Source organism: Phocoena phocoena, chromosome 15 (assembly GCF_963924675.1).
Source record: "Phocoena phocoena chromosome 15, mPhoPho1.1, whole genome shotgun sequence".
Classification (NCBI taxonomy): Eukaryota; Metazoa; Chordata; class Mammalia; order Artiodactyla; family Phocoenidae; genus Phocoena; species Phocoena phocoena.
The window spans coordinates 62,265,416-62,326,363 of record NC_089233.1 but is presented as its reverse complement, the minus strand read 5'-3'; the positions used below and the strand labels follow the sequence as shown (position 1 = coordinate 62,326,363).

Here is a 60,948-nt window from a genome sequence, read left to right as displayed (position 1 = left end):
TAAGAGCACATGAGTAAAACTTCCTTCTGATTTCCCTGTGATCATCCAAGTATTTCCCAAGGGCCTTCTCCATTACTCTTCGCATGTGATTTGAATTGGGTTTTTGATATTGCTTCCTGTGCTGACGAATGTTGAGGGGTTTGTAGTTACAGACAAGTACCTCTCAATCTTGATGTCCACTATCAATTTGTCTTTTGAAATCTTGCATACATGGGAGATGATTAAATCCTGCATTAATATAAAACAAACATGAGTTAAAAAAATACCTTCACCATGCTACTCAGCAAACATGTCATATTGTGATATGACCAACAAGGTCACAGGTGAGGCCTGGAGTGTAGATGACCGGGTCTCAGGGGACCACCTGTTTAGTCTCCCCTCAAGGCTGAGCCTACCAGCCTGGTTGGTCTCCTCCTCCTAGGGACACCCAGGCACTGTGGCCCCCAGGGTTTTGGTACGAGTTCCCCCTACAGAACATTCTTCTTTCCATGTGACCTCTGCTCCTGCTAGTTCCTCCTCACAGCTCAGTCGTGATTTGTTACTTAGCACTCACCGTCTGCCCAGTGGCAAACTTCTCACCATCCTTTTCCATGTCAACCCAGTAGGTGGTGTGGATTTTGTTTCTTGACAGGTGGTTGTAGACTCTTTTGGTGATCTTTGCACCTAGGTTTCTCATCTGTTGTAAAGAAGTCATCATTTAGAGTGTGGAGAGGAAGAAGGACTGCAGGATGTTGCATTGCGAGATATCCATGCATTGCTTGGTTCTTTTATTTAAATATTTATTGATCCTGCAGTATGCATTGGTCACCTTGCTGGGTGCTGGTACAGGTGATATGACCACACAGACACTAATTCCAGACATTTCCTTTTATCTCATTTCCTTTCTCGGAAGGACAGTGGGGCATATAACACAGACACATTTTCTGTTACTCCTCATCCTGTTTAAAGCCCGTTTCTTTCTATGCTCTTGTGGCAGATAGTTCTGCACTTGATGATTTTGGGAGACTCTGGTAAGGAAACATTGTACATTGCTGAAATAGAGCCTGACACAGAGAGGACTTAAGGTTAGTATTTTGTTGTAACTACTGCCTTCTACCGCTTTCGGGGCAGGGGGCAAGTGAATACCTCATATGTAGATAAACCCACCCCCTTGGCACATGCTTTGACTATTGGTAAGTTGCTTCTCTCACTTTGGTCACCTGTAAAGTGGGAATAAGAAGCTCTACCTCTCAGTGCTGTTGTGAGGACGAAATGACATCATGTAAAGACACCTGGCTTTGTACCTGGCACATAGGAGACACTCAGAAAACATTTGTCCTCCTGTGCCCCTGCTTTCTCCTTTTCCCCAGTGTAAACAAGGACCCACTTATATGACCATTAAGGGAAAATATGTATCCCATAGCATTTCCTCATATTTATCTACGGAAGAATGTTCCAGAACCTACTTGTATTTCTACCTTCTCAAACTTAGAGGTTGATAGACTAGACTTAAGCAAAGAGGAGAGTGGAGGGGCCATGTGGGTAAGGCTTACCTTGACAGAGCTCTGCTTGGCACTTTTAGTGATGATTTCCTTGAGCATTTCTCGGGACAAAATTATAGCAGTGTTGACATTTTTAGGATCTGGAGGAAGGGGACTTCCAGGCACAGGGGATATATTTTGGTTAAAGTGGGTCTAGAGAGAGAACGAGAGAAAAATCCCTGTTATCATGTGAGACTACCATCAATTTCAGTGTCTTTGGAGGCCTGGCTCTGATGTTGAGGAGTGAGGTGGCCCCATGTGAGCACCCCAGTGAATGAGCATGAAGGCAAAGGGCAGTTGACCTCCCATCCTCCATGTTGCAGGACTGTGGGGGAGTGGCAGGGTTTGTGGAGATGGAGAGAGGAGCCTCTTAGAGAGGAGGAAGCACTGCTCTCTCCAGCTGATTAGCCCTGAAGCAGACGGCTCGGTCCCCCAGACCTCTGATTTTCCAAGAGAAGCCACACATCTTAATTTTTCAGGTGAATTCCTCCATTTAAGTAGTGCTTCAAGTAACATGTGTGTGTATGCATGTTTGTACGTAACTCACAGTTCTCCCAACCTTAGAATGACTTTCTTCTCAAGCAAGCTCAAGCAAGGCTCATCTTATCTGTGGAATTCTGGCCTCCATTGAATAATTTCCTCTTCCTTTCATACGCATTTTGCTCTCTGTTTATAAAATACAGACCCCACATGGCAGGAAAAGTTCAGAGAAGTATGAAGAAGGGAAAAGAGATTCTGAGTGACGGCACTGGTATTTCTCCTTTATTTTTTTTTTTTGTTTGCATAGACCTAATGTAATTTTTATTTTGCTTTTGAAAAATTAACAGTACCTTCATAAGCATTTTTGTACACCATTACATTTTTTGAGAATTTTCTAATGATCTCATGCTTGACTCAGATATTTCCTTTTTGTTCTTTTCTAGTTTTTTTTTCTTTCCCCATCATTAATATCTGTATTTCTTTGTACTTAAATATATCTATACTCAGGATGTTTAATACAGATGGATTCACAGAAGTGGGTCCAAAACCTTGCCTCTCCTCATGGCCTAGATTTGCATTCCCTGGGCGGGTGAGTCGGTACTTTCTGCTTTCTTATGTATTGTCCGTTGAGTGTCTAGACCTGTGCTGGGCACGTCCTACTGGTCGAGAAATGGTCATCGTTGTAATGCCTCACAGGGATTGTACATTAGACTTAATGGAAGTGAATACATGGCCGACCCCTATGGCAGGCTTTTAGGTGTTATGGTTGAAGCCTGGGAGATTCACTCCGTGGTGCCAGTGTCATGCCTTGGTCATAGTTGGCACTCAGCATTGAGTGACCAATACTAGAGCGGGGATCTGAGGGAGAGGGTATGGGGTCCCTTTGGACAGGGTGTTCAGGGATGGCCTCCATGTCAAGTGACATTTTGTATCAGATGTGTGTGATATGAAGGAACCAAATGGGTGCAGGAGGATTGGAAAGTACACAGTGTCTCAGGCAGGCAAGAGCATGAATGCAGGCCTGGGGGATTTTAAACATGGTTGTTACATGATTTGTTCAGCCCCTTTTCCTTTCCCTAATTGCCTCAGGAATGAGGCTTGAATGGTGTCAGTAGCCTGCTGTGGTGCTCATCTGTATTCAGGATTTTCCAGTCTCTAGCCCAGGCTCCTTCTCACTTATTGTCTCATTTAATGGCTCCCCAAATTCTAGAGCCTATTCTCTGGGCCTCAGGTTTTTCCTATAATTTAGAGAATGCCCAGTCCTCTGTTAGGTTCCTACCACTCTATGTTTTGTGATTTTGTACGTCCTGTTATGGTCATGCTGTGGTATTCCCACAGCTTTACAATGCAAGAGTGTGGGAGAGGGAGGCGATTTTGACTGATGGGATGGTTAATGCCTGAAGTGGGGGTGTAGGGGCTGGGGTGGGGATTGGGTTGGGTCCCTGCCTTCAGGCTCAGCATTTTGCTGCAGGGCCCTCCCCAACTTCACTGCTCTCATACTGTGAACCTCAGCTACAGTTTCAGTTGCCCAAGGTCCCATTTTGGAATTGGCTGGAATGTTAGATGCATAGAACAAATGACATTGACCTTTTCCAGAGGGCAGAACCTAAGTAGAACCTATACATGATGATAAGCAGAAGACAAAACTCAGCTGTCCTGGGTCTTATTTTTCTTGGACATTTGAGGGAAATGGAATCATCTTTTAGGTGAAATTTGTGACACCTGTTGGTGGGTGAACTTTGATTTCAGTGCATCCATTGATTCTTTGGACCCAGAGAATGAACCCAACTCCAGAGGTCGGGAAGGGGCACATCAGGGATGCAACCTCTGACGGCCCTTGGGACCTCCCAGTTCTTTGTGTCTCTGTCCTTTAGCTTTAGGAGGTGGGGCAGCCTTTGAATTCTGCTAATCCAGGATCCATGGGAAGGTGTTTCATGCAGATGTGGTTTCCCAGGCTGGGCACAAGGACAGTTTTTGTTCCCAAGCTCTAAGTGATTTGACCTGCTGACTCTTGAAGGAGAGGGCCCTTTCAAGGTTGTCCAAGGCTTGGCTGGGATCACAGTTGCAGGTCATAAGGCAGGGACGAATTCTTAATGACCTCTGTGTGAAGAGGTCTTAATAGGCCCAGCTGAGCCACAGTTGTCTTGGTTGGCATTAGGATTATGACCTTTCATAGGTGTTTTTTTTTTTTTCTTGGCGGTACGTGGGCCTCTCACTGTCGTGGCCTCTCCTGTTGCGGAGCACAGGCTCCGGACGCGCAGGCTCAGTGGCCATGGCTCACGGGCCCAGCTGCTCTGCCGTATGTGGGATCTTCCCAGACCGGGGCACGAACCCGCGTCCCCTGCATTGGCAGGTGGACTCTCAGCCACTGCGCCACCAGGGAAGCCCCAATCCATTGATTTTTTTTTTTTTTTTTTTTTTTTTTTTTTGCGGTACGTGGGCCTCTCACTGTTGTGGCCTCTCCCATTGCGGAGCACAGGCTCCGGACGCGCAGGCTCAGTGGCCATGGCTCACGGGCCCAGCCGCTCCGTGGCATGTGGGATCTTCCCGGACCAGGGCATGAACCCGTGTCCCCTGCATCGGCAGGCAGACTCTCAACCACTGCGCCACCAGGGAAGCCCCCAATCCATTGATTTTTGAAAGTCGTAAATCATTATAGAAGACACTATAAAATGTATACAGTAAAAATGAAAGTCCATCCCAACACTTCTTCCCCTTTTCTCCTAAATCCTATTCTCAGGGGTAACCACTATTGACATTTTGGAGTATATCCTGACAGACTGTTTTCTACACACATAGAAGAATGAATAGATGGGAACATTCTAACCAGATGGTCCTGCACCTTGTTTGTTCCTCTCAACATCAGTACATATAGAACAACCCCTTTCTTTTAAACAGCTGCATAGAATTCCACCTTATATAGCCATTACCTGACTTATTTTACCAATTCCCTATTGATGGACACATAGGTTAACTTTATTTTTCACCCTGTAACAAGTGAAGCTGCAAAGAACACCCTTGCACATGTACCCTCATCCACTGGTGTAAGAATTTCTGTAGACATGAAATCACAGGGTTCACTTCTAGTCTCAGAGCTGCCACACCTGTGTGGAAAGGAGGGAACAGTATGGGGAGGCAGGAGCCCTGGCTCCAGTCCTGATCCTACCTGCTGGGTGACTTGGGAAAGTCACTTTCCCTATCTGGGCCTTGGTTTCCCCATGTTAATAATGGAGCAATAACATTAGATCTCTTCCAGATATAGATCTTGGGATTTCATATTTCAATGTTTACTGAGCACACCCTGTGTACCCTTCAGAGAGTATACTGTTCATAGTCCCCGTCCCCAAACTGGAGAGACAGTGAACACACAAAGTTAAATAAATGAACACACACAAATATACATATGTGTGTATATGTATATATACAACTTCCCATATATAACTTTACTCATACTCATATACACAGTGAGATCAGTATTTCGAAGGGAACAGAGTAGAAAGAGAGAGAGGGTTTTGGGTGAGGGAGAGAGAAAAAGCTTACTTTAGATATTTACATGTGGTGGTCAGGGAGCAGCTCTCTGAGGTGATGACATTTGCACAGAGACCAACAGTGGAGAGAAGAGTGTTCCAGGCAGGGAGACAGCATGTGCAAAGGTCCCGAGGTGAGCACCAGCCCATCCTGTGTGGCTGGAGCATAGTGGGTGAAGAGACAGAGCTAGAGAGGTGGGCAGGAGCCAGATCTCACGAGGCCCTGGGGCTGCGGAGAGGAGACTGGACTTTATTCAGAGCACGATGAGGAGCTGCTGGGGGCTTCTGAGCAGTGATCTATCTGTATTTCTCCTTCATGTGATGCCCTCATCGACTCTGGGAACTTGCTCTTCCCGTTGACTTCTGTGTGTGTGTGTGTGTCTGTGTGTGTGTGTGTGTCTGTGTGTGTGTGTGTGCCTCCTTGCCACCATTCAGGCCATCTCCTCAGAGATGTATTCACTGACTACAGTGTCCAGGGTAGCTCTCTCACCTCCATCACACACTTGCTGATCCATTGCTCTGCTTATTATAAATAAGATACATTATTTTATTTATCTGTTTTCTTGTTCAGTTTCTATTCCTCCAGTAGACTTTGATCTGTGAAAGGGCAGGGACCCTGTGTGCACAGGGCATGGCACACAGTAGGCCTTCAATACATGTTTGCAGCATAAATGTTATGAAGAGAGGAACAACAAAGGGGTGTTCAAGGAAGTCTTTCCAGAAGAAGGAACTTCTATACTGGGTTCTGAAAGCTGAATAAGAGTTCTCCAGGTGAGGTCCAGAGAGAGGAAGTGACTTACCTAGGCCCACCCAGGAAGGCACTTATGCCACCTGGGCCTTGGTTTCATGTGAAAAGTAGAGCAGTAATGTACTTCCTTTTCTCAAACACTCACCGTGGGGTCCTGGAGGTTCACATGTATCTCCTTGCTGGTGTAGAGGCAGGACAGGATGTCATTGTAGGTTTCCAGTGAAAAGACCAGGTCTGCCAGGCTGCCCGGGGCTAACTTTGGGAGGGGCTTGGGGGCTAGGTGGTCAGGCCTTGGGGCTCTCTGGCCTGGGCTGCAGGGGTCATAAGCTTTAGAAAAATGAAGGAGGTAGGAGAAATTCAGAGGGAACAGTCTCCTCAGGCAAAAACTGGTTACAGCTAACCTATGGAGGGTTCACTATGTGCCAGACACAGCGCTGAACACTTACAGGCACAATCTCATTTTGACCTCACAACAGCACCATGAGATGGAAACCATTTGATAGATAAGGAAGCTGAGGCCCAGAGGAGTGAAGTGACTTTCTCAAGAGCCTATACATGGTAAGAGGTGGAGCTGGGTTTTGAACCCATCAGCTACGCTTCCTTGCTTCTCCCTCATGTAACCCCATTCTTTTCTCCGTGACTTTGTTAACATTGCCTCCTTCCTATCCACTCAAATCCTCCTGTCCTCCTGACTCACCTGCTACCATCCCATGGAGGAGAGGGGCAGCCAGCCTCATCCCTTCTCTGGGCCTCGGTTTCCCCATCTGAGGGGTCCCTTCCAGCTGGGTGTTACACACGGTCCTGCCGTTCCTGAGCCACCCCACCTGCCCTTTTGTTGGAGCCTAATTTTCACTTGTGGGACATACAGCCCCGTGGCCTCTCCACCTTTCCAGGGTTGAGCGGGACTTCCCAGGCTCAGTGTGAGCTCCGGAGGGTGGGGCCTGCCTGGTCTGCCCTTTCTTCTCCCTTCCCCTCTCTCCTCCTCTTTTGCCCACCACTTCCTTTGCTTGGTCCTTCTCCTCTGCCTCCTATCCAGAGAAGCCGCACCTCATTTTCCTCTGTGCCCATTCTCCCCCAGACCAGTGGACATCCTCAGAGGGTCTGCCCTGGCCAGGGGCTGCTCACCTGGACTTTCATCAGGATGGCCTCCTCCGTGAATTCTGTGCTGGTGACATAGTGCTGGAAATCTTCCGGGCCGGAGATGGCTGGGGCTGCAATGAGGAAATGGAACTGGGGCTCAGCCTCCCTGGGGGTTGGAGGGAAGGGCATGGAGAGGCACTGAAGCAGCGAGAAATTTCTTCTCCCTCTCTGCTTAGCTTTAAGTTCATTGTGGGCTGGGGCTCAGCTTCTTGTAACAATGAGCATTTATTGAGCCATAACTCTGTGCCAGGTTTTATGTATTATCACTACAGTCCATTCTGTGAGCCTGTGATTAATTCCATTTTACAGACTGGGAAACTGAGGCTCGGGGGGGGAAATGATTTACCAAGGTCATAAGGCATAATGCCCTTTTCCCCCTCCTCTAGGAAGTAGGCTCCCCGAGGGAAAGCTTTGTCTGTTTTATTTCCCATCATATTTCCAGAGCCTAGAAGAGTTCCTGGCACACAGTAGGGGGACAGCAGATAAGCCCCTTCCTTGCCTGGGAGCTACGAGCACAGAGTGATGTGTAACAGGTCTTCCAGCAGCGAGTTGAGCAGGGCTGTGGCCAGGGGACACCCCTGGAGGGAAGGCATGAGGGGGTCATTGTTGAGGTCAGGGCGAGATCAAGGGGCTGTCCCATGGGGTCACACCCCTCTCTCAGGGGGTGGGGCGGGGGGAATGAGCAACTTACTATCTTCTGTAGGAGGAAGGGCAATGCCTCATCCAGGACATCTGTCACTAAACCCAGAGCTTTGTTCACCCAGAGGGGGTCCATCCTAGAGGCGGGGAGAGCAGGTGGGGTCTGAGACACCATGGAAGGGGAGACTGAGGCCAGAGAGGGGAGTCCAGGGCAGGGCTGAGGAAAGCCCCAGTGGACCTGTGAACAGGGAAGCTCAGGGTGGCTGCTTCCTTGCCCGCCTGGTGTCCCTCTCCTCTCCTCTCTCCTCTTTCTCCCCTTTCCTTTTCTGTTGTTTTCCATTCTTGCTTTCTTGCTTTCTCTCTTCTAGACTTTGTCCTCCTCCACTTTATTTCTTCCTGATTGTCCCTTTATGCCTCTCTTGCTTTATTTCTCTCTCTAATAAAGGTCTCTGGGATTTTCAAATCCCAGAGTGGAAGTTAATGGAAGGCTTCCTGGAGGAGGTGGCTTTTTTGTTAGGTATATTAAGAATCATAAGCAATGGCCACTTTATGCGGCAGGTTCTGTGCTAAGTAGCTCACAGGAGTTAGCTCATCTCTTCCCCACAACCACCCCATGCTGGCTGAGTTCTGTGATCCTGTTTATTGGTGAGAAAACTGAGGCTTCTGGAAGCCAAATAGCTTGACCAGGGCTCCTGGTGTTAGTAAGCAGCCAAGCCAAGATTTGACCTGCGTGGATGCACACTTTGGCCATAACATTCAATGTGAAGGCAGGAGATACTGATGGGTGGTGTGTACAGCTGGTGGTCTTGGAGATGACCCTGTCCCTGACACCCTTGGTCACTCTAGACAGCTTAGGCTGGGGAGAGGCAGCCTAAGACTGAGACTCTCTGGGGAGAGTCTCAGTGAAGGGCTGGGTGCACGAGTGGTGGGGGATAGGTACTGCTCCAGAACCTCAGTGCTCAGGTATCCTGGTGGGGTGTGGCACTCCTCAAAGGCCACATTGGTCTTGTTCCCCGTCTGCTCCAGCTGTACCCCGATGCAGATGTTCTTGGTGACTTTGAACCACAGGATCCTGTAGGGGCAGCATGTCTGGGCAGGCTCCAAGCCGCAGCCCATGACTGAGTCCAGAAGTCACAGGCTGGTGGGGCCTGCAGTTGTCTGGAGGGCTCAAATGAAAAACTGGAAGAGTTCACTAAAAATACAGGGTTCAAACTTTGGAAAACCTAAAAGATCTGGAAACTCTCGGCCAGCATCCTCACAGGCGGCTGATGTGACCTGGAGATGGGCCATATCCTCTCCTGTTTGCTGCAGTCCCCACCAGGCCGGGGGTCAAGCTGCATTTTTACTGCACATCATTATAAGGGTGATGATATGTTTATTGTATAGCAGAGAAATATTTCTCTGTGCCCACATCCGGGTGAAGAAAATATTTCTTTATGCTCATTTTCTGTTAAAAAGGGAAGCTAGACAAAGAATGCCATCTTTCACACACACAAAAAAAGAGAGTGGGCATATTCCTAAGGGGCATGTAAGAAATTCCTGTTTCATGTGCAAATCACTCCCTTTATTGGCTGTTGTGTTTACAACCCCAGGTTGGCATCATCTTCCACAGTTTAGTGAGCGGTCTGAGCTCTTAGATTAGCAGTGAACTCTTACAACAGCCAAGGGCAGTAGGGGACTGGATCATAACACTTTGTGGATGAGGCCCAGAGGACAGACACCCTTACTCAAGTTGCCTGGATGGTAAGTGGGATTGGCGTCCAGGCGTGGTGGACCCCAAGGTGAGCTTGAACCAGACCCTCCTTGGATCATCCCATGAAAGTATCTGCCTTTTATTCAGATGGGGCACATGTCCCCAGACATGGAAGTCAGAGGGTTTTATCTCAGCCTCTGCTGCAGATTTCACTGTGTGATCCTGGGCAGGTCCCTCTCCTACTTGGTGCTTCAGTTTCCCCATCACAAAAAAGTGACTTTGAAACATGCCCAAGTGGAAAGGATTATTGTAACCCTTTTGGTGACATAGGCAGCAGAATTTTGCTAGCCTTGCATGGCTGCCTGGAACCGAGGGAGGTGGAGAGGAAGCCCCCAGAGCACACACTCACCTCTAGAGCGAGAGGTACAGTTTGCTTCGCAATGTGACTTGCAGCAAGCTGTCACTCAGGATTTGTAGGGTGACATCAGGGCCTTTGGCATCTTCTGTGACCAACCTGTGAGTGGGTTGGGGGGTGTTGTTTGTATGGCCTGGTAAGGCCCCTGTGTCTCTGTGGAGTGTGTCTGTATTGGCTAGAATAGGGGCAGACCCCAGGAGGGGTGGGGGCTGCTTTGGGACAACCCCTTCCCTGACCCTTCAGCCCAGCTGCAGAACACTGGGCTCTAGTTACAGCCTCTAAGCCTTGAAGACCTGGGAAAGTCCCTTTCCTTCTCCAGGCGTCAGTGTCACCCTCTACAAAATGAGGAGAATACAGTGGAGGACCTGTCCATGCACATTAAACAGGTCTGAATTAAAATATAAGGGTTCTGCAAAAAAGACGCAAGCAGGCAGGAGTCAGAGAGAGCAAGACGGCTGGTGATCCCACCGCCTTCCACTCAGGGACCACCTGCCCTGCTGAGCATCCAAGAAGGAGGACATGAAACTTCTGCTCCCCGTGATGGCCTCAGGTCCTCGCATCTCCCTGAGCTAAGAGGAACCCAGAGTTTTATGTACTTTTTGAACATTAGATACAAGCTGGTGACTTAGCTGGTGCCCACTGGAGTGGGCAGCAACAAGTTCCAGTGCTGGAGGAAGACCTGGATGGGTTGGGCTCCCCAAAGGCTGTATGCCTGCCTCCACCATGGCACCTTCCAGAGGTTTTTGAAGAATGACTTGGACCATGTGGGGTTTTTCCTACGGCCCTCCCAAGCTGATGCCCTGTGCCAGGATGGGTGAGTAGAGGTGGTGCAAATGCACAGGCAGGGGTGAGTGGTGGCTAGTCCTAGGCCTTAGGATGGGCTGGGGCAGGTGTGGGCCCAGCACCCTCCTCCCAGGCCTCTCTGGGAAGCACCCCTACCCACCCCAGGCCCTAGCTTTTCATTTCATTTCACCCCCATCAGAAAACTTCTTCTGGACTCTATCATCTTAGGACCCATCTGGCTCTCCCTCCTCATTCTGGGGGATGGATTCGGAGGCCTACCTGTGGCTACACAGTTGACCTTGCAGGAACCCCTGCCCCAACCTACATAAATATTATTCATTTATGTTGGTACTTATTTTGCCAGAAGTCTCCAACTCATTTGCCTTCAGGGCAAAGCAGGTAACGTAAAGGGAGTGGAGGAGGGGGTGTCTGGGGACTGACTTAGGGACTACAGATCCTACACCAATGATTGCCATGTGGGAGGTCAGGCCAGGTGTGGCCAGATCTTTGTTATAGAGAGAGTTGCTATTAGGGGTTGAATTGTGTCTGCCTTCCACCCCCCCCAATTCATATATATATATATATATATATATATATATATATATATTTATTTATTTATTTATTTTGGCCACATTGGGTCTTAGTTATGGCACACGGGATCTTTAGTTGCGGCATGCAGGCTTTTTAGTTGCAGCATGCAGACTCTTAGTTGCTTAGTTGCAGCATACATGCGGGATCTGGTTTCCCGACCAGGGATCGAACCCAGGCCCCCTGCACTGGGAGCATGGAGTGTTACCCACTGGACCACCAGGGAAGTCCCCCAATTCATATATTGAGTTCCTAATCCCCACCTTATAATGTGAACTGATTTGGAAATAGGGTTGTTGCAGATGTAGTTAAGATGAGATCGTACTGGAGTAGAGTGGGCCCCTAGCCTAATGTGACTGGTGTCCTTCTAAAAAGGAGAAATTTGAACACAGACAGAGACACACAACCAGGGAGATTGCCAAGTGAAGAGGAAGGCAGAGATCAGGTGATGATTCTACAAGCCAAGGAAAACCAGACTGCCAGCAACCCTCCAGAAGCTAGGGGAGAGACATGGAAAACGCCTTGATCTCAGAATTCTAGTCTCCTGAATTTCTGTTGTTTAAGCCACTCAGTTTGTGGTATTTTGTTATGGCAGTCCTAGCGAACTAATACAATCAGAAAATCTGGATTTTTATTAAAACACTCCAGATTTTTATATATTGGCAAGTCACTAAAATATTAAAAAAATACTATGGGAGTTTGCAATACCCAGGTATAAGCTGAATGTGGAGGTTGGAGGGCTGCCAGGCTAAGATCCCTGATTGAGACTCTGCTTTGTTCCTTGGAGGATTTCAAGTGGCTTCAAGAGGTTTAGGGACAATAAAAATGTACTTGCTGAGGGCTTTCCAGGCTGGAGAAAAGCTCCAACGATGCTGGGGCCTCCTACCCACCAACAAGGTGAGAACACTGTTTCTGAGGGGGAAGAAAAGCCAGAAGGCCACTCACCCACCCAACTGGAGCAGCTCCCCCAGCAGGGGGAAGCTCTGCCCCGAGAGCAGGTCCCAGACCAGCAACAGATCAAGCCCACTGCTCTCTTTGGAGAGGCCTTCTCTTACGAAGGGCAGGTGGTCCAGGATGGTGACTCCTTCACTTGTGACCCCCATCACAGGGATCCTGGCCACACGGTCCAGGACATGGTGTTTCGAGAGCAGGCCTGAAATGTCTGAGGACAAGGCCCTCCTCAGGGTGGGGCTCACCTTTCATTCAGTCGTTCAACAAAGGCCCACCAGCACCTGCCCCGAGCCAGCGATTTAGACAGTCATTTAGCAACAGGTACGTATGAAGCACTTACTCTCTTCTGGGTTCAGGGCCCGTGGGGTTCGTTCTAGGAGCAGGGGTGGGGGTGGGGTGGGGGCGGGCACAGAAAACAATTGAGCCCTCAGATAAGCAAGCAAGGCAATTTTTGAAAATAAAATGGAGTCGAATTGGAGCATGACTAGGGGGAAGGTCTACTTTAGATAGGGTAGTCAGGGAGAGCCTCTCTGAAGGGGAGGCATTTGAGCTGAGACCTGAATGAAGTGGAGAAATCCACGATTGCAAGACCTGGGGAGAGAGCAATGTAGACAGAGGGAACAGCACATGCAAAGGCCCTGAGGTGGTAATGAGCCTGGTGAGTATATGAAACAGAAAGATCAGTGAGGTTGGACTGTGTTGAATGGAGAAGGAGGTGAATGGATAAAAAATAGCTCACAGCCAAGAGTTAGGGAGAGACAGAAAGACAGACAGACAGAAAGGACAAGTACAGTACGCTTGGATAAGGCCATAGATGAAGCTTCACCAAAGAGCTGTGGGAACCCAGTGGAAGGATACTCCTTCTGCTGGGGAAACTGGGACTATTAAAGCTTTGCCTTAAATGGTGAATCAGAATCCATTGTGTTGAGAACGGGGGAAAGAATAGCACAAGCAAAGGAAGGAGGCTGGAAAGTCTATAGGGGCGGTCAGGGCAGGTGGTGGTAGAAGAGGCTGGAGAGGCAAGGCCTTGAAAACCAGGATGAAGAGCTTGGAGCTTCTCCTGAAGGTACTAGGGAGCCACAGCAAGTGTTAGAGCAGGGGAAGGATGGGGTCAGCTCTGGGCAAAGGAAGGCAAATTCTGCTGCTGGTGATGGGGAGGCCAGAAGAGGAAAAGGCTTGAGCAGGGAGGTGGTGTCACCTTCCACCCCTGCTCTTCCCTGAGTTCCTGCCTCCTGCCACCCACCCCTTAAAAATCTACCTGTTTCCAGCTGATCCTTGCTGAAGCGCAAGAAGACTAGGTGCTGGGCCTCCCCTGGGGCCTGGGGCAGCAGCCCCCAGCATAGCAGTGACCCCCAGAACAGCAGCATCCTCCTGGCCAGGACCTGGGGACACAGAGCTGGGAACCCCACTGGCCACCTCACTGGGGAGCCACTGGCTAGCTTCTCCCACCTCTGCCTCTCCTAGAGCCATCTCTCCAGCTTTCTTTCCCTCTCTTCTCCCCCTCGCTCTAGATCTGCTAGTCCTTGAACACAGCCTTACCCCCACCATCTCACATTAGTGCTTTCGGTTCCTTCTGCCTGAAATGTCCTTCCCTCTCAAGTGGGCTTTCTTCAAATCTGGGCTTTGCCACTTCCAGACTGTGTGACCCTGAGCAAGTTACTTGATCTCTCCGTGCCTCAGTTTTCTCATCTGTAAAATGGGGGACAATCATAGATTGTTGTGGGGAATGCACTCAATATGCGCAAAGCACTTAGCAAGCAGTGTGCCCGACAGCTGTTAATGTGGCTGTGCGACATTGTGAGACATTAAAACCATGGAGGTTTCTGAATCTTGAGGAGGACAAGGGTTGGGGGTCCTGGGGGAAGCTCCATAGTGACCAGGGTAGGCACCTGGGGGGCTTAAAGTCATGGCTCTTTACCAACTAGTAGGGAAATACTTCAGTATTTCAAACAGTACGTTTGTACTGGTTCCTGCCTGTTGAGCCTCAGCCCAGGTGGCCAAGTGGCATAGTTGGGACCCCAGAGCCTGCAGGCAGGGGGCGCTCCAGGTGGGCAAGGGTGTGCTGCCAGGAGATGCAGCCTTTGGAACTGCAAGGCAGAGGCCAGCTGGATACAGACACGTCCAGGGCAGATGCCAGCGTAAGCAGGGCCCATTAAGGAGCCACCACATCCCCACCCCAGTGCCCATGAAGACATTACCCAGAGGGTAAATGCTGCCTCTGGGCAAAGCCCCCAAAGTGGCTGAGCCTACTCTGGAGTGCCTGAGAACATCCTGGCATTGTCTCAAATCAGCAACATCCAGGTTTTTTTGCTTGATGGCAGGAATTCAAAACAGTGATTAAAATGGGTCCTAAAAAAAAGAAAGTTTCTTGTTTATTTGCAGATGTGAATTTTGGACTGGGAAATGTGTACTCATGGCATTAACTATTCATATTCTGCTACCAGGCTGATCTTAAATTCATCCACTACTCATCCAACCAGTGTTTAGCCAGTGCCCATGTTAGGCACTTAATCAGTTCACCCAAGTCAGGTCTCTCCTCCCTTCCTGCGCTTAGTACTTCACACCGTCCCCCAGCCGTCTCCATCTCATACCAGTCTTGAATCATACTGGCCCCGACTTTTACTTGAGTCCTTACTATGTAGCAGGCTCTATGCCGAGAGCTTTACAAGCTTTGTTGCATTATTGAATCCTTACCATAACGGTCTGGGATCATTGATAGCAGGCCTATTTTACGGAAATGAGCACAGATAGAAGAAATGGCTTGCCCAGGGTCACACAGGTAGTGGCTGCAGAGCCTGTATTGGAACCCAGTTTGGCTGAGAATCTATGCACCACATCACCACATTATTGTAGGTACTTAAGAAATATTTGCGAAATGCCCATGTTAGCCTCCTTGTCCTTACCTCTCCAAGAATAGGGCTGTCCAGAATCTCTCCTGGGCCTCTGTCACTAGCTTCTCAGAAAGGCACAATTTTTATAACCCGAGCTCTGAAGCTCGGGTGGGTGGAAACATGGCAGGAAGTCCAGCCTCTTGGCCGGTTTGTACTCAGTGGAGCCCTTCAGAGGAGGGAGGGATCCTCTTGGCACCGGAAGGCTAGGGGCTTCTGGCCAAAACTGATGGGGCTAGTCACTGGGGTCCTAGGGGTAGGTTCTAGTCCTGGGCCAACAGACCCCAGGGAGGAAGTAGGTGGGGGCCTTGTGGTTTTGGGGGTGGGCCCTTTCCCTTAGGAGCCACATCAGTGCTATGGAGCCTGGGACAGGGCTTCCAGCTCTCAGGAGGGGCCCAAGGAGGCTCCTGTTGCAGGATGTAGCAGTCACAGGACCCAAGGGAGTTAGGATGTATGTTGGGGTGTGTGTAGAGGAGAGCAGGGCTAGAGGCAGGCCTGAGAGGGGCCCAGTGACCACATTGTGGCCACTCCCCATGCTCTTTCCATATATGGCACCCATGCCATGCCTCTGCAGCCAGACAGGTCTGGGTTCAATCCCCACTGTCACTCAGTAGCTGTGTAAATGTTGGCCAGTTACTTTCCCTCCTGAGCCTCACTTTTCATGTCTGCAAAATGGGAATAATAATCCATCTATGTCTTTTGGTATTGTGAACATTCATTGGGGCAATTCATGTGGATGTTCCAAAAAAGTTGCTTATTTTAATTTCCATTTTATAGATGAGAAAATGGAGACTCAGGTTAAGTGATTTACTCAAGGTCACACAGCATGTCTATGGCAAAACTGGGATTTGAAATCAGGGCCCAGAGAGGAAACTGGCCATCCAGTGAAAGGGAAATTTGGTGTTACTATATAATGCAGCTCCAAGACCTCAAGTCCTCACTCCCAACCAAACTGCTCTGCAGACCTCCTCTTCCGTGAGAATCTTGACACCACCATTGTGAGTGCACGTAGCTGGCTGTGTCAGGATCCACTCCTTCATTAACTGCTGTCCAGTGCAGTCATCTCAGTGGTGCAGGACTCACCTCTAGGCGGCTTTTAGATTTTCCTTGTGGATAATTCCTTTCCCTTTCACAGTCAGAGATGTGGTTAGGGCAGGTGTTAAACTCCATTCTTGGGCTGGAACATGGCACAGAGGGGCTGATGATGAAAGGGCTGGTTCTGGAAGACAGCAGCTGTGCAGGAAATGCTAGAGCAACGTTAACTACGTGCTCCCAGTGCAGAGGGCCTGGGTTCAATCCCTGGTCAGGGGACTAGATCCCATAAGCATGCCGCAACTAAGAGTTTGCAAGCCACAACTAAGGAGCTGGAAAGCTGCAACTAAGGAGCCCATGAGCTGCAACTAAGATCCAGTGCAATCAAATAAATAAATGTCAATGGCTGATATTAGTATGGTTTGGTGCCGTATTTCAGATGGGATGTACTTATTCTAGGATCTCAGCATCATAGAATCGTGGACGTTTTGGTTGGAAGATGCTTTAAAAGTTGGCAGGTCCCCCTCATTTCTGTCAATTGGGTCTCAACATTACTGCCAAGTGCTGTCCTCCTGCCTGGGCAGAGAAAGGCTCTAGGGTTAATTTCCTCATCTGAGTCACTAGGGGCTGGTGTAGGATATTGGTGGAAGCACAGAGGTCTCCCTTCCCTTCCAAGATCTGGCCTCTCTAAACAGGATAGGAGGGAAGATTTTGACTGGAGCACCATGAATTCTGTATGTTTACCTCATGGACTAATCTCTGCTGAGAGACGGGAGATTTCCTGGGGGTCTCCTCCATGAAAGGGAAGCCCTGGGAAGGACACAGAGAGGTACAAGACATCATTATTGTCTGTCTTTGAGCCCCAGTCTATTCATCTGTAAAATGGGAAAGTTAACCCACAGGAAGTGTCTAGTACTGTACTGGGAACTGAGTAGCCCTCAGGGAATAGAGTCTGTTAGTTGTCACTGTTATTTTGAGGAATAGATAACAAACATATGGATAACAAGGGGGAAGGGGGGTGGGATGAATTGGGATATGGGGATTGACATATATACACTATTGATACTGTGTATAAAATAGATAACTAATGAGAACCTACTGTATAGCACAGGGAACTCTACTCAGTGCTCTGTGGTGACCTAAATGGGAAGGAAATCCAAAAAAGAGGGGATATATGTATACTTATAGCTGATTCACTTTGCTGTACAGTAGAAACTAACACAACATTGTAAAGCAACAGTACTCCAATTAAAAAAAAAAGAAAACTGGGTCACTGTCCTGCTATGGATTCAGGTGGGAGGCTGGGGCAAGTGGGTGAGGCTTGGGTTCCCACCACTTCACCAGCTCTGTGTTACTTGAGTTCTCATCTGTAAGACAATAATTCCTGCAAGGCAGGAAGAGTTACTGAGATATCACTCGGTGTTTTTCATTTGCTGGTGCTGCTAAGACTCAGAGGGAAGCAGAGGACTTTTCCCTCTCCCAGCCCAGGAAGGTGCTGGAATCTTGGAGTTCCGGATCTGCGGCTCCTGCCTCAGGGGTGCACGGATGGCTCCTGTGTTTCAGGGTGCAAATCGGAAGGGGGCTGGCACAGAAGACCACCTCTCTTCTTCTTTACGGGGGGTGGAGACTCTGGGGGACTGATGAGGGAGCAGAGAGTAGAGGGAGGTGGTGCGGGGTAATGGATAGGAGCTGCTTGGTAGTCGTGTTGAACTGTCAGAACCTCAGTTTCCTCACTTGCCAAGTGGGAGCAGCATAGGAGAGGCACTGGGTGAGTGAAGGTCTGTAAGACCCTTGGCCTAGTATCTGCAGAGCAAATACTTGTCTTGGTTTGGGTTCCCTAGAAACAGAACTTCAGACCAGGATTTGAGTGTAGGTAGCTGATAGGGGAGGTGATGCCAGGAGACACTGGTAGGAGAGTGGGAAAGTGAGGCAGGAAGGGAGACAGCCCATAAAGGTGTGTATCAAGCAAGTGACCCCATGGGCACCTGGGGCTCAGTCCCTCTGGGGTGCTGTGGGAGCCAGTGTGGAGTTGTTCCCTGCTCCCAAGGGGTGAGGAAGCAGGGTTATATATTCACCACCCTCCAGGAAGCCCAAGAGGTTGTGGGTGGTCAGAACCCAGGAGCCATGGCCATGGCTGTTTTGGGGAAGTGCCCCAGTGTGGCCAGGACTCCAAGCTGCTCACCTCTGACAGGATCCTATGGGGTGGGACGGAGATCCGTTCATCGGCACCAGATGGGACCAAGGACCGGAAGCCCTGCCCTACCCTCCAGGCTCCTGGGAAACTCTCACAATAGAATGTGACATGACCCTAGGGAGCCAGAGAAGATGGAGATGGACTGTCTCAGCTCCCTTGTGAGTGGGGGCTCAAAACCCAGGTTTAATATGATACAGAAAAATAATGGAATGTGGGATGTGGACCACAAAGCGTGGCTGGGGGTCGAGGATGCATGTGGGGGGCTGCAGCACAGGGCCCAGCACTCAGCAACTGCCCAGCAAGTGTTCACTGACCCCAGTGTGAGCACCTCATGCAGGGTCTTCCTGTCCCTCTCGGCCTAACCTGTAGGAGTCCTGTAGGAGAAACTCCTTCCTGGCTGCCGTTCCACATTGCGAGGTGTTCTTATGGATGTTTTTACTGTGAAGCTGTGTAGCGTCTTTTCCTGAAACACCCGCCTGTCCCTTCCTGCAAGGCCCCTCATGGGATGTGAGCTCTGTGTGCTGGGACGGACCCAGAGTCTGGAGGACAGGGGCCTTATTGTCTGTCCTGAACCTGCTGGCATCAGGAGGGCCAGGGAGACAATGACAGTCACGTGCTGTCTAAGTGGGAAGGGACTTCAGTGATAAGGCCCAACATCCAGGAGTCCAGGTAACAAGAGTGACAATGACATCACCCACAGATAACATTGTTTGAGCACCTCCCACGTGCTGGGAACTGTTTTCTCTCTTTTCATCCTCACCACAGCCCTCCAAGGTGGGGACTAAGATTCTCCCCATTTTACAGAGAAGGAAGCGGAGGCCCAGAGACGGGGAGCCATATTTTAGGGTCAAGCAACCACTGAGGGGTCCAGGCCAGAACTCAAATCCTGCCTCCAGAGTCACACTGTTCAGCGAGCCCCCGACCCACCACATCACCAAGATCAACACAATGTGCGTACCCACCAGAGAGGTTGTCCCACCATAGGTGGTCTAGAAGCTGACGTGGAAGGCAGGAGGGGGCAACTGGCTTTTTTATTCCTGTCGCTCAGGGAGGTGGCCAAAACCTTGGACCCTGTCCACGTGTGTTTTGATATCACCAAGACATGTCTTGGACATGGCTCAGATTGGCTCAGATGTGCCTGAACATGACCTAGATGTGGCCTGGATGTCCAGTCCCTAAGCCTGCCAGGGGCAAAATGACCCCTGAGTTGGGACGAAGACACACTCCAGACTGCAGGAGTCACAGACAAGTTTATTTATTGCAGAGAGGGCCAGTCTACAGAGCTGGCGTCCACACTTCCAGTGCAAGTCTTCACTGGGAGAGAGGAAGATGGTCTGAGGTTCTACGAGGAGGCCGGGGTGACCACAAGGGCATCCTGGAATTGGAGGAGAAAAGTCAAAAAAGTTTTTTTTAACATTCTGCCTTTTTGTGGTTTATGCTAGTTTATCCTCCACAAGGTGACTGCTGGTATTGGGGGTCATGACCTTGAACTCACTCATAAAATATTCTTGGGAGGGTCAGAGCAGGAGCATCTGTGTGTGAACAGTGACACCATGCAGGGGCCTGGGGCACAGGTAAAGTATCTGGGTGCAAAGTCTGGGATTATATAGGACTGTTGTCCCCAGGCCCAGCAGATCAACAAAACTCCCAAGAAGTTTTGGGAAATGTAGATTCCTGGCTGTATCCATTGGGCCCCAGGCAGCTAAATTTTTAACAACACTCTGCCTTTTTTGAGGAAACTAAGTGTGACGCAAGGAATGTAGCCTATTAGATTTCCCCCAACATTCTATTATGATAATTTTCAAATATACAGCAAAGTTGCAAGAATTTTATAGTGAACACTTGTATACTCATCACCTAGATTCTACCATTAACTTTTTTAAAGCCATACTTGTTTAATCTCGGATCTATCCTTTTCTTGGGGGGCCATGCTGCGCATCTTGTGGGATCTTAGTTCCCCACCAGGGATTGAACTTGGGCCCTTGGCAGTGAAAGCACGGAGTCTTAACCACTAGACCGCCAGGGAATTCCCTCAAATCTATCCGTTTATTCATTCCTTTGACTAGATTTTAAAACATATTATATTGTAAGGCTATTATAAAAAGGATATCAGTGTGTTGCTAGTCCAAAACAAATTAATAGAGCAAAACAGGAAATTTGGAAAAAGCAGATCCAAAGCGTGAAATGATACCTTTCTAACCCAAACTGCAAATGATGCTTTGCAACTTGATTAAAAAAAAAAAAAAAAAAGAGGACAGTCGCTAAATGCCCTCTAATAAGAGATACATGAAATATACTAAGCTTCAGCCACCCAGCTGGATGGACACCTGTTGTGTCCATCCAACATGAATTAAATGCAGTATGTGTCTTAGATAAACTGCTTATATTATAATTGAATCATTGTATGTAGTTCATTAGTGCATGGCCTGTATATTTAGACATCTGCTGGTTTTATGGGTGAGGAACCTGGGCTCAGAGAGGCCAAAGGATCTGCCTGAGGGCCCCTGGCTAGAGAGAGAGGCAGAGTTAGCATTTGAACTGATCCTCTGGTCCTCGAGTCTAGACCCAGCCTAGGTATCGTGCACAGTATGCTGTCATAATTCTCCATCAAAGCCAGCTGAAGCATGGAGGGTGGGCAGCTGAAAATGAGTCAAACGTCAACCTGCCTTTGAAGCCAGTTAACAAAGCCTCCTACCCTTCCCTCTGCCAGGTGGGATGACAGGTAAGATAGAAAAGGCTGGAGGTTTATGACTCCAGGCTAGGACAGCCATCCTCTTCCGCTTACAGATGAGGACATGAGGCCCTGAGAGAGAAGGGACTTGCCCAAGGTCCCCCATAAGTGACCAGAGGGGCCAGGATTGGAGAGCAGCACCCACCTCCCATCCCTGGGCTCTCCCTGCGACTGTATGTTTAACCCCACTCACCTCTGTCAGGGACCACGAAGCTGCCTCAAATCCCAAGGCCTTCACCATTGACACTGAGATCCCGGTTCTTAATTTGCCTGAAATCACAAGTGTGGTCAGAGAATGGTGGGCCTGGGGTGGGATTGGGCAGCTGTGGGAGGCTCACAGTTCCTCGACGTGGCACTCCCGACTCAGACTGCCCCTTTTGCCTCTCCCTGTTCTCCAGCCCTAGCGTCCACCCAGCCTCATCTCCCCATTCTTTGTCTCCAGCCCCAGCTTCTGGCTGCTCCAAAAGGTACCCTCACATCCTCTCCTGCTCCTGCTCAAGAAACATCAGGGCCTCCCATCATCCACAACACGTGCCTATGCTTTGAGATTTCTTACTCTAATAAAACAAAGACATGACAAAAGTCAGAGGTTACCAATTCTCCCCATCCCCAAGACCTGGGGCTGAACGGGAATAATTCCAACCTTTTCTCTTGGCTTCCTCCACTACTGACACAAATAACAGCCAACAACAGCAAAGGCTAAGAACTGTTGAACACTGACTGTATCAGGCACCCCCTCTCTGCCCCCATACAAACATCTTCTCCTTTATGCCTCTGAGGAAGGTGCTCTTATTTTCCCATTTTACAGAGGGAGAAACTGAGGCTCAGGATGATAAGGCAGCTTGTCCAAGGCCAGGCAGCCAGCAAGAAGGGGAATCAGCACTTGAGCCCGGGTCTATCGGAGGCACATTGGGTGTGCTCTAGTTGTCTGTTTCCACCTTGTCTCTCTCCTGCTGTCAGCCCTGTGAGCCTGGGACATTGCCATGCATGCCTAGGCTCTGGCATGAGTGAAGGAATTGGGCTGGGATGCTGGAGATGGGAAAGCTTATTTCCAGGTGGGTGACCTGGAAGGCTTCCTGGAGGAGGCAGAATTAGAACTAGGCTCTGAGGATAGGTGGAAAATAAATGAAAGGGGCCCCAAATGGAGACACAGGCAGGAGAAGTAAAGCACCTGCCCTCAATGCCCTGGGGACCAGGGGGATGGACAGCAAAGGGACGCACCGTTCTCGTTTGGCAGCAGGACGGAGGCAAGGATCTTGTTGGTGAAGTCTTTCAGAAGTTCAGGCTGTGAAAGAGAAGGGGCCCCATCACCCTGGCTGAGAATCTGAAGTCCTCCCAGCCATTGCTAGGATGGGCACAGTCCCGCCCTGTGGTGAGCGCAGCTTGTGGAGATGCTGAATCTCAGGTTCCTGACTGGTCAGAACTGCAAGGAAGGGCTCCACGGACAAGACAGGCTGTGGGGGGAGGGGTGGGGCACAAACCAGGTGGCCCTAGATCCAGCAGGTAGGGGACTGGGGTACGTTTGTGGGATGCATCCCTTGCCCCCAATCTCAAGGGCTCCACCGCTCTGTTTCAGCAGAATTCTCCAAGGGAATTTCACCCTGTTTCCCGAGTTTTTGACTTCTCAAGGGAAGCCAGAAGTCCTGATTTTCATGTGGAAACCTCCCCATTAAAAAATATTTGTCGGGCTTCCCTGGTGGCGCAGTGGTTGGGAGTCCGCCTGCCGAAGCAGGGGACACGGGTTTGTGCCCCGGTCCGGGAAGATCCCACATGCCGCGGAGCAGCTGGGCCCGTGAGCCATGGCCGCTGCGCGTCCGGAGCCTGTGCTCTGCAACGGGAGAGGCCACAGCAGTGAGAGGCCCGCGTACCGCAAAAAAAAAATTTGTCAAAAAAATTAAAATAACAAAAGGGTGGGAAAATTTGCCCCTCTCCAAAACATAGAAACAAATACCCCACCACAGCAGAAGACAGGATTCAACCAATTTGAGATCTCTGATTCAGTCTGACTCAGGGAAACTGAGGACTGGGGGGAAGGGGCTGTCCAGGGTCACCACTGAGGTGAGTGTATATGAGCAAAATGAGATGTGAATAAAGGAGATTTGTTTCTGATTTAGGGTCAGAACTTTACAGAAGGGAAGTCTGTGTGTATCTGTGTATTTGTGAATGTGTGTATTCTCAGCTGTGTCTGGCATACAGTAGGTGCTCAGTAAACACCTGAACCAGGAGGTTGGACTTTGAGGCTGAGATCGGGGAGGCTGGCCAGCTCACCATGGGGCTGCCCGTGGGGACCTTGTTCAAAGCAAATCCTGGGCAATGTCTGCTTCTGAGATGGACTATCCTCGGCAATCCCCTGCATACCCAGGGAAAATCTGTTCATACTCACATTGAACAGGCCAATGGCTGAGTTCATCAGGTGAATCTGATCAGAGCTGCAACAGAAGATGCTCATGAGGCTGGTCCCTCGGAGTCCCATTCATTCATTCACCAACTACTTACTGAGCACCTATTGTATACCAGACACGGTGCAGGCTCTGGATGAACAGCAGTGACCCAAATAAAATCCTTGCTTCACGGAGCTTACATTGTAATGCATGGGGGGTGCAGGGGGAGATAGCAAACAAATAGTTGCCCAAAGAGCAGGCAGAAAGATCACCCTCAGGAGTGAGGACCATGGTGGACTGAGGAGCTCTTTCTCCTTCTAAAGGGGGTACCCTAATTCCTAGCTCCACTGTTTGTTGCCATGTAGGAATGCAGGCCATGGCGGCCAGATATTCTGATTTGTATATGTTGGCGACTAATTTATATTAAAAAACCTAACCCTATGTGGGCTGATGAAAACACATCCATGGGCTTGATTTGTCCCAGGAGGCTCCAGTTTGCAAGCCCTGAACTCCCTTTGGGGCAGCAGGAGGGTGGTGGGATGAGGGGAGGACAGGCAGGGTTGTAGGAGGCAGCGGGAGCCATGTGCTGCTGGGCTGGGCTCCATGGGGGCTCAGCATCTGGGCATGACTGTCACTGCCACTCTCTTGATGTCCAAAATGGGCTGCCCCAGGCCGAGGGGATGGTGCTGGGCGGCCCCTTCCCGCGTGGCCAGGGTCAGCCTGCCCCGTGACTGCTGCAAGGCCATGTCCCTCTCTGCTTTCTCTCACACTCAGTCCTTGACAGTAGGACGGTCCCGGCAAGACAGCCTTTCTGCCTGTCCTGAAGCAGCCTTCACTCACACTGTCACCCCAGAGGCTCAGAACACTGGGTGTTTAAAGAAACCAGTGGTCACCAGACAGGACTCATTTTCATCACCAGAATCTTCACAGTGATTTTCATGTTTACCTGATTTTGTTAAAGTTGAGCATAAGTAGGTCACCTCTGGTGTAAAACTGAGCTTCTGAGGTGGCTTCCTGCAACAAGAGAAACCCAGGCCCCATTTATTTAGAGGATGTGTCAGGTGTAGAGTGTGGGGTTCTGCAAGGAGGCTCTGGGACCAAGCTGACACCGTCTGAATCTCAGCTGTTGGCTGTGACCTTGGGAAAGGGTCTGACCGCTGTGGGCCTCAAATTCCTTCTTTATTGGGCTGGTACCTGTACCCACTCCCCATTGAAGAGACTGCACAGAGGATTACTGATCATGACAATGGTGACAGTAGCCAGTACACACGGAGCCCTCACTGTGTGTCAGGTGGTGTTTTAAGAGCTTTATCTGATCATCTCCTTTGATCCTCACGACTCTTGTGAAGTGAGTCCTATTATTACCCCATTGTAGAGGTGAGGAAACTGAGGGCCAGACAGGATGGTAAATCTTAACCGGTTATTATTATTGGAAAGGTCAGAAACTAAGCCAGGCCTCAAACGTAGGTGCCGAAGATATCCATCATCTTGACCCATGGGCTGGGGTGAGCCCAAGTGCCAGGCTCCAGCTCCAGGGCAGCTGCACCCAGAGAACAAACTTCTCCTGCAGGCCTGGGCTTGGTGACCTTTTGAAAAGTGCCTGCCATTGGCCATGGAGGGGAAGTCCCCAGGGAGTGAGGCTGGCCAGGGGCAGTCTACTTCCCCTGCTGGTTGGGGGCTCAGAGTATCCTCCCACACAGGAAACCAGGGCACTGTGCCTCCTGTAGTTGTGTGAATGGTGCCCGCTGACGTGGCGTGTGGACAGCCTGCACAGGACATGCAGCGACCCTCCTGTAAGGAGAGTGTAACGTTAGCCTCCAACAACCAGGTGATGTCCAGATTCCTCGGCCTCACTTATCCAGGGCCCAGCCATGAACCTTGCCTCGTCTCTTTCTTCTCCCTGTCCTCTGTAGCATGCAGCTGGTGGCCCGCTCAGGTCCATTTTTTGGGTGGGGTATCATTCTTCAGCTGAACGCAGCTGCTAGCAGTGCCCAGCCTTCCCCTTGTCTGGGGAACTGCCCTTGCTGGAGCGGAGCGGCCTTGCTGGGAGGTTATGCTGTGCCTACTCTGGGGGCAGTTATGGCCAACAACCGAAAGACAAGGGGGAACAAAAGGCCAACCTTCTTGTTTCAGCCTGGGCTCGACTCTGTGGTGCCACCATGCTCCAGAGCTCTCTGTGGGGTGAAGCAGAAGCGAGCCTCCAGCTGAGACCACATCCTTGCTCAGTCCTTCTCCTGGGAGCTCTCCCTCAATACATCACTTTTATGAGTCTTTGTCTCGGGCCTGTTTCTAAGGGCCCCATCTAAGATACCTTCCTACTGGGCTTGCCCTTTGATGACTTCCAGCCCCATACCTTTACGCACAGGGTCCCCCTATATAGAAGCTCTGAGATCTGACCTGCTGGGGTTACTGCAAAAATCAATTAAGAACTTACTTGGAGCTGATTTAGTTCTGTTCATATTTCAGAAGAGGAATTACCCCTTTCCCTCTCAGCCCTGTGGTTTGGATAGAGCCAAACCCAATCCCCCACTCCTGTGTGTTTGTGTGTGTGTGTCCCAGCTCAGAAAATTTACATACTTCGTTTTTCTGGCCACACTGGTTGGTTCATGAGTGGGCATTTGACCCTAACTCAGCCAATGAGAGTCAGGTTTGGAAGTTCTGCTGGAACTACTGGGAAAGAGAAGCTTTTCCATTGGGGTTGCCAAGTGGATAGGTTATAAGCCTGATGTAGCTTGGGGGCACTTCCATGAAGGGATAACCTGCCTGAGGATGAAGGTAGCACAAAGAAAAACAAGGGAAGAGAGAAGAATGAAGATGACATAGCTTGAACACCTGGATCCAGCTATTCCTGAAGCTATCTTGACCTAGACTTTTCAGTTATATGAGCTAATAGAATTCATTTTGTGCATGTGAATTAAATTTCTGCCCAAAGATCCTGACTAATAAAGAGCTGGGCCCCCAAATCTCCTGATTCTTGGTTCAGAATTCCCTTCCCCTATCCCTCTGAGATAAAAGGAGTGGTGGAAAGGTTTAGCAAAGCAAGAGGGGTGAACAGGAACAGTGGACAGGGGTGTCCCCCAGGTTGCTGCCAACGTCTCAGACAACTGAACTCACAATGCCCAGGGTGAAGAAGGGGCGGTAGGCTTCACTGGTGGCAAATACTTCCAGTATGATCAGTTGGGCCACCTTGGCATTGCCCTGGTCCACAAGGAGCTCTGGGGTCTCCTGAGTCAGGATCTTCACGATTTGTGTGCGCCCCAGCTGATTTGCTGCCTGAAAGGACATCAGACCCACATGTGACCTCCCAAGTGCCTCACCATGGCCTGCCGGCCCCATGCAGCCCCATGTGGTCTGGCCACTGTCAACCTTCCTGGACTCCCTGCTTCCTCAGATCTTGGAATAGACTGTTGCTCTCCCCATCTCACAGCCTTTGGTTTTGCTTCTCCCTATATCTGGAATACTTTTCCCTTCAGGGAAGCCCTTCCTAATCTCCCAGACTCTATCAGTAGTGCTCTCATAACCCCTAGAATCTGTCCTTTGTCACCACACTTGTAACTGAATTATTATCTGTGTAATTATTTGATTCAGGTCAAACTGTACTGTTAGATTGAAATATCCGTGAGGACTGGGACCAGTCTGTTACAGTCACCAGTGCTCGAAGGACAGAGCAGTTCCACACGTACTTTACTCCCCAGAGGCCAGTAGACAGACCACAGCAAACACCCTTCAGGCTGCAGATGGCAAATGGACCAACCTTTTCACTGATCACCTTGATGCTTGACTTCAGCCTGCGGGCCGTCTCAGGAAGCTAAGGAAGAGAGGAAGCCAGAGCAGGTCCACTGGTGGGGAGAGGGGAGACACACCTCCAGCAGCCCCACTGCTGGGATCCCCCAAACCCCAGAAAAGCTGGGAGGACCTGGTGGTCCAGTGCACATGTCAGTCCCTGGTGGGAAACATCCCCTATGTCAGCGGCTGTGGAGAATGAAGTCCCCGCCGGCCTGGACTTTTATTGTGGGTTGGTGGTGCTCGTGGGTCTGTGGGCGGCTGGCTCCCTGTTCTCAGAGGACATAGAGAATCAACCGAATTCTTACTATAGTCATGAATGTGGTTGCTGGTGACCACTCCCCTTTTCTTGTCATCCCAGCCCCTCACCCTGACTTCTAATCCCCGAGATTTTGGTGATCTGTTGTCTGTCAGCTGATCTGAAGTCCTGTCCCACTCCCCTAACTTTGGGCCAACCTATCCCCTTCTGGGCCTCGATTTCCCCATCGGTCACCCCGGTGAGGTGGCACACTCCAGTTGACTAGGGGTGGTTTTCTGCTGTGCTGGGTTGATCAGGATTCTGCGGCTGTGTCAGCATCCAGGGTCAACAGGAAGGAGGGCCCCGAGAGATTAGTGATGTCTGCCGTGGGTCCTGCAGTGGACGGCGGTGGTGCAATCACCATCCCAGGGCCAGTCAGAATCTAAAATGCCCTTTGGACAGGCCTGTTATTTGGTAGAGGAAGCAGACGTTTCAGGTTCCAGGAGGGCAGAACTAGGACTGGTGCTGGATGTTACAGGGAGGTTTTCAGCTTTGGAGTTATATTTCAGAGGCAGGGTCTGTTCGAGAAGGGAGTGAGCTCTCCATCACTGGAGGTATGTAAGCTGAGCCTGACAGATGGTGCCTGCTTAGGGGTCCTTGTGTCCCCGTTGATTCAGGAAATCCCCATAATGCGGCAGAGGTGGCTTCACGCTCTGTCCCATGCTGAGGCTTACCACATAGTGCAACAGGACAATGATTTCTTCTGGAGGGAGCAAGGCAGCTACTGCAGCATTCACCGTATCCTTCCTCATGGTGAGGCTGAAAGGGCTGTGGTATAGGGAGGGCAGATTCAGGGAATCCACACTGTCATTGAACAGCTTAGTCACCTTTCCTTCCGAGTCCACCAACTTGGCCTAAGGAGACACAGAGCAGAAAGTTGTCTGGGAACTTTAACTCCACGACGTATCCAGTAATAACCTAGAAGGAAATGACACCATTCAGCTTGTTTCCCTTTTTGCATTTGCTGCCAGGAAACTCAGTCTGGCATTCAGTGCTTTGCTGTAGATGATGACTTATCTCAGGTGCCTAGCAACATCTACTGCACTTGCACCCCTCAGGTAATCTCTGATTTTTAAAAAATCTAGATGTCTTATGTGGCATTTAGGTTTCAATTTCTCAGATACCTCACAAACACTTTAGATGAAGGGAAAATTCAAGACTGCAACAGAACGGATGGAAATGTTTGATGCTGCTGTTTTCCGAGGATCCATGAAAACTGGTCTGAGATTCACGCTCCGTTGCTTGAACTGGTCCCTGAGGGCGTCCAGCCCCAGTGTGGGTGGGAGGCTCCACATTTTATAGAGAACTGATGGTTACTGGTTTCTTGCCAGGCCCCATGCAGCCTCATTTCTTCCTCTCCTTGGTGACCATTGTTATTACATTTTACAGATCAGGAAATTGAGGCTTAGAGGGGTGAAGAAACTTGCCCAAAGTCACACACCAGGGAGCTGTGGAGCTGGGAGAGAAACTTAGGTCTGTGTGATCCTCAATGATGTGTCTCCATCCTGCGCTCTTGTCCAAGGTCACCAGATATTTGAGGAATGGAAGGGGCTTGCCTGCAAGAAAGGCCAAGAACCCCACACACTCTGGACCCTGACTGGAAAAATCAGGGTTGGAGGAAATCAGGTCACTGGGGTCCATGTTCTGTGTGTGGCTTCCAGCTGCTGATTTTTCTCCATCAGAATGGTTTACATGGGACACATTCAGCCTGTTGAGATTCTTCTAAATCAGCCTGTGTGTCCTAACTGTGGCGTTTTTCTCCCCTGAAACAGACCCATGGTGTCTGACCCTTGGGGGTCAGAGAAGGGCAGTGATGTCCCCACTTTCTCCTTGAGGTCCCATGACACTCACCCCCAGGATGAGATGAACAACATTATGGTCGATGGCAGGAGACATAAAGTCAAACTCCAGATGGTCAGAGTTGAGAGAAACAGGCACTGCTCAGGGAGAAGAAGAAAGTTCTGTGAGGGCGGAGGACAGTATTGGATGGGATGGTTTGGGGCTGCTTTGGGCTGGAACAGCATTATTGCATGAGGTGGAGTAAGGGGAGGGGCAGGCGTAATGATGATGTCGATAAGGACCATGATAAAATGATGATGGGGCTTCCCTGGTGGCGCAGTGGTTAAGAATCTGCCGGCTAATGCAGGGGACACGGGTTTGAACCCTGGTCTGGGAGGATCCCACATGCCACGGAGAAACTAGGCCCATGAGCCACAACTACTGAACCTGCATGTCTGGAGCCTGTGCTCCGCAACAAGAGAGGCCGCGATAGTGAGAGGCCCGCGCACTGCGATGAAGAGTGGCCCCCGCTTGCCACAACTAGAGAAAGCCCTCAGACAGAAACGAAGACCCAACATAGCAAAAATAAATAAATTAATAAACTCCTATCCGCAACATCTAAAAAAAAAAAAAAAGATGATGATGATACTGACTGACATTTATTGAGCATATATCAAGCACCAGGTAATGTGTTAAACTTTTACATGTGTTAGCTCATGGAATCCTCACAATAACCTTAGGAAGTAGGTCCTACAATTACCCTCATTTTACACATGGGGAAAGCAAGGCTCACAAAAGTGAAGTGACTTGCTCAAGGGCATACTGTGAAAAGATCTGAACCCAGTCGGTCCTATGCCAACGTTCTGGTTTGGAACAAAACTGACCTACTGCTTATACCTGTCTACCTCCCCCACCAGACTGATCTGCACCCCGCCCCAGGGTCTGGGTCTGTGCTAGGGATTGCGTGCGTTTGCCTTGGGATTCCCCACTTGGCCGCCAGATGGCGGTGGCGTCTCATGTGCCCGGGCGGAAAATAGAGAGGACAAGGGAGGGGCGCAGAGGCGGGCGGGGAAGCTGGTCGTTGGTCTGCCTACTCCTCGGGGAGACCTCCTGCCCTGCCCCTGGGGAGCAGGGAAGCCGGACAGACTTGGGTTGGAGCCCCAGCAGCCTTGGCTAGCTTCTTCCTGCCTCTGAACCTCAGTTTCCTCATCTTAAAATGGGGATAGAGTAGTATACCTGCCTCATAGGTTGTACAGGACTGGTACCTAGTAAAGTTGGCTCAAATCTGAATTAAACCACACTTGGAACTTGAAGAATTGGGTTAAAGCCTTCCCCTATCACTAATTTCCTCTGTGGACCTGGACAAATGATTTCATTTCTGAGCCTCAGTTTCCTTATCTGTGAAGTGGGGTAATGATCCACTCCACTTCATGGAGTTGTCTGAGGAGTCAGTAAGATAGTGTATATAAAATACTCAGCCCAAGGGCTTGGCCCAAAGCAGGTGCTCTATGGGTGCTGAATGCCTATTGATTCCATTCTCTTCTTTCCACTCCTCTCTGGTGGCTTTGAATGAACCTCTTCAGATCCCAAAAGAGTAGATGGTAGAATTTTCTTCTTCCTACCAATTCCCTCTCTGAGGGGTCCAAGAACTCAGAATTTCACTGTGAGTGATCTGAGGATACAATTTATTTCTTCCCTAGTAGCCCATAGTAGTCTCTGATCACCCATCCATCCATCCATCCATCCATCTATCCACCCATCCAGCACACATCTGTAAGCACCTCTCTGTGCCAGGCAGAGAACCTGCTATGTATCTGGAACTTTCCCATAAACTTTTAAGCCTCACTAACAATTCTGTGAGGTAGGGCTGCATAAACCCCATTTTATAGATGAGGAAACAGAATAAGGAGGTGGAGTTGGCTTTTTCAAAGCCATGGAGCAAATCAGTGGCAGAACTGGGATTTGAACTTGCGTTTATCTGGGGCACCCACTGGCTCACATAGAACCTTGCACATACTGTGTGCTCATGAAGTCACAGTTGTGGTGATTTCCTGTCTGCTCATCCTGGGCAGGGATCCGATGATTCTTGTCTCACTGGCTCCTGGGCCAAGTTGCTGCTCAAGCCTGATGGGGGGAGGCCTGCCTTGGGCAGGGCCAGGGCCTGGAGGCCAGCTCAGCGGTCAAGGAGAAAGGTATGAGAGAGCAGCGCACCTACCCATCGTCAGGTTCAGGAGGTCCTCACGCATGTCCTCAAAGGCTGCCTTGATCACAGGGCACAGCTGCAACAGCACAAATGCAGGGCCTCCATCAGCCAGGGGCCAGCACATAGCCCCACAGTGACCCATGCCCAGCCCTCCCGCGCTGAGTCCCATCCCTGTGCCCACGGCCAGCCAGATTTGCACCCATGGGATTGAGGACTCAGTGGTGCATCTACGTCCCCAGCCATCACCACTGCTCAGAGCCTGTCACAGCCTCTGGTGTCACTTGGCATCTTTTGCAATGGTTTGTCCCTTGCCCTGTGTCCAGGGCGTGCCTGTCCTGTCAGCTGTCCTCCCCTCAGACTCACCTTGTTCACAAGAGCCCACGTTTCCATAGGAGGGAAATGGAGAATGCGTTCCTTCATTCACTTCTTGAGTCAACACTAGGTACTGACTTCCTTCCACGTGTCAGGTTAGAATACAGGCCAGCAAGACAGACCCAACCAGACTTGCGAACAACCTCTGTGGGTTTCTAGCTCCAACATATCTCTTTGTCCCCCAAACTCTTCTCCCCTCAAAACTGCAGCAGTTCTCAGCAGGGGAGGATTTTGTCTCCCAAGAGACATTTGGAAATTTCTGAAGGCATTTTCAGTTGTCACAGTTTAGGGGGAGTGTTACTAGCATCTAGTAGGTGGAGGCCAGGGATGCTACTAAACATCCCTCAATGCACAGGATGGCCGCCACAACAAAGAATTAGGGGGCCCCAATGTCCATAGTGACAACCTCTGGCCTGAGCTGTTCTTCTTGGGCAGGAAGTTAAACAATTGACTTACTTGACCATGGGGCCCAAACGCCTTGTTCTCTGCTCTAGGTGGCCTGTTTTCCAGGGCAGTGCTCTGAGATTTTGTCATTTTGTCTTAGGTACAATTTCCCCGGTGAAGAACCTTCTGATTGACCACCCATTGCTACTCTCGAGAAATGACAATGCACTTTGACGAATGTTAATTTTTCCTATGAAAATCCTGTTCCCTGCTCCAGCTGCTTTGCCAACCCTGAACCCAGGAAGGATGGAGGAGTTGAGCTCAGAGACTCCCAGCATTCACTGCCTGTTCCTCATGGGAAGGGTGTCGCTGGCACCCTCTGCATCTTCTCCCACAATTCCCCTTCCTTCAGTTCCACCCCTGGGTCTCAACCCTGGCTACATATTAGAATCCTCTTCTGGGGCAGCTAGGATCCTCTGGGATACCAGGGCCCCACCAGGCCAATTAAATCTGAATCTTTCAGGTCGAGCCCTGATATCAGTATTTTGAAAAGCCTTCCCAAGAGGTTCTGATGTGCATTTGGGATTGGGACCCACATATTGACACTGAAAGGGGCATCAGCATTTTCTAGATGGGCTCCTGCCAGATTTAAACATGCTGCGCCTTTTTCCCTTCATGCCAAGTAAAATATTCATAGGACTGCAGTTTCAAATCCAGTGATTCATGGTGGGAAACCACGATGATTAATGGAATGCCAGTTTTCTCAAATTGTTCACTTTATTTGGCTTTTCACCCTTAAAAACAGATATCATGCAAAGAACATTTTATAATCCCAAGTTCTTGCCATCTTTTCTAGTGGAAGACACATCTTTAGCTATTAAAGTATAATGCCAGTTAAAATATGATTTTGCTGGAGGCTGGGAAAAAATTTCCAGCTGGGCTCTACTTTAAGAAACTTCCACCTTTAAATAGAAAAAAAAATTTCTTAAGAGAAAAAGTACCTCACATAAGTAAAGCTAAGTTTTACAGAATTATTTACTTTCAAAGTCCTTTCAGAAGGCTCTCTGGAATGGTTTTAAGAAGTATTAAATACGGTGCAGCTATTAAAATAGTTATGATTATCATACAACGGCATAGGAAATAGACATACTGTAGAGGGTATCAAATAATATTGATGTCGAGTGCAGCCACATAAAAATCTGAGTGCACGTGGATGGAGATTTGGAAAACAACATGCAAAAGAAAAAATAACCGCCAAGTTAAGGTTGAAGGATTATGGGTATTTTTTTCCCAAAAGTTTTGGTTATAATAGTGTGTTTTCCATTCAAAAAAGATTTTTTATTAAAAATATATTAATTATTTGACAAGGTGCTTTTATTATTTATTTATTTCATTTTGGCCATGCAGCGCAATGCGGCACGCAGGATCTTAGTCCCGTGACCAGGGATCGAACCTGCACTCCCTGCAGTTGAAGCGTGGAGTCTTAACCACTGGGCTGCCAGGGAAGTCCCTGACAAGGTGTTTTTAACCCCAGGAGAATCACTGTTGTGAACACATCTTGGAATTTACAGTGAAAATCAATGGTCACGGTGGATGAATCCAACTTATAGAGTTTTAGTTTACCTGTGACATTGAAGGGACATATAAAATGAGATGGATTGGTGTTTATGAATAAGAAACATAAGAAAAATAAGTGCAACAAGACCTGGTGGGTGACAAACCCCTGATGACACAACCAGGATGGTGTGAGGCCCTGGTGCGCTCGAGCCAGCTTGGACCAATTTACGAGGGCCAACTGTTAAATTTTTAGGAATATCTGAGCTTGGTGCTAAACCTGACATTATTAAAAATTAAGTTGTATAAACTTACAATTAAATAAGTTATGCTAAGATCAAAGTCAATGAAAACTCAAAACTCATTACTTCCTAATTATTTTGTTTTATTTTGCTGTTATCTATTGTTCTTAGCTTATTTACATCTATTGTATCTGCATGGTGGAAATGCCATACAAGAGTGGGCTACCAGGCATCTCTTCCTGACTCTGCTCAGTGACATCACACTAGTAGCTTGAAATTGGCAACGGAAGGGGTGTTTACATCAAGGAAATCAGTAAATGTTACAAATCAGAGCTCCCTTCCTTCAACCAACCCCTCCTGAGTCAATTGTAAGCAATTTATCAGCACATCACTGTTCAAGGTCCCCTGGCTGACTTTGGGGAGTTTCATTACCTTGACCTCAAGAATCCACTGCTGAAAGAGTGACCCAAGCCCAGAAGCTTCCCACTCGAGGAAACACAGGTCCCTTAGCACCAGCGTGCAGTTCCATCCCCAACCACAGGGGGCGCAGGCTTCACAGGCCAGAGAGACTCTGATTCCACTTACCTCGCTTTTCACCAGTTTGGGCAGGGCTGGCACCAGGAGGCTTATGACCTTGTCAGCTAAGGAGTTGAGCAGGAAGGAGTGCCTTCCCAAGAGGAGAAGAGGAGAGAGATGAGGCAGGGTCAGAGATGATCACCCCTCCCCTGTTTTACAGAAGGGGAGACTGAGTCCAGAGGAGGAAGGAACTTGCCCAAGGCACAGGGCCTATTAGAAACAAGGCTGGGGTAGACCCTGAGCCTGGTGTAGACAGTGGCAGACAGTTCTCAGGGACAGGGCCTGGGGCTTGTCTTTAGGAATTCGTGCTGGACACTGGGATGAGGGCAGTTGGCATCCCCCCCCATCCTCCTGCTAAGGAGAGGTGGAGGGAAGCACCATGTCTTTGAGCATCTTTTGCGTGCCCTGCCCTCAGCTGAGTGCTTAGCGCCGCTGCCCTGTTAATCCTCTCACTGTGGCCTGGAAGGTGAGGCATGGGGAGGTGACTTGCCCAGCGTCACCTGGACAGTAAATGAAGGAGACACGTTTGCCTGACTCCACAGTTTATACCCATGGCTCCACCCTAGTCTACCTGTGTGGTTTGAGGGGCCTAGGAAAGAGCCTCCTCTCCACCTTCAAAAGTTTGCCCCAATTTCTGGCATGATGCCTGACATCCCGTCATTATCACTTCACCCTTGATATCTTGAGCTCTCTTTGACATCACAGATTTCCTGGAGGGAGCTCCAGATCAGGAGTCAGGAGAGATAAGTCCTTTTCTTTCTGTGGGCTTCAATGTTCTCCATCTGTAACACGGGGCCAGAACACCACCTGGCTTCCCTCCCAGGCATGCCAGGAGCCCAGTGGGAGGAGGTCACACTCACTTATGTAGCAGGCTGATGTGCAGCCTCCCGTGGGTGTTGGAGCAGTTGCTGAGGACCAGGCGGGAGTGGTCTCTCTCGCTAGTCTCCACGCGGATGATGGCTTGGGCCTCCACCTCCATGTGCAGCTCCACAATGGTCTTGACCAGGGGCCTGGGAGTGGAGGAGCCCCATGCTGTGAGCTCCATCCCAGCTTCAGGCTGGATCAAGCCAAGCCTGCTTTCCACCTCTGTCTCCTGGCTCTCACTCCTCCCTTCTCAGGCTCCTCGCTGGGTTCTCCTCATCTCCTCAACTGTTGACTTCATTGTGTCCCAGGCTCAGTTTCTGGATTCCTCTCCTGGTTTAAATCCTCTGCATATGTCAGTAGCTTCCAAACTTATACTCACTTCTCAAATGTCTTACAGTCATCTCAGGTTTAACATGTACAAACTGAACTATGGATGCTTCCCCGAATCCTCTCCTCTCATGATCTTCCCTGTTTTGTTTGCTGGCCACTCCATGCTACCTTGACCCCTCAATCTCCCCTCTCCTCCCGCCCCACCCCGAGCCCCCATTCAATCTGTCAGGAAATCCTGTTGTGTCCTCCGAGACATATTTGGAATCTGTCTACTTCTCACCACCTTCCTGTTCCTAAACCCCAGTCCACGCTATTATTGTCTCCTCCTGAATTATTGCAGTAGCTTCTGGATAGCCTCCCTGTCTCCACTCTTGCCCCCATACACAGCAGCCAGAGGGCTTCTTGAAGAATGTGAAATCATGTCATGTCCCTCCTCTGCTTAGAGCCCTGCACGGCTCCCATCTCGCTTGGTAAAACCAAGTCTTCACCTTGACCCACAAGGCCCTGTACGATCTGGCCCCAGATGCATACGGGGGCACCACCTCACTGGCCCCTTTCCCCGCTCTCATTCCGTTCTGTGAACAAGGCAAGTGCACTCTTGCCTGAGGGCCTTTGCACTTGCTCTTTCCTCTGCTTGGAACTCTCTTTTCCAGACACCTGCATGGAGGATGGGGGTGGGGAGAATGAGTGGAGGAAACTGTCAGGCCAGCTGTGCCTGACTGAGGGGACACTCACGTGTTGAATCCAGCTACCATGTCCAGGGGAACATTGATCATCAGCTCCCGGCCATCATGTAGGGGTTGCACCTGCAGCTGGAGGATGCTGGCTGAGGTGACTTTCAGCCTGGATGGGACACGAGAGAGATGAGATTCATGCCTCATGTTCACTGAGCATCGTCCCCAGACCAGCTTCCCTCCATCTTTCCTGTCTCCAACCCCCCAGTGCCCAGCCAGCAGCTGGACCCAAGCCCTGTGTGCTGACTCCTCCTCAGCACGGTCTTGCCCCCATCCTTCTCCTCTCCCCTGCCCGCAACACTTCCATGGCTCCCCCATCACTTAGGAGATGAATCCAAGCTCCTGGGGCTGACTTGTAAGACCATCTGAGCCCTGGCCTTCCGGTCTCTCCCTCTTGGCCTTGGGGTCTGAGCACCAGCCACTCTGACCCTCCCCTCCCCCTCCCCATGCCTTTACTCAGGCCAGTCCCTCTGCCTGGAATGCCATTTCTTCTTGTCTCCTGGTGAGCATGGAGTCATTGGCTCACCTGTCCCCTCCACTGAGAAGCATCGCCTTATCCCTTCACCCTCCCACACCGGGTGACCTTCCTCTGAGGTCACCCCCCTTAGGGTTCCTGGGTCACTCTCTTACGGTTATTGTTACTCCTCTGGGAGCCTCCGAGGGAGAGGCTTTGTTTGAGCCATCCTTCACGGTCAGGCACAGAGCTGATACCAACCAATGCTTGTTGACCGATTGATGGAGCGTGCAAAGCGTGTCCCGGGCAGATGTGTGGGCAAAGAGCTAGCTCCCGACTTGGTTCTGCTCCACTTACTGGATGATATGCTTCAGGATGGACCTCACCAGGCTGCTGAATACGCCCCTGGTCGACTCCTTCTTCATGGCACTGAGCAGCGGCAGCTGCCGCAGGGTGTTGATAGCATCGTGATCCTTCAGTTTCTGTGTCAGCCCTGGAGACAGATCCCAGGGATTAGGGTCCAGCAGGGGGGGCAAGAAGGATGGCTTGGTGGGGGCTCCAGGCTGGGAGGGGACATCACACAGGGCTACGTGGACTGGGATATAAGGTGAGGCTATGGATGGCTCCATTCTGATCATCTCCACTGGGTAAATGTGGCCTGGAGGACGATGGTCCAGATGGGTCGCTTTCACATGAAGACTGTGGCTGGGCACGGGTGGGACCATTCACACCCTTGAACATTGCCAGCCTCTGCCGGGAGTGTTGGCCAGGACACCTGGCACGTGGACCTGCAACTCTCTCCCTAGCCAGGGGCAAACACTCTGGAGCCAAGAGGCAGGGAGCTCATAAGGCCTTGTTTGGGGCCGTTTTGCTGCTGAAACTCACTTGCTAATGATTCTCTGACATCCATACCCTATGGGCCTATTGTCCAAAGAGCCCCAGGTGCTGAGTAGAGAAAGGAAGAGCCAGGACCCCTGGGTTCTGGTCACTGTTGGACTTTTTTTTCCTGACAGCTGGAGCCCATTTGACTTGTGTGCCGAGCAGGTCAGAGTGCTGGAGAGCTGATGCTCCAGAAGAAAACCTCAGCCAATGACTGACGGGAATTGGTGTATAAATACCCCAGCTCCCTCCACCCTCGGGCAGGATGACTTAGGTGTGTCGCCGCCCCGTGGGGACACTGTATCCCAGAGTCCCTGTGTGTTGGTGCCTCTCAGAGACAAAGTGGGCCTTTTTGCCTGCCCTGTGACAATGGAGCTGGTCCCTGTAAATATTCCTCCTCTGCCAGCTGGCGCACTGTTCAGCACAGTCAGTAGAGGCTCTGGAGGGACGTGGGGGAGGAAGGAGCTTCCCCTCCTGGCCCTGGTGCTCCTCTTGCCAGACTCCAGTGGCATCACCTCCCAGAGCTTCAGGCTGTGAGTTGAGTGGACTCCCATGGGCAGCCCGTGCTGGGGGCACCCCAGCTCCCTTCCAGGCAGTTACCCAGGGACAACTTCCCAGTGAGTCAACAGCAATCCCTTTGTCCAGGGGCTGCTTCCCAAAGAAATCCATTTGCTCCTTGGCAGACAGTTCTCTGCCAGGTGGCCTCAGCCTGCCAACCGTGGACCAGCTCTCACCCTGGACAGCTCAGGGACTTTCCCCACCATTCAAGGGGCTTCAACACGCTCCTCCCATGAGTTCTGGGGAGGATTCTCTCCTCCAAGTTTCTTCATTACTTGGATTTGAGCTCCCTACTGCATCCCAATCCCTAGGGTCTCATTTGGCGTTCTCACTTTTTTTCCTTTTAGCCAATTTTCCAGTATTCCAATTCCTGCTGATAATTCTTTATACAAACCCATCCGTTGGGCTTACTATGTGGTTTCTGCTCCTGACTGGCCCTGACTAACGCAGATGCCCACTAGGACTGAGCTGCAGCTCCCGGTGGTAACTGGCTTCCCCTTACCTGAGTTGCTTCCCGCTCTCTTGCAGGCATTTCCTGGGATCACCTCCAGAACAACCCACCTGCACACAGCTCCTGAACTCAGACTCTGCTGCTGGGGAACCTAAATGGCTGCTCTTCTCCAAGCTCCTTCTGGCTGAAATTCCACATGCTTGCAATTCAGTGTGGGCCCAAGGCACATATGCCTCCCCAAAGAGTGTCAAGAGCTCTCTGCTTCCCATCCCTCCTAGGGGTTCCCTCCTCTGGTTACAATGCCTGTCTGGCCCTGCAGGACCTGACCCATCCCTGCCCATCCAGATGCGGCCCAGACCCACTGCATACAGAGGATTGGTCTCTACTTGCTCCAGTGGGACCTCCAGAGCCCACTGATATTCTCCCTCTCAGGGGACAACACTGGAGCAGTGGTTCTCAACTGGGGCAGTGTGCCCTGGGAGACACTTGGCAATGTCTGTCGACATTTTTGGTGTCACAGCTGGGCCGAGGATGCTGCTAAACAGCTAGAGTGCACAGGACAGCCACCCACAACAAAGGTATTCGGCCCCCAAGGTCAGCAGTGCTGAGATTGAGAAGCTGAGCTGTAGAGGCCACTAAGCTCTTGTTACTTCCTGTAACAAGAAGGTTGTTGTTACTTCCCAACAACCTAGGGAGGCGGAGCCTCTTCCAGAGGAGGAAACCGAGGCTCAGGGAGTTACCAGGGCCACAGAGCTGGAGCGTGATAAAGCTGTGCCCGTGGCCCAGGCGGCCAGACTCCCAGCTGAGGGTCTTCGCTCTGGAGACTAGTTGCACCCTGGGCCTAACTCAGAAGAGGTGCTCTGGCAAAGGGGTTTAAGTGAGAGCAGCCGGAGAGCAGTTGCATCCTCGCATGGAGTGGCCGCACACCCCTTCTGCAGGCCACGAGACCTCAGAGTAGTGTGTTTTGGAATCGTGGAATTTAAGAAGAAGGGGATCTTGGAATCATGGACTCTTGAGGATCGTAGACACTCCCAAATTTTGTAACTCACCCAATCAAGTCTCACCCAAGACCTGGGATCCCAACAATGCCCTGCATACCCCCGGTGATGGGGAACTCTCTCCCTCCTTTGGAGGGCTGCTTTACCTGCCCCCTTGCCTTATGGTGGTGAGGCCTTGGGCGGCCAAGACTTACTTTGTTTGATGACTTCTGGGCCGAGGCTGAGAACCGCAGGAGGGCTGAGGGTGGCTCCCACCAGATTGGCTGCCAGCAAACCACAGAGGAAGGTGAAGGTCCGTGGGCTGGCCATCTTCTTGGGGGTGGGCAGGTGGCCCATGGCACAACCTGGGGTGAGCATAGAGGGCCCTGTTAGCTGGGCAGAGAGACCCAGGCCAGGCCCACCACGCCTGGTGACTTGGGGCATGGAGTCCAGGAGAGGCTGTTTAGTGAGATGGTCAATAGAGTGGGCTCTGTAGCCCTACTGGGTCTCTGTGTCCTTAGACAATCAACTTAACCTCTCTGTGCCTCAGTTTTCTCATCTGGAAAATGGGTATCATAACCACTACTTCATGGAGTCGGGATTAAATGAGTTAATATCTAGAAAGCATTTAGCACAGTGCCTTTCGCATGGCAAGCACTTGGAAGATATTAGCTATTTTCTTACAAGACAAAACAGTGCTCAGGACAAAACACTTCTGCTTCTTCACTTCCTCAGCCAACTTCACTTCCTGGGGTTCCCCTCTTGCTTTACAAATTTCCAGTCTTTCCAAGCTGCTTGAAGTTCCCAGAACTTACCTCGCTCTCTCCTTTGTGTGCGTTTGCCCTGCTCTTCCTGCTTTCTTATCTGCCTGCTGAACTCCTGTTCATTCTTGAAAACTGCTTACGTGTCCCTTTCTCTGTAAAGCTTTCCCTCTCCTGCAACCAGGGAGCCTGGACCACACTTGGAGAAATGTCACCCTGGGGGCTGGTATGTGCCCAGGACCGGAAGTTTGGGGGCCGGAGGGAGATGAGAATTCAGGTAAGATGCAAAGTGGTAGGAAAGCTCTTTGCTTAATTCATAAAACTCAGTGGTTTGAGGAGGGAGGAGGTGGCTGTTTGGAGCCAGGAAGAGAAAGGCAGAAAGAGAGAGGAGAGGCCCATGGGTGCCTCCTGGGAGAGGAGCTTGGGGTGTCCTGGCTCCTGGGCTGCTCTGTCCCCTGCGGGGTGTGGAGCATCAGCAGCTATAACCTCATCCTGAGCTCGCCAGCCTGCACCCTGGCTCTGACCCCAGGCACCCTTCTGCCTCCTATGGGCGGTCCTGCTTGGAGGGACGGAGGATCCTGACCCAGAGACCTGGGCTCTTGCTTGGCTCAGCACCCGGCTTTCCTGTTGCCTCAGACAGACGTGGCATCTGGATGACGAGTGTCTTCTGTGAGCTGGCGCAGCGTGAGCTCTCTGACGCACTCGCAGTAACGCTTCAATATCTGCCTTCCTGACCAGGCCAAGGGCTCCGGGAGGAAGGGTTGGGTCTACCTGCACCCCACTGTGTCCCCACCAGGCAGCCTAGTTCCTGGCACACAGTGGGTGTTTAGTAAGTAAATGGTTGCTGAATGAATGAATGGTCCCTGGGAGCCCTGGAATAGTGGGAGAATGTGAGCCTGCTAATCTGGGAAGGTCTGGGCCACGAGGACCCCTGTCAAGTCATAGGACCCTCATCCCTGAGTCTCAGGAGACCTGAGGGTGGAGGAGAAATATCATGGGCCTGGGAGTCAGACAGACCTGAATTGGAGGCCTGCCTCTACCATTGCTGTGTGATCTCAAGCAAGTGGCTTACCCTCTCTGTCTTAGTTTTCTCATCTATAAAGTGAGGGGTAATAATAATAATACTTACATGACAGGGTTTTTGGGAGGATTAAGTAGGACCATCCCTTTGTGGCCCCGCATGCCGCAAGCACTCAATGAGTGTCAGCTGTTACTCCGACGATGAGAGTTATTATTGCTAATACTAGGGTCAGAAGGAGCCACCCTGCAGTCAGAGTCAGAAGACAGCGGTGACGCCCTGCCTGCACCCTGCTCTTTTACCCGGGAAGCCCCCGGCCCCACCCCACTGTCTTTTTCTTTCAAATACCTTGATTCTCTTTTGCCTTCATTATCAGTTCACACCCCTCTGTCCTCTTCTGATCAGAGGTGCTCAGGGAAGCAAGAGGATGGTAGCCTCCCCTCTTGTGGAAAATTGTCTCCTCTACAAATCCAAGCACCATACACATACCCACCACGTTGCACCTCACCTCTTGGCCTTTGCCTATGCTGTTCCTTTTGCGTGAGATACCTTTCTCTCTTCCTTGGCCCAGCCAACCTCTACTGAGCTTCTCCACCAACATATCACCTCTTTCAGGAAGCCTTCCCTGACTGTCCTCCACCACCATGTCCCTGGGCTTTCCTTGAGCACAGCATGTACCATGTTGGCCCATATTGGGAGTTTCTTGATGGCCAGGACTGTCTCATAGTCCTTATCCCCAGAATCACCCCAGCATAGGGCTGGCCACAGAGCAGCTGGTGTGTGCAGAGTGGATTAATGTCGTGGGGATGAGGTCAGGGAAAGACTGGGCCAGTCCAGTCCCTCATCACTGCTCTTTGGTCTTCTGGGTGAGGAAGCTGGGCACCTCTCTAACCCCTGGCCCTGACCCTCAGAGGTCCTAGTGGACTGAGGGATCTTACACCGGGGCCAGGCCTCCCTCCTGCTCTTGACCTGACCCCAACAGATGTCTCCAGCTCAGTCCCTTCCTGGTGACGTAGACCCTTAGCCCCTTCCCTACCCTTTTACCTGGACACGTGGAGGCGTCGGCCTGCTGCTCTCCTCACCTGGGCAGTGGGTCTGGAAGTCCAGCCTTATATCCTGTACACCCTCTGCATCTGGTCTCCAAAGGTAAATATTTGTGGCATCTGGTGAACCACAGCCCCACCTCGAACTCCAGCTTCCTGAGGTTTGGAGAAAGGAGGATCTGGCTGACGCGAGGGGTGGGTGGGGCACTGGGGGCATGTGGCAGGGGAGCCGGACCGGGCACAGTGTGGCCTCTGCAAGGGGCTCCCTGCCTCCTGGGCGGCCACTCCCGTGGGGACAAGGATGAAAACAGGAGCAGTGATGACATATTAAGCACCTATAACGTGGAGGTGCCACCCTAGACTTTACATCAGTCATATCAATGGAGTCTCATTCCCACCAGGGTCAGCATTGTTACCTTGACTTTGCCACAGAGGTACCGGCTTCACCAGCCAGCAAACGGCAGAGCCAGCACTCAAACCGAAACTCTGACCTCATAACCTGTCTAGGGATATCTTGGCGGACACAGGGCGTCCTGAGACCGATTGAGTTTCAGTCCTGGTGCCACTATTTCCATGCCTTGTGACTCAGGGCATGTTCCCTAACCTCTCTGAGTCTCAGTTTCCCATCTGTGAAATGGGAATAATGGTAGCACCTGCCTCCTCAAGTGCTGAGAGGACAGGGACTGGAAGTCCTGGCACAGAGTAAGTGCTCAATAAATGTGAGTGCTTGTTGCTGTTATTATTGCTTAGAATAGGATGAGCCTTTGCAGACAGGTTACGATCATAGTGTAGCCAAATAATTAACCTGGGGGATGGAAAGGATAGCCTTGCCCATCCCTTATTCCTAAATATGTCCTGGGATTTAGGAATACACATCTCCATGAAGTAATTCACTCAAGAGAATAGGTTTGAATCCCACTTTTGCCCCTTCTTTGCTGTGTAACTGTTGGCAAGGCAGTTCACCTCTCTGGGCCTCAATGTCCTCATCTGTAAAATGGGGATTATGCTAGCACCTCCCTCACAGGCTGCTGAGAGCGTGAACTGAGGTGCGCGCTCACCCAGCCCTTAGCCTGTGCTCTTATTCGTTCATTCCGCAGCAGTTGCACCAACTTTGCCCTGCCCGTGCCTTCAGAAGTCTCAGTGAGTATTCACGGGGTGAATGAGTGAGTCATGGCTGTGAACCAAGGGGACAAATGAACAGCGCCGCGGGACCCCTCTCGCCCACTGCCTGGGTGCCTTGGCTCACTTCACCCAGAGGTGGGTGTCAGCAGCCCTGAGTTTACCCAGGGTATCCGAGGCCCTGAGAGGTGAGTGCCTTGCTCCAGGTCCATGCCCAGGGCTTCCAGAGCTGGGACTTGAGTGTATTGTATAGTCCAGACCACACAGTCTTCACTGCTACTCTGTCCTTCCCCAGTGACTCCAGCTTAGTGTCAGGGAGTTGGACCCAAACAGGGCCTTTTGGCATAATCTCGGGAATCATCCTTTGCTTCCTGGCTTCAGTCTAGAAGCTGGGATCGTGGTTCAGAGCTGGGAGAGCCGGTACTGAATGCTGTCTCCGTGTGCAGGTGGACAAGAGAGGGGCAGCGAGGGCCGTGGTGTCACACAGTGCATGGCCAGGCCCTGGCTGGTCTCCCCTCCCTGGAGCTGTCAAGACGAAGAAGGCAAGAGCATTTGCCATCCTGCCATGTCTGCAACGCGCCAACGGCCCCAAACACCTAAAGATGAGATGCTTCTGGAGTTAGAGCGGCCTCCCGGAGGGAGCCTGCCATTCCCTTGGGCGCATCTCCAGAGGCAGATGCCTCCTCCCGGGCTCTCCAGCTGGCTATGCTGCCCCCCATGGACAGTGCGCCTCTGTCCTTGGAACCCACACCCTTGGAACCCACAACCTTGCCCTCAGTGCCACTCAGCCCCCACCAATCCCCAGACTGCTCAGGGCCTCTTTGTCCTGGCCTCCCCTCTTTCCAGCTCCCAGACCTTTGCTTGTGCTGTGTCCCCTTCCTGGGATGCCTCATCCACCCCCTTGAAGACGCCGTCTTGCCCTGTCTGGGCAGCAGGCAGGGGAAGCAGCTGGAATCCATCAGACGTGGATACATCCCTACTCTGGGCCTTATCAGCTGTATGGCTGTGGGAAAATGGCTTCCTCTCTGGGATCTTCTGTTTCCTCAGTTGTAATATGGGACTGTTTTGAGGGTCATATAAGATAATGTGAAATGCTTGGAACATCAGAGAATTTAGTAAATGGGAAACGCTATTATGATTATTGAAATATTCACATTACTGACCCTCAAGGCCTAATTCAGAGAGAATATCTGCATCAAGCTACCTGACCGCTGCCCATCAATAAGTGTCCTCGCTGGCGCTTCCGCAAGTCCCAAAACACAAGTGTCATCTGAGGCACCACACTTCCACGGATGCTGTAAACCAAGAGGAAGAGCCAGACCACAGTGCAAGCCGGTGACCAAGAGGCAGTGGCACAGCTCTTGGGTCCCTCACGTGGAGGCTCCTGACCCAGACTGAGGTGATAAAAGGGTCAAGAGGACACAGGAGACAGATTGGTGAAGATACTTCTTAGGAGGCAGCTGTGGTCCCTTCTCCCACTGTCTCAGCGTGGAGAGCAGGGGTGTCTACCCCTAGTGCGCACCTAGAGGGGTGTGACCCTGGACTTGGGATATACGACGGGCTGGATTCTGTCTCTTCCTGAGAGAAACAGGCTGATGAGCTGATGTCATTGTGGGCAGAGTGGCTTCCGGGAGGGAAAAATTATTGCTCTCTGCTCCTTCTGGACAGGGTCAAAGCGTGTGTGTGTGTGTGTGTGTGTGTGTGTGTTTCCAAGGGCCTGGTGTGGACCCTGCAGAAGGGGGATCTGGAATGGGGCTGGTTTCAGTCCTTCCCATTATCATCCCTGGGCAGTGGGGAAAGGCTGCCAGAGAACCAGGGGCTGGGGGTGGCATGTAGGGCGGTCAGCCATTGGAGAAGCTCTACCCTCGTCTGGAGCTGCAGCTTGGGAGGCCCGACATGGAGGTTTGAAACACCCCCATGAAGGTGCCCATGAGACTCAGCTGTAAACAGTTTTTGTCTCCCCAGAGAGTAGGGGGCCATCTTGCAATAGTTATCAGTCAAGGTAACCCTCTCCTGCCCCCTTTCCTCTCCTTCCAGCCTGTGCTCCCTTCCTGCATGGAGCCAGAGAGGGGGAAAGGGGTGTGTGTGTGTGTGTGTGTGTGTGTGTGTGTGTGTGTGTGTGTGAGAGAGAGAGAGAGAGAGAGAGAGATCTCCTCTCCCCTGCCAAACAGGTATGTAGAAACCTCAGTTAGGGGTGGGGAGAGAGTTTGCTGTTGAATCAAAGATATACACTCTGACACAGCAAAGTGGCAGAGTGGAAAAAGACCATCTCCAGTTTATCAGCAAAGCAAGGCCCAGAAGGGAGAAAATAGAGGTGTTATCACCTCTATTTTCCAGATGAAGAAGGTTCTTGGGGGAGGACAGTGACTTGCTCAAGGTCTCACAGCCGTAAAACGTGGAGCCAGGATTTGGACCCATTTCTGTCTGACTTTGGAGCCCATGTTCTACCCCTCTGTCCCAGCCCACCCCATCACCTCCAGCTGGGATGAGGGGCATCCTCTTCCTAGAAATCTGTGGTCCTGTGGAAAACCAGAAAGGGTCTCTGAGGACATGGCAGGGTTAGACAGATGGAAATCAGGAGGACTTGTGGACTCTTCCTATCTCAGAAGGCAAAAAGGAAGCCACCTTGAGAAACTCACTTGAATGGGCTCAAGTCCTCAATTTAAAAAGGCTCTTTGCTGGGCTTCCCTGGTGGCGCAGTGGTTGACAGTCCGCCTGCCGATGCAGGGGACACGGGTTCGTGCCCCGGTCCAGGAGGATCCCACATGCCGCGGACTGGCTGGGCCCGTGAGCCATGGCCACTGAGCCTGCGCGTCCGGAGCCTGTGCTCCACAACAGGAGAGGCCACGACAGTGAAAGGCCTGCGTATCGCAAAAAAAATAATAATAAAAAAAATAAAAAGGCTCTTTGTTGGCACCAAAGATGCCACCAGAATGGTAGAAACACTTCACTTGTTTTGTCAAGTCCTGTTGCATGGTAATGGCTGTTGGAGACGTTCTCAAGTGTCTGGACTAGCAGAAGAATTTGTGATGCTTGTTAGCACTGTTTGCCGTGAGAGATATAGACGCTATATCCTTTCTCCATCCCACCTGCATCCTTGAAGATTTTGCATTCCCTTGCAAAATGTCAGAGAGATTGCAGAGGGGAGAAAATCTTTTTACAATGTAGAGTTTGCTAATCCCTTATCTCTGGGCCTCAGTCTCCTCAACTGTTAGATAAGGATGTTGGGCTCCTGGATGCTGTGGGCCAGGCTGACTCTGATAACCTTTGCTTATAGCAGAGGGAGCTTGGTAAATACACAGTGAGGAGTGGCCTTTTCTCAAGGGCAAATTTGTTCTTAGGAAGCCTCATATCCATGACCCAGGGTGTGTGTAGGTTCTGTCAGAGGGAATTGTCCAGTGGTGTGAGCAAAATGAAGTATTAGTGTAACCTAGCAGCATGTTATGGGTCTTTCCTGGGACAGATTCCCCCTCCCCCACCCAACGTCCTCCGCCTGCCTCTTGTCTATGGAAAACTTTAGCCCTTTCCCTGAGTTCCAAAGAATATAATTAATCAGAATAGTAAGAAAATGCAGAAGTAAAAGGAAACGGTGAAGCAAGACAAAATAATAATAGTTTAGCCATTACACAAAGTCAAGGACCTTTAGCAGTTCCTCCTCGAGAGCTATAGGTAATATTCTGAGCCATATCATTTGAGCTGTTTTGCAGAAACCCTTACCAGGTGGAAGAAGTTAATTGTATGCTGCCCACAAGCATGTAGACCCCAGACGGGTTGGAACCAGGAAGTTGATGATGTTGACAAATGAACTCTTAGGATGTGCACTGCAGCATTATGTATAAAGTGACACCAGCTTAAATGTCCATCGACAGGGGATTTATTAAATAAATTGTGGGCCACCAGGCAGCTGTCACAAAACAATACGGAGAAACTAAGGCTCTCAGCAAGTGAAAAAGGAAACAGTTTCTTCTATTTTGTATTTAAAAAAATGATTTTTTCCATCTAGAAAAAATACTGGAAGAAAAGGCACCAAAATGGTAACAATGCTTATTTCTTAGTTGTGTCATCATAGGTGACCTTTACCATTGTCTTTGTGTTTTCAGAATTTAAAAAATGTTTACACTGAATGCATTTTTTTGGATCAGCCAACAATCGGTCCCATGAAATGGCTTGAAAATGAGTAAATAGGTTGGGCTGAGAACAAGGGAGTGGAGGAAAGCTCTCATTCTTTTCCCACAGCCCTCACCAGCTCAGGATTCTGGGGAAACACTGCCAGGGACAAGGTTGATGGATGAAACAAAAGCCCTGTCACGCTAGTCCCGGAACCACCAGGAAAGGGAAAAAAGAAATCCGTGTTGGAACCTTGTAGGCATAATCCCTCTTTTATGGGACAGGAATAGATTTTAGATTCAATGCAAACGAACCTGGCTAAACCAGACTCCTAGTTCTAGGAGGGGAGTGGAGGCGACAAAGATCAGGTACGCCCTGCCCTTGTAGGGCTCACAGTCAAGGGGGCGATGGGTCCTACAGGGACAGAAAGGACAGGCATTGGGTCATATGAGGGTCAATGCAAGCAGAGGGCTAAGCACTGTGATTTCCTATCAATGAGGTGGCATGTGATTAGGTGGAGGTCAGCTTGGCCTTGGTAAGCAAGTGCTCTAAGGAAGGGAGACCCAGACGAGCTATAGTACTATAACTGCAGTAAGCCCAGGCTCTCCCGGAAGTGCTGTGATGGAGGTCAGCACACGAGTGTTAGCGGGGCCAGGCAAGCAGTACAAAGGCCAGAGTGTGGGACTCAGGCAAAAGGTGTCAGATGATAGAGCAGGTAGCTTGGTCCACACCTGTCTTGAGTGTGACAGTTGCCAGCAGCCTGGAGGCGGTGCCCTGCCTGATTGGGGAGGGGGATAGTTCAGAGAAGGCTTCCTGGAAGAGGTGACTTTTCATCGGGGCTGATGATAAGAGGCTGACATGCAGGGTCAGAAGAAGAGGGCCTTCTAGGTGTAGGGACAAAGAAACAAGGTGGGTTTTGGAAAGAGTGAGTCAAAGGGCTTGTCTGTCTCTTTCTCTGGAGAAAGAGAACAAGGAAGGCTTTCTTGACATAAGAGAAGCCTAAGCCATTTTGTGGTCTAAGGCTGGCCACAATGCTTGCCCTTGAACAAGTCTCAGTAATCATCGATTTCAAGGGAAGTCAGGGAATGCAGGAACAAAGGAAAAGCAGTCAGGAAACAATAGCTCAGTGATAAAACGGAGTCCTGGCTCCTCCTCTCGGGATGTACCTAACAATCTGACACAGTCTTTGCGCTCTGCAGGGACTAAGGCCCCCACCCGGGTGGAGGATGGAATGATGACGTTGACCCTCATGACTTCAGTCAACTAAAGCTTGGACTCTGTCGACCTTGGCCCCGATCCTGTGCTGAGTTCTCCTCTGCTCAAGCCCCTTCATGCACGTACCCTGAGCTTAAAGCTTCCCCGGTTGTGCTGCTCAGGGAGACACTGCTTTGGGAAAGATCCCCGGTGTTCTCCTTACTGGCTGCAAGTAATAATAAGTCCTTCCTTCTCCCAATCTCTGCCTTGACTGTGTCTTTGGCTTGACAGCCACCAAGAGGCAAACCCAGTTTTTCAGGTGATATTTGAGCCTTGTGATGGAACAGAGTGGATGGCAGGGAAGTGGGCTGGATCCATTTCCACCAGAAACCAGACCCAGGGTCGGAGGTGAGGTGGAGGTGGGGGATGGGAACTGAATACTAGCCGACCGGTGGTCCTGGTAGCCCCTTGGCTCGCCCCAGAAAGCCACAGGCTGCAGTGGAGGCTCCCTCAGGCAGAGGGAGCGTCCGGTCTGACCCCCTAAACCGGGCCTCCAGGACCCTACTTGTCTGAACACTCTGACACCAGTTCTCCTGGGGCCTCTGTCTCTGTCTCTCACATAGACTGGTTTCTCTACGTCTTTATCTCTTTCTGTCCCCTTCCCTCTGTCTCTCTCTCTCCCTGTCTCTGTCCATCTCTTGGGGGCCACATCAGAGGCCCAAGAGGGAGCAGGGGGAGCCCTGTGGAGACACCCTGCTGTCAGAAGGGGCTCCGGCCCTGCCCTCGTCACCGAGGTCACTGAGCAGTGGCTGAGTTTGGTTCAGCTGTGGACATGGGAAGGGAACCTCACAGCCACACAAGCACTCACTCCCTTCCCAGGCCCTGTTCTAAACACTTATTAACTCATTTAACTCTCAAAATGTTAGGGGAACCACTGACTGAAACAGCCCGCCCTGGCCAGGCACCATAGTAACCACTTGCATGAGTTATCTTACAACAGGAGGTCCTGGTAAGGAAGGCGGAACTAACAAGCTACCACCAACCAGAAGAATTCGGGAAAGTTCAAAAGGAGAGGAGACTCCAGTCCATATGTCCTACCAACCTCCCAGAATCCTCCTCGCTGGAATCCATCTTGGCTGAGCGATGCGTGCACCACCAGGAAGGACCCTGAATCAGAATGATTGGCCAGAGACAACCCGGAAACTAATCCCATTACCATAAAACCTGAGACTGTGAGCCACGTGGCAGAGCAGTCCTCCTGGGTTCCCTTACCCTCCTGCTCTCCTCTCGGACGCCCCTACCCTATAAAGTCTCTTGCTTTGTTAGCACGTGTGTCTCCTCGGACAATTCATTTCTGAGTGTTAGACAGGAGCTTACTCTTGGGCCCTGGAAGGGGCCCCCTTCCTGCAACAAATGGCAACTCTGGCGGGATTTCTTCTTGGCTAGGACTGACATCCTGACCACTTGGGGTAGTCAGTGACCAGCTCACCTGCTGACGAACCAGACCCAGTGGCCGCTCCCGGGACCCTTTTGTCCCTGGTCTCCTCCTGATGCGCACGACTGGCCAGAGCGCCCCGGATGGGTAAGGAACAAGAGACTTTGTTGACCTCTTTCCTCTTCCTTTTCCCTTTCCTGTTTTCAACCCCTCCTATCCTACACCTCTTTCTTCTGAACTGGTCCCGGATGCAGGGGTCTGGTTGAATGGCCTCAGTCTGAGGGTCGGAGTCTGATCACCTCTGGTGGGCAGAGAGCTCAAATTCTGGTCTGGTATCTTGTCTCTGGTTTCTGGTTTCCGGTGGGCTGAGTTCCTGTTCTCCCTTCTTGGAAGCCCAGGGAAAAGTCCCATAACACCTGGGCATCCACAGGTGGCAGGAGACGTCCATAAGGCCACCCATTTTGTCCCTCTCCCTTCCCCACTTCTTTCAACCTGGCCTCCTTTCCTCCCTTTGAAATCTTTGAAGACCTGAGATATTTCCATTTACTCTGTCAGTACTCAGATCTGAAGTTCTCTGTCTCTGTAGGAGGTTTTCTGAGAGACTGCAATCTTGTATTTAAGGAAGTGTCTGATTAAGACAGCCTTGCCTGTTTGTGTTTTATACTTTGTGTTCTGTGTTGTGATTTGTGATGGCCATTCTGCCTTGTGAAATTCTGGTTCTGTTCCACTGCAGAGCCCTCTTGGGTGAATTCTGTCTGACTGCGAAGATTTTAGTTATGAGCCTATGACTAAGAAAGAGATGATATTTTATTATAACATTGTGTGGCCACCATATTGTTTAGACTCCAGAGAAAATTGGTTTAGGTAAAACTCTTGAAAATTCCCAGACTGGTTCTTTTTGCACACACAGAGGCAAGCTTGATAAAAACATCTTTTCAGGGCTTCCCTGGTGGCGCAGTGGTTGAGAGTCCGCCTGCCGATGCAGGGGACACGGGTTTGTGCCCCGGTCTGGGAAGATCCCACATGCCGCGGAGCAGCTGGGCCCGTGAGCCATGGCCGCTGAGCCTGTGCATCCGGAGCCTGTGCTCCGCAACGGGAGAGGCCACAACAGTGAGAGGCCCGCGTACCGCAAAAAAAAAAACCAACATCTTTTCAGAATTCTGACCCTGAGGAACAAGTCCTACTAGGATAACTTAATTTTCTCTCCCTGTACCTTGACACCAGGTCTCTCAGGAACACTTATCTTATCTAGACCATCTCTGAGATGAGGAAAAAAACGGGGAAGAAGCCTTTTAACATTTTACTTATTCCAACAGTTATTTATAAACTAGTGAGTTTTATATTGTAATATCTGATTCATGACTAAGTTTAGAAAATGAAGCTATGAGATCTCTTGTAGTGTCTGTCTATGTGTTTATGTGTGCATTATCTTTGTCTTTACCTTTGATGGTATTATCCAAATTAATTTGTCAATGAGCTCTACTTAATTGGCTCAAAGAAAATTAGGCGCTTATATAAATTCTGAAAAATACAGAAGGTAACTGGCCGGAATTAATTTCAGGTTCACGTGAACTGGGAAATATTCGGTATTAAATTAATATCTGGTGTTAATGTATAAATAAGCTTGTTGATCTAATTAATATAGACATGTCTTCAGAGTCATCAACATTAAGTGTAATACCCTTATTGTACCTAGGTTCAATAAAAGTTAAATTGATCTTATTATATCTGTTGCAAATTTGTCAGCAAGAAAAATAACTTGGTATGATGAAATTTTATAAGTGAATTAAATGCAAATGAGGGAAGAGTTTTTAGGTAAACTCTATAGGAAGAACTATGTTTAAGAATGTCTATCTATTGTTTCACAGTGATCTATGATCCTATCTGACTGAGTATTCTAAATCCTTTTGATATTTTTTTGACAACACTTCCAAAATTAAATTCTAATGAAGTCCTTTTGACCTCTAGCTAACTTTGGGATGCTTCAAAGGGCTCCTGAAACATCCCAAAGAGGATATTAAACTAATTAAGTTCATTTGGTATGTTAAATTACATGGGAAGTATTGTCAAATGAGTAATAAATCCTCTTAGGTTATATTGTTTGGTAAATGTTACTAATATAGATATTCTAGAAATTATGTGGAGTTCCTAAATATGTTCTGATATGTCCTGGTAAGATGTTGTCAATCATAATTCTAGTTATTACCTGCAAGTGTTGTATGTCACAGCAGTAACCGAGTTTCTTTGTTGATTGAATCGTAATCAGGTTTTTTTTTTCTCTCTGCCTTCTTAAGTCTTTTTGCCGTTCATAGACACTTATGGTTTCACTCTAATGCCTTAGCAAAAATGCCTCATCTTCAAGAAGATTTATAGAAAGGACTTTTGGATAAATACAAGTTTCTGACTTTCAGACCATAATGCTGAACTGGGTAAGAAATTGAAGAATTCAAATGGGAAACCTGATGGCTTTATAAAACTGTTAACAAAAAGGATTATCTACATAGGACTGAGTGAACTGGTGAATATGGTTATAATTTTTATGGTTTCTATCTGAAAATTTACTGGTTTGAATCTGTGTTTTCCAGGTATAAGGAAAACCTTCCCCTCAAACTCATTATGACTTACAGTAATTTGGTAAATTGTACCTTTGTAAGCAGAAGTGAAACATTTATCTTTTCTGTCCATCTGTTCCCTCCAGAGATTGGAAGCTCTTAGGTTCCCAGCAGCTTTAACAGATAAATTAGGAAGGCTACCTCACTAACACTTACAGAAATCTTAAGGTATTTTGGGGACCTTGAAAAGGGAGAAATTCACCTAGATCTGTCGGGCGAAATCTGTGACAAGACCTTGGCATGACTTTCCTAGCCCTGAGAGGTCTTTTAATAGTTCAGTCTGAGACTTCTTACAAAAGTTTCAGCAAAGCAAAAAAAAAAAAAAGGCCTATATGATCAATCATAGTTTATATAAATCATCAGATCAAGTTTATTGAGACCAGACTTATTTTGCAAAAAATTAGTCTTAATTTGGTTATATTTGATAAAAATGATGGTAATTTTAGAGAGAAAAAAAAGATTATGTTTCAGCGAACATTAAATTCCGGTTTTGTTAATGGAGGTCTGTATTTACTAAGGCTCACCTCAAAACAATGCTCCAACAGAGGAGAAACCACACGCCTACTAGAACACGAAGAAGACAACATCAGAAGTGGACAGCTAGCCCAAGATCCTCGACCTGACTCATATTATAATGTTTTCTTGACTTCTTGGACCTTTGCATATGAATCACATGTATTTCTACCATGGGCACCGTCTTATGCTAGTCTTAAAAATCAGTCCAGTTGTTGGGTTTGTGGCCAGTTACCTGTGTCTAGCACTTCTGGGTTACCTTGATGGATTTCTCCACTCCAAGGGTCTAACTGGTTGGCTCTTAGGAATTTATTTTAAAAGAAAAACTTTTAGTCCTGTCCAAGCCACTGATATTGATATTACTAGATGGAATCCCCTCACCTGGCCAATTAATAATGTCTGCTCTGACCCTGGCCATAAATATGAATTTTCCTCTATTACTCAAGCTCAATCAAAGCAACAAGCAACATTTCAGCCAAGGAATAAAATCTCCCACAATTATGGGTTGGATTTACGTAGTTAACGCCAGGCTATGGTAATTTAAGTTTAAAGGCTCCTCTGTGTTGGGAACAATTAAATCATACTAAGGATAGTAACACTAGGAAACGGGGCTGGGTGCCTTATGGACAGTGCCAATACATAATTTCCCTTAAAGATAAGGATTGGTACAGAGCAGGCTGAGTCAGGTGACCTGGGATACACTGGGCTGCACCTAATGGAAGTTCTTAAGTGCTTACTTATGACCTTACTAATACTGCTAGCTATATTATCTTATTTTTTTTTTTTGCGGTACGCGGGCCTCTCACTGCTGCGGCCTCTCCCGTTGCGGAGCACAGGCTCCGGACGCGCAGGCTCAGCGGCCATGGCTCACGGGCCCGGCCGCTCCGCGGCATGTGGGATCTTCCCGGACCGGGGCACGAACCCGCGTCCCCTGCATCGGCAGGCGGACTCTCAACCACTGCGCCACCAGGGAAACCCTATATTATTTTTATATTGCCTGTTTTACAGAATTGTTGTTTGTTTCATTACCAAATGTATGACTGAGTCTCTGATAAAATGATGATATAGTCCCCTATGAGATCAATGATTGTAATAGTGTAACACTAGATATGAGAAGAAGCAACAAGAGGGAATATTTTCCTTGCCTCTGCAAGGATTAGGTCAATGGCCATTGCAGCCACTGACCTTCAACACACTCTGAAAGGAGTTCGGGGTGGAGATCAGGAAGGAGGCGCTCTGTGCTGTGGGAAAACTAGCAGAACAGGCCTTCAGATAGTTAGACACTTTCAGCAAAAGATTTTATGAGCCCAGAATCTTGCATCTTCTCATATCTAGAAAAGCACTAGAATCATTAATGGTGACATCTGCTTTGCCCATTAAGGAGAGAAATGCAATTGAAAGTCAAAATGGAGTATCTGTGGTTCAGACATCCAAAGTAATACTGGGTGGCATTATGGGCATGATTTCAGACAAGTCCTTGTATTGCTAAGAACTTGAGTTTTCTGAGCTGTGTCAGACTTAGGAGGCCGCCAGCCATTCTCGAAACGATGTCTGCTGCTGGCAGCTCTTAGCTGCAACCTTATGGTTTCAAGGTCTCCTCTCGTAACTATTACATTTTTAGAAAATGAAATTGCTTTAGATCAGATATTAGTAGAAAAAGATGTATAGTGGCCAATAGCTCCTGTTATGTATATGTTGATACCACATTGGGAGTAAAAACCGACAGATAAAAGTAAACAACTTTTGGCTACAAGTCTCCCCAGAGTGCGAGGTCCAGACTGGGTTTCAGGCTTACTCTTCTGAATTCCTCAGGGGATGAGATTTATTTTGTCTATTAAAATTCCTGTTGTCACTCCTCCAGCTACTTCTAACTGGGTCTGTTACACCAAAATGGAGGACCAAGGGATTGAGATTTTAATCATACAAGACAGAGATACAGGACTTTGAACTCAGAAATATTTCCAATTCAGTGTCTATTCCCCAAATTGAGGCAGGACTATGCCTGTTTTAGCAGGAAGTGGCCAGAGCTGTTGTTGCTCGGTTCCCTGAACTGAAACTGAGCAGGACTCTCTGGGGTTCTGGAATACAAATCCTTTCTGTGTCCCCTGTTTCTTGTTTGTAGGATTAGGCTTTATTCAACCTCCTTGACTTTCCCTGCGTTCCAAAGGGCAGATTCAAACAGTTGCTAATCAGGGAGGGGCCGGGATGCAGAAATAGGGGAGGAGCAGTCAAATGGTGGTGCAGCCTTGGGGCAGGGTCCTGGTTTCTCCTCCAGGAGTAAGCGTAACAATATCTTTGAGTTCTTCTGCAGAACTGGGGCCCCCACCCAGGTGGAGGATGGTAATTTCAGGCTGAGTGCAAGATTCCTGGAGCACCACCCTGTTACCTCACCACCAACCAATCAGAAGAAAGTCACACACCCTGCAGCCCTCACCCCAAATGTTGCCTTCCTTTTCTGGGCCTGGCGATGACCATCCTGTTAAGCTTCCTATTTGGCCCCTGTCTGTTTCAACTGCTTACAAGGTTCATCTCTGACAGGGTCTGACAGATTCAGGCTAAATTGTTGTTACTATGAGGGTGTTGTTACTATGAGGGTGAATGCTGGTTTTGGGCACAGAATACCTCGATTTAGATCAAGTGGAGAGAAAGTTCTACTCTACTAGGCAGGAATATGCCCACTCTCAGCAGGAAGTAGTTACAGAAGAAAGAGACCTCTGCTCCAATTCCCAAGAAGTATCTTGAGTATGAAGTCTTTCGGGGGGAGTTGTTAGGGGAACCACTGACCAAAACCTCCTGCCCTGGCCAGGCACCATAGTAACCACTTGCATGAGTTATCTTACAACAGGAGGTCCTGGTAAGGAAAGCAGAACTAACAAGTAACCACCAACCGGAATAATTCGGGGAAGGTCAAAAGGAGAGAGGAGATGCCAGTCCATATGTCCTACCAACCTCCCAGAGTCCTTCTCGCTGGAATCCATCTTGGCTGAGTGATGTGCGTGCCACCAGGAAGGGCCCTGAGTCAGAGGGATTGGCCAGAGAAAACCTGGAAACTAAGCCCATTACCATAAAACCTGAGACTGTGAGCCACGTGGCAGAGAAGCTCTCCTGGGTTCCCTTGCCCTGCTGTTCTCTGCCCAGGCATCCCTTCCCAATAAAGTCTCTTGCTTTGTCAGCACGTGTCTCCTCAGACAATTTATTTCTGAGTGCTAGACAAGAGCCCACTCTCAGACCCTGGAAGGGGTCCCCCTTCCTACAACAAAAACAGTAGTGCTGCTGGAAAGACGAGCTGAGAGGCTCGAAGAAAAGTGCTTACTTAGGGCAGAGCCTGGAACCCAGTAAGGGAGCTCTTAGTATTGAGATTTCTATTAAGATTGTTGCAGTTGTTATTACTGATATTGTGTGGCTATAACTGGATAAAGGAGAAACTGAGTGGTTTTACGAGTCGGGGGACGTTAGGAGAACCGTCCTTTAGGAGTTCTGCCTGCCCTTAGAAATGGGGTCTGGCTGTGGCAGGCAGGTGGGGTGGAAAATTGGGGGGATCCCCTGGGAGGTGGAGGTCCCTGTATTAGGCCCCTGGGAGCTTCTGAGATCACAAATGGGGAGTCTTAGTTTGGGGGACTCAGAGTTTCAGCCTTATATCCCCTCAAATAGCCATCCTCAGAGACAGACTCTTAGGGGCAGCCCCCATCCCATTCTCTCTTGGTCATGAGGGTGAGGAAAGCCTCCCCAGCAGCCCAGGGCAGGGCTAGGAAGATGCCTACATCTGGCTGCATGTGGGGGCTTGTGCAGTTTTAGATCTGTGCTCAGCAAACAGATTGCCCCCTGCCCTCCTGGGTCTTACATTCTCCTGGGGAGATAGAGAACCAGAAATGGACAAAGAAATATAAAACCACAGTGCTCAATTGTCTCAGTCGTGAGGACAGAGACCAAAAATACAGGACAAATATGGGATGCTGGAACTGTACCATCAGAGCACCATGAGGGTTTAAGTGGTTTTAGCCCTCTGGGAACTGGATAGCCTCCGTCAACACCCCCCGAACCCCCACAACCCCCCCGCCCGCGCAAACAGACACACACCTGCCTTGTGTAAATCTCCCTCGTTCGACTTTCACATTTCCCAAGTTTGACTTCGGAACACAATCCTGGGGGCTAATTATGTAAGAAAGGAGAGGTTGCCTGAAGTACAGGACAGGAACAGCCCTGCCATCTCTGAGGGCTCACTACCCGCCAGACTGAGCCTCCAGCCTGCAAGTTCGCTGCTATTCTCCCCCTTCCCTCACTGTACACATGAGGAAATGAGGTACACAAAGGTGGGGAGACTGGCTCCAGGTCACACAGCTACCGGGACAAGATGTCAGGATTTGAACTCTGGTCCATCTGACTCCAAAGCTTGTGCTCTTAATCTTTCAGCCATCATCTCCCAAACACCTGTTGTTCGTGTGCCGCCTTCCCCTACCTGCCACGTCTGCATTTACGTTTTGCAATATGTGCCAACTCCTAAGATTACTGTTTACTCAACACGCATTTTGGTAAATGGATCATGTTTGAAACGTAAATACATTTGATTTTCTACTTCTAACAGGAAATTGTATAACACCACCAAAATGAAAGAGCAGCATCGCTTCCCAGAAACAGGAGGTGACAACGGGATTATAGTGATGAAGCTAGTGGCTATAATTAAGCTTACCGAGTTCTTATGCACCCTCGTTGGTATTAACCCATTTAACCCCACGCTGATGCCTGGAGCTGGGCACTGTTCTTTTGGGTTTTTTTTGTTTTTGTTTTTTTAACGTCTTTATTGGAGTATAATTGCTTTACAGTGGTGTGTTAGTTTCTGCTTTATAACAAAGTGAATCAGTTATACATGTACGTATGTTCCCATATCTCCTCCCTCTTGCATCTCCTTCCCTCCCACCCTCCCTATCCCACCCCTCTAGGTGGTCACAAAGCACCGAGCTGATCTCCCTGTGCTATGCGGCTGCTTCCCACTAGCTATCTATTTTTACGTTTGGTAGTGGATATATGTCCATGCCTCTCTCTCGCTTTGTCACAGCTCACCCTTCCCCCTCCCCGTATCCTCAAGTCCATTCTCTAGCAGGTCTGTGTTTTGCAGATGAGGTCTAGGTGAGTCCCCTTCAGAGAGGTGACATACTTTTCCTAAAGTCACGGTGAAAACAAACAACGTATTGTGGAGCTCTGGTTGGGGATGTCGCCTGTTCAAGGCACCCGGGGGAGAACTGGCAGTGGTTGGAGAGGGGTTGCAGACGTACCCAAATTCCTCTGAGGACTGAGAGAGAGTAGGAGGGGAATCACTTTCTCACTCCCAGCAATGGTGTGGGAGGCAGCTCTGCTTCTGGAAAATGCTGCACCAAGCTATCTATCATGCACCCAGAAAGGCTTGGAGCTCTTGCTGAATGTGTGCGAGCTGGATCACAAATCTCTTACCATGTGGGCGGCTGTGTCCACTGGCACCAGCGGAGGCTCCGAAACCCAAACCGAGCAAGCTCTCAAACTTCTTTGCACCTTTCCTGGACTGGAGACCTCCCTGGACTGTGAATGTCTTGCTCTGTGCTTATCTCGACTTCCTGGAGGCTAGGAGGGTAGCACAGGGACCCATCTGGCACCTCCTTCGAAGTCACCCCACGGAGGTTCCTGTGCTCACTTAGTCACCCCGTCCTCCAGGAGAGGAGAAAGAGGTAACCTGTGGACAAACCAGGAGACCCATCTGGAGGTGGGCGCATCACAGGAACTCTTTTCAATGTTCCCCTCTGTGTTGGGAAGGGACGTTCAAGATGCCCTCCCACCCCCATCTCTGTACTTTCAGTGTCTGCTGCTCCTGAGAGAGGCCATTCCAGGCTTTCACAGGGGGCCTGACTTCTTGCTGTTTCCACTCATTTCTCCCCTCCTCCCCTTACCTCCAGAGTCTCCCCTCCCCCCTCACCTCCGGAGTCTCCCCCATACGGTGTCTTTGGCCTCCTTCCTCCCCACCCCCACTGCATAGCCTCACCTCAGGCCTCATCATTTCTTCCCTGGGGCAATTGAAGCAGCCTTCTCACTGGCCTTCTTGAGTCTTGTCTGGCCCCCTCACGTTTCCACTCTGCGATATAGCCAGAAACCTCATATTTTCTTAAGAAAGTTTTCAAACACAGAGCAGTTAGTTTTACAGATAGCACTACATTTTACCACCTAAATTCTGCCCATCCATCATATTTGTTTGATGCATTTCAAACTAAGTTGCAGACGTCAGTACCCTTCCCACTAAGTCCTCAGCACATGTGTGGTGACCTAGAGTTCAGCACTTGCTTGCAGTTGGGCTTCCGGCTTGGAGGAGGCCAAGGTGCATCCGTCTCTTGTCACCTGGCATCTGGGCTCTTCCAACACCAGCTGCCTCCTCCATGACACCCAAGTTCGACCCAACGAGATCAAAGCCATGTGCCCGTGAGAAAGTGGGTGCCACGTCTGCCCTGGCTCCCAAGATCGGCTCCCTGGGTCTCCCTCCAATAAAACGTTGGTGATGACCTTTGCAAGGCAACTGGGGACTGGAAGGGTCTGAGGATGACAGCGGAACTGACCATTCAGAACACACAGGCCTGAATATCACAGCCCTCAAGGAACCATGCAGAGACAGAAAGAAGCAGAAAAACATTAAGCACCATGGGAATATCACTTTTGATAAGACCGTCAACATTGTCTGACAGATGTGGCACTGGTTTTTAGCCAGAGAACTCTCTAGAACCATTAAAGTGATCCTGGGGGCTGCCCAGTCTGTGGGCTGCAATGGAAAAACTTTCAATATACAATGAAAAGCACAGATCTTAAGTGTCCATTTGCTGAGATTTGACAAATACATACACCTGTGTAACCCAAACCCCTCAAAAAGTTCCCTTATGCCCCTTTCCAGCAAATTCCTAGCCCTGTGCCCCCATCGAGGGCGGTTTCCGATTTTTTTTCCACCATAAATTGGTTTTGTCTGTTCTTGGTCTTCATGTAAATGGAAC

At 49.8% G+C, this 60,948-nt stretch overlaps 2 protein-coding genes across 2 annotated transcripts; both read right to left on the bottom strand.

Moving 5' to 3' along the window:
- Window positions 1-5,089: 5,089 nt before the first annotated feature.
- LOC136135404 (BPI fold-containing family A member 1-like) lies at window positions 5,090-13,851 on the bottom strand. The gene is given in 9 exon segments (XM_065893286.1): window positions 5,090-5,104; window positions 6,421-6,602; window positions 7,394-7,486; window positions 7,930-7,993; window positions 8,107-8,191; window positions 8,995-9,126; window positions 10,157-10,261; window positions 12,479-12,695; window positions 13,743-13,851. Coding segments are annotated over 9 exon segments (1,002 nt in total).
- Window positions 13,852-19,940: 6,089 nt separating this feature from the next.
- BPIFB1 (BPI fold containing family B member 1) lies at window positions 19,941-40,478 on the bottom strand. The gene is made up of 15 exons (XM_065892748.1): window positions 40,364-40,478; window positions 37,641-37,776; window positions 36,831-36,938; window positions 35,762-35,911; window positions 34,911-34,992; window positions 31,786-31,849; window positions 29,643-29,728; window positions 28,466-28,645; window positions 27,465-27,518; window positions 26,825-26,983; window positions 24,657-24,724; window positions 23,713-23,758; window positions 22,551-22,614; window positions 21,523-21,599; window positions 19,941-19,973 (listed from the first exon to the last, which is right to left on the bottom strand). Exons 1-15 carry the CDS (start codon window positions 40,476-40,478, stop codon window positions 19,941-19,943), a joined length of 1,422 nt encoding a protein of 473 aa, XP_065748820.1.
- Window positions 40,479-60,948: the final 20,470 nt, after the last annotated feature.

What these genes read in the sequence shown, in the direction of transcription:
- BPIFB1 (XM_065892748.1), bottom strand. Translation starts at nt 40,478, where the DNA reads ATGGCCAGCCCACGGACCTTCACCTTCCTCTGTGGTTTGCTGGCAGCC. An exon ending in ATCCTGAAGCATATCATCCA is followed by an intron (nt 36,939 to 37,640) that starts GTAAGTGGAGCA and finishes TGTCCCATCCAG; the next exon opens with GCTGAAAGTCACCTCAGCCA. An exon ending in TTGTTCATCTCATCCTGGGG is followed by an intron (nt 28,646 to 29,642) that starts GTGAGTGTCATG and finishes GTGTCTCCTTAG; the next exon opens with GCCAAGTTGGTGGACTCGGA.